We start from the raw sequence: 72,089 nt of genomic DNA, 5'->3' as shown, positions 1-72,089 counted from the left end.
TAAAAGTCAGCAAAAATAAGGGGCCTACACAATCGTAATCGAAGCCCGCGATTTCCAAACAAAGTTAAGACCATTAATATTTATGGTAGTATAGCCAAATCACATAAGCATATTGGCCTCGAGTTAAATAGTATTCACTTTTCATTTCTTCATTAACAAGAAAAATATTTTACCCGTGTGATATCGTGTACTCTGAGTTAATTGCATACCTATAATTAATAGTTTATTCGCCTAAAAACTAAAAATTAGCTTACCATACCAAGATGTTTCTCAAATATCAAGACCCTCGCAGCAAAAAATTTTTGGCCCTGATAAAAATGAGGAGATTATAAAAAAAAAAAAAAATGATACAGCTTGCTATCAAAAATTGATATCAAAAATATATCCTTAATTATATATTTGGTCGATATGCATAGTGGCGGTATCATATTAGTACAGTTGTTCGAATCGTGAGTGAAATCAATGCAGAATTGATATAAATGAAAACAGTAACCTACAAAGGAATAGTTCCAGAAATGTCACAGAAATCCTATAAATCAAGAACTTAAAGAAATCAAATAATACTAAATTCGATAGGCAGACCTCAGCCTATAGAAACGTAATAGAACATTTTAGTAAGGAATAAGTCCTTTCGTAGGAACTAAAGATTTCTCTTCTGTTTCCTCTTTTAGAAGTCTCGACATCTTTTTTCAGATAGTTGATCATAATTGGTCATAGGATGATGCAGTATAATCAAGAACATATAAAATAAATATAGAATTCTCTTTCAAAAAGAAAAGTATTGTCAGTAATTCAACGTAAAATAACCGTAAGTGAAAAGTAAACCGAAATTGTAAAATTTGAATACCGATCTTGTGCATAAATTTTGAACCGTAGAGATGCCATATAATCCTTAATAGAAGGTGTGTCCCCTGATACAAAAAAATACAAAAACAAAAAAAAGGAGACTTTTATCATCGAGCAACTTAAACAATCTGTTTAGCTTAATTCCTGTAATGGCGTAGTCGAACACTAATTAACATATCTTTAAGCCCGGTATGATAAAACCATAAATAATATTGCTTCGATAAGTAATCTCCTGTAATATAGAAACTAATTTCGTATCATTCGTGCAGATTAAACAGCTTGAATGACAAAATAAACCTTCCTTAATCAAGAAAATACGCAAATAGTTAACAAGGTCATATAATAACGTACCTGCGAAACACCAGTAAGACAGGCTAAAGCAAAAAAAGAGGAATTAATTAATTTCTATTTTTTCTTCTACTTGCGATGACCCTCTATCGAAGAAGCGCTTCGCTATCAAAAACAGCGGTACCATGAACAAAAACTATAACCAACGTCCAAGGTAATTAAAACAGTAATTGTATAAGTAATTGTAATTGTAATTGTGTAAGTGCTTGTATTAACAATAATGATGCTATTGCCATACAGCCACTAAGGGAAGAACGAAACCAATCATCAAAAAAAACTGCCAATTGTATCAATAATTATAACTAGAAACTTCCCTAGAAAAAGCTGTAGCGATAAAAAAAAATAAAAAAATATAGAGCCGCAAGATTAGAATAGCAAAAAGTGCCAAATCTTGCAATAAATCCCTTCGCCAATAATCCGAGAATCAGCCATACGCTATATGCATATATATATATTTGAACCCTAAAATATTCCAATTGCGGAAAAAATATTAAAAAAAAAAATGAAACTGCCACTGTTAACGAGACTAGTGGCAAATTTATTCTGCCTCGAACGATGATCAATAAGCCTCAAAGGAGGACATTCGCAAAAAAAGAGGGAAACTTATTTCCCAACCAAAATATAAGGAACCGTAGGAAATAAACAAATTTCAGCCTAACCCTGGAGTAGGAAAAAGAGAAAGGAGAATAACAGCATCCTTTTGCAAAAAAAATTAACCAAAAATAAGACCAATATAATTCTGCCTCGATGTGGCCTAGTAACTTCTTCACAAACCAGATAATAAAACGATAAGAAAAAAAAAAAAATTCTTTCAAGACAATTATCGCGTATACCTGCAGAAAAACAATATTTACTAAATTTTTACTAACCTTATAAACGAGCCACGGCCTTTAGTCAGAGTTAATCCCTATTCCCCCCAATTAGGAATATAATGTAATAAGTCACACATATTTACAGAGCTAAGTCTTGTCCACTATGGAACAAGTATACTTAACTGAAATTACCAAGGCGATAATGAACTTATATATGATTAATTCAAGGGTAATTTCAAAGACAATCATGCGAAAGTTAAGTTGTAAAGGAGAGCAAGCGACTAAATTGTAGCATCTGTAAAGTGCTACTGCCCTTTGCTCTGGAAAATGTTTCAAAAACCCTAAATCAAAAGATAAATCAAAGCTAAATTTTTAAATTCTCTCTTTAAATCGAGTTCCGACAGACGAAAAACCTAATGAAGATTAACACGATAAAATGCCAAAAAAAAGGAACCACAGATGAAATGGGTAATGTTCAAATCAAAATTACGAGTCCCCCCTTTTTTTTATAGTTGCACATCTCACTTGTGTGGCACGTCCGTGGCATAACGTATAGTGCCGCGAGAAAAAAAAAAGATAAGAGACTATTCAGCGAATACTTTTTAGGATCATCTTAAAAATAAAACATATACCTGTGAAAATCTTGGTAATACCATACCTGCGCCATGTGGCACAACCCCTATCACAAAAAAAAATGCCGAAACGTAATCAATGCAAAAAAAAAGAAAACAGCTAAACGTAATTATTTGCGCACTCTTAGGCGAAAATCGGGCCAATCCGCCGATTCCTAATTATTCGCCCCCAGAATAGGGATAATATGCCCTACGACGACCCAGAAGGGTTATGATTGAAAATAATCTATCTTATTATATAACAAGACCGCCATATAAGACAATTCCTTGCGTGTAATGATCTGGTTTTCAAGAAAACTTAAATCAATCAAGCTTTAGACAACACATTTTGATTTGATTCCCATGTTTTTCTATAGCATTTCCAATACCTTTATAATAAGAAAAAAAAATTGTATCTGATGGCGAACTATTACACCCAAATTAGACTAAATCGGTTTCTACCCTTCAGCGAATACGCTGCAAGACATAAATATGTCTCAATTTTCATTAAAAAATAAAAAAATACAAGGAAGATTAAACTTATTACGTCTTATCAAATCTTTCTTTAGGTAAACCCGTATTTAATAAAAAACGCCTCCGTGACGTGGCGTAACTCCGCCACGGGAAAAGAATAAGTTGACACCTGAGAAGTAAATAAACCTACCTTTAACTCGTTCAAGCGGGAATTTTACTTTGACTAACAAACTTTTGTATCCCACCAATTTAACATTATTTTAGTGTATGCTAAAATAGGGAATTTATCCTTGCGTAATTTAAAAGGAATTAAGTAAATAGCAAAGCGCGACTCTTCACACAGTTCAACTTGAACCAAATAGCAATAGTAAATAGCTACCGAAACAACAAATTAGGAACGAGTCGAATTCAATATAAAATAAATTAATCCCTTTAATTAAGTATGTAGAAAGCTGCATAAAATAAATTAATAAATATTTTAATCAGAGTAGACGGAACTAAATAAAGTAATAATGCTATATAAAGTAGCAGTACTAGTACTTCATGCGCTTAGCACGGTGATAAAAAAAAAATTTTTCCTTCTTATAAAAAAAAAGAAAAAAAAACACACTTAAAGCGGGAGAAGCAGACCCTTAACTAAAAGTCGGCAGTAGTACCTTATACGTTTCCGAGGTGACAATAAATTTTTTTTTATTGTTTATTAAAAATCAGTAGTAATACCCTATACGTTCCCAAAGTGGCAATCAATTTTTTTTTGTATAAAAAGTGACCCGCAAGAATTAACCCAAATCATCCCTAGCATAGGAAAATAATGTGACGACAAAGTGACTGTGAAAGAATATGAAGTGAAAAAGGCGACGAAGTCTGATACGTGGGGAATACGCCTTCCCTGTTGATTATTTGGGGTGGGCGTGCAGGGTGAGGGTATCTCCTACGAAATACGACTAAAACAGAAAGAAGAATGCCATAAAAACTGGAAAAATTAATTATTGGATCAACAAAGACTACCCTACCTAACCCCCACCAGTAGAGGAAATGTGAAAAACATTAGTGACCATCCAAGAATATGGAATAAAAATGGACAAAAATTCCGATGCGTGGGGTATACGTTGACAGGGTGCAGGAACGCGAGTAATTGATTTCGTGTTCAGGTACCGTGCCGAGGTGTTTCTTACGAAGATCAACTCAAATAGGAAAAGGAACCCAAGGATACCAGTGAAAGTTAAACACCAAAAATTAGAGGAGTAAACTAAAAACAGCTAAACATAATAACAAAGGTTGTCAAATTAAAGACACCTAACTAATTATTACTACGCCTTAATCGTTACAGCCTTTTTCGTATTTAGTTAATTTGTTTCACAATTACTGATAAATTTTACATAAGAACACATTTACAGATACGGTGTGTAAGTAACCATCGACCACTGGATTAAGAGAAACGCCGGAACACGCAACCATATGGTATGTGCTTATATCGAACCTAAAATTTAGTAAAACAATCAAAATAGTAACCATGATAAGATACCCAAGCCATCAACAATTAAATTATCGTAGACGGGAAAATACAATCTTATGGAATCTTAAGATAAGACATAGCGTAGACAATATTAATGCTCCGTTAAGGGAATGGGGACATATTGACAATTTAATGAAAGAAGAGGAACTTATCAAAGCAGTAGAAAATCTTGACTGTTCAAAACTTTATTATCTTCTAAAATCTCAAAAAAACTAGGTTGGAACCAAGAATAATCCTAAGATTAACGGCAAGCCTAGTACTATATAATTTTAGCGCACGTGCGCTGACAAGAACACTAGAGCACACTAGACGAAGTGCCAATCTGGCCTTCCGAATCTTAGTGCAACATATCCCAGCAACAAAGTATAGCTCGTTGTCTAAATATATTGCCGACAATATTTGGTACGATCAAGATGATAATAATATAACTACAATTTGGCCCATTAAGATTCTCTCTATATTAATCGACCAAGGACATATGTTAGAAGGTGAAAACTTTCTTAAAATCTTATACGTTAATTGTGTAAATAACACATATCTAAATCCGATAAACCCTTCAATGGGATTTGCAATTTTCCAGGTTACCCCAAGAGATTACAAAGATATAAAGAAAATAACCCTGAATTTCTTCCAAGAAGATGAAAATTTTGGAAGAAAAACAGTTCCTGGATTAGACATAATCGTGCGTGAGCAATTATGCTGTTGCCAATCGCACGTAAATTTAAGTTTCTCTGTAGTAAGAATAATAAATGACCCATTGTCATTATCTCAGCTGTGCCGGAAAGTCATTCGTCAAAATATGCGAAGGAATGACATAACCACTACTCTGGAAGGGCTGCACCTCCCAAACCAACTTTTTATATATTTAATGTACCTAAGTATACCTGAAAACGGTAAAAATGACATAGTATTTGAAATTCAATTTCTCAGTCCAAATGTTTCTTTATGGGAAGATTATTAACTACTAGATATGCTTAAATATCCAAATTCAAAGGCGGCGCTGCCGGATGAAGCACCCATATTGAAATTAAAACCCAACCCCAGTGGGAGAAACTGTATATATAGATAATCTTGTCAAAATGAATGATGAAAGAACCCTATAATATTACCTGAAGTGTTATAACTATGAAAATCGATTAATATCAAAAAATGCATTATAAACCAGTACTGTGTTAATATTTATGGAGCTACGAATTAGAGTAAATATCACGAGGTCTAAATATATTATCAATATATTAACAAAAAGGTAGTTTCTTGAAAATCTTTATACTTTTAAGACTATAATGCGACCGCAAAGTCGTTAAACTAGAGGATGGAACTATAGGAATGATATCATGTTCGAACACACAAATAACCAAGTGCAAGGTGGCACCAGTAAAAAAGTAGTTCAACTTTAACCTAAAGTTGCCTTGTTTTTCCACACAAAGTAAATATTCATTATTGGTTAACATGGAGCTTTAAGTAAGTTATGGTCGGACGAATTAGTAACCGATGTATAGAGGAAATGCCGGTTAAAATGTAGTTTGACTTCGACCTAGAGTGTACCATAATCGTAACCAATCATGAAAAAATTATAAATTAAACAAAGATCAGTAGAAACTACCTTTTATTTCAGAATAATGGCCCAGGCAATTATTGACACAGAGTTCATATGCATTTAAACATGCCAAAGAAAATGTCATATACTCAGCGGCAATGTTTATTGTGAATAAATCAGGGAAAAAAGTCTTTGCGAAAAAATGGGATGTGAAGTACGACTTAAAGGAATACGACGTAGGATCATATATCTTCGGATTACGTCTAGCAAATACGCCCGAATATCGACCCGCAAGAGGCAAATTAGGAATAAAATATAACGGCCGAAAGGGCAAGTACTTTTATTTGGTTCAACATGAGATAAGAAAGTTACAAAAACAATATAAAGTTCGATACTGGTATGTTAAAGGTCCTTGTCAGACAGATTTATTGCTCCTTGACAAATGTAGAAAGCAAAAATTAGTTTACAAAATTGAAGCAAACCCAAATTGTGTAAAATATCAAGGTAAGCATGACCCCCTCCAAGAAATAAGATATTATAAGCAGTATCTATATAATCCAAAAAGTGCAATATACCGCGCAATGAAAAATGAAATTATTTTTCAGAGAATAAAAACCTATGTAGCAAAATCAAAAGTAACTAAAAAATCAAAAAAACTGCGCCAACCGAAATAAGTTAACCAACCTGTTACGTGGAAGAAAAAATTCTTACGAGAAGGAATTAAAATACCTATCCCCCCAGCTTAAGAATCAACAGTGCGATGACCATAAGCAATGTAACAAATTAAATGACAACAAGTTTTAATATCACCTTGTTTCCTTCGGACCACAAGGATTATTATAAGATAGTAAAAATATAATATCAAATCAGTACCTTGTTCCCCCCCCCCAAAAAAAAGATAGAACAAATAATAAAAATCTGAGTCATCGTTCAATAATCAATCATAAGAAGTCTTTCTGTACAATGTCTAATGAAATATGAATTCCAGAAACAGCAAAAAGGATGTGGATAACAAATGTCATAACAATCTTCATTTCCCAAACTATAGCCCAAGACATCGTAAAACACGGAATAATCTTCAAACATGAGAACTCATTACTTGCAAGCCACAATGCCTGGAAAATATTTATGCAACTTGATCCTAAACCGTTCGAAACACTGTTTCAACAGGTAATGAGACTGGATAAGAAGACCAATGAATTAAAGGATTCCATATTCCAGGTTTTAAAATCAGATAAAAGCTTGCAGACCACGAAAGACATGAACCATAAGGACAATAAAGAAAATCTACCCCCAATTCTTCCCAAACTAAAGTCAAGATTCATAGTGGACGATTTTGACAAGAAAATGGCAGAAATCGACAAAGCCTTAAGAACTAACAATATAGGAAACAGGAGAAAAAGAGAATTAAGCAGTGTAGACGGACCTATAATAGAGCATACTACAGCAAAACATACTACCAATTCCCTCTTGGCAACTTCTAAGAAAAATAAACTCTATGATGGGAATTACGCCATGCTAAATGAATTACCGAGCCTATGGACCTTCCTCAAGGAATTATGGCAGAACCATGCCGAACAAAATGTTACGAAGCGAATAATATCAAAACTCACAAAGGAAAAGGATTACAAACAAATTCTTAACCTGAAGGAATTAAAATTTTCAAATACACAACAAGACGATTAAAATGAAAAGCCTACTGAAAGAAAAAGAAAAGCCACCAAAACAAACACGCCTACATATGACACTCCAGTAAGAGACTTACAATCTTCAATGTCGGAAACTACGACAAGCACAGCCCCAGAAATAACCTCACTTAGCAAGGAATCACCTAGAAATTTGACTACAATAACTTATTTAAGACCCACGATACTTACAAAATGGACGTGGTCAACTGGACCCATGTTTTACAGCACCCAGTCCATTGGCGTATTTACTATAGGCTTAAGAGCAAGACTCCCAGTAAGGCATACCGAAATGCAAACGATAAAGGTACAGGCGTTTCAACCAGCAGAAAAGAAAGATGGAGATAAAACTAAAGAAAGATAAAACTAAGAAGGAGGAAAAAGATGATTACCCACACAAGAAATGTTGGACAATAGACGGTAAACGTACGTGTGCTAGATTAGCAATGGCCGATGAGCCCGCAAAGGAAGATATCGAACCATTTCCGGAGCTAAACGAAAAAAACACTCTAAAAGTATCGATTCACCAATCCTTCCTAATCTTGTATAGACAAAGACTACAAGCACTATTTGAATTGTTCAATACATAAATACAAAAGTTAAAACAAAGTTCCACGAGAATCTTCGAGGTATTTTTCCGAAAAAGCAAATACTGCAGATCAGCTAGTCTAATACCTATCGTGGGAGAACTAGCCTCACGCTTGTTTGGACTTTCAACTGAAGAAGACCTAAATATCTAAGGGAAAACGTAGGAAAACTAAATAACGCCATGAACGTAACCTTACATGTCCAAAAAATACAAGCCAGTATAGCCAATTACCAAAGAGACAAAATTGAGGCAATCTAAAAAAAAATATCAAAAACAGTAAACATAATGAATTATTTATAAAATGAAGTAGATCGTGTGATTACCGATTCAAGCCTCACCATGGTTTCACTAGACATAGTGACAATGTCATTACTTAACCTAGCAACTGACGTTAGCAAATTTGAATTTGCATTATTTGCACTTACCGGAGGAACCTTGTCGTATGACCTAGTGGATCCTTCGAACCTAAAAAGTATCTTGGATGAAATAAAAACACATTTAACGTTCGGACTACATCTACCAACAGAACCGAAAATAGCAAACTTATTCAACTACTACACCAAGCTGAAGGTTCACATCACAGAAATGAACGAACAATTGTTTGCAGTAATAACGATCCCATTAATAAATCAACAATCAATATATGACTTGTATAAAATTTCCACGTTTCCAGCCAATATAGGTACAACCAATTCGTTCATGACTATCACCCCCGAAGCGAAATATTTTCTAGTCGATCAAGATAGGAGAAAATATGCCTTAGCTAATCCACAGGACCTAAAGGAATGTGTAGCATTCAAAACCTAGTATGTCAACTAACATTGCCCATTTACAATGTAAAACCCGGATCTTGTATGCTGGATATATTTCTAAAAGAGACTCAATAAGAAGAAATTCCCAACTCATGCGAAGCACTAGTAGGCAGTACTAAAATAGAAATATCTATTCACCTTAGAAATGATCCGTGGCTGTTTTCTGTTCCAAAAGAAAGAGTTGGGACAATCTCATTTTATAATAACACGGAAAAAATCGATCATAGCTACAGAACTGAACTACTATTATAAGACGTGGGAACAATAACAATAACACAAGGATGCCGACTGTTGACCAAGGAAGCCACGGTGCAAACGCCCCTCATAACAACAAGCACCAATGTAATAAGTCCTAAGATAAACAACTTCAAACCGGTCAATCTATCGTATACAATTCCCAATATTGATAAGGAAGAAGTAAGAACCACAGTATGGTCAAAAATAGAGAATATCAAGGGAACCTTACCACTAACAAAAATAAAAGAAGCCTTAGACTCTCAAATTCCCCTATTTACCAACGAAGATCAAAGACTAACATATGTAGAAAGTAGATACGGACTATTTTCAACAAAATTTTTGGTGGTATACCCTACTGACGATAGGATTCGTATTCATAATCTCATATTCTATACGAATCGCATTGGACCTAAATTATGAAAGAGTTTTTAGAATAACACGTAGAAAAAGCGAAGAATCAAATCACATGGAGCAAAGTGAGATACAAAAGCTAACCCCAGAACTCCCTGATAACCCTTAAGATAAAAAAGAAAGGTAAGGGAGGACGTGATCGAGCGAGTGAGAATAGAGGTCCTCATTCGTGCCATGTCAAGTCCCAAATTTTTCTTTTTTGTTTTTGCAGCCGCATGGGTGCACATACTGCAAAAGATGTATTTTTTAAGCGGTATGAATACGCTTAGACAATAAAGACTTGTAAATGTATAGTAAATCAAGACCTCTCATTTAAACCATATTGCCTACCTCGCAAATAATAGTATAATAGAAAAGTAAATGTTAAAGTAGATGAGCGTTAATAACATTTAAAAAATGTATTGAATATTGAATATGTGCCAAATGCACATATATATACGTGTATACAAATAGTCACCAATCTTGAAAATTTTATAGTGTTATTTTTTTTATACATAATCATTTTTCTGATGATTACCTTATTTATATGATAATAATCTAATGATTGCGGCAACATGCATGAAAGCATGAAATCTGCCCCTATTTTTTTGCGTTGTGTTCAACTGTACCTGTACTAAATTGATGTTATTAGTACCACTAATCATGACTATTGTTTCAAAAAATTGTCTACGCAGAATATTATGAAAACCGTATATTGTTGTTATATATGTTTTAACTTATGTAATTGTAAAGAGCATATGATTCTGCCCAGATATTTCTATTCTAGGAAGCAAAGTAATCAGTGCAGATTAAATATGGTGTACCAGCATGCAACACGGATACAACCCAGTAGCATCTACTTTCATCATTCATCAACCACCGACAAGTACTCACCAAGGAAATATCTGAAGACGATATTCTGATCACCAATCCAGATCACCAGAACCCTGTACCAGGTAATTTTACCTCAAGCTGTGTCGGGAACCAAGGACCCTATACACAAATATATACCTGAATTAATGATTACCTAAAGAACCGCCACGACCAGTCATGTCGTAAAACTGCATAAATACCTCATCAACTATCCTTAGACGGCAACGGCCTTAAGATTTAATGTTGGAAACACCAAGAATAAACCTAGAGTCAATCCCTCAAGGACTATGTATCTTAAGCCCCATATCAGAGACAATATGTTAACCAAGATCAAAAGCTTAAGTTTTGACTCTATCCAATCATTATTAGATGTCGTAAAACCAAACCATCCTCCATGAGATGAAAAACCAATCATAATCAATTTTGTGGGAAACATAAACTGTACGTGCTAAAGTTTTTCCCAAAATGAAGTGTTCAGAGAATAGAACCAAACAACTATTTCTGTTCTCATCTCCATGTTAAGCCCTCAATAATTGCGAATCATCGAATTGAAAATCAAAGACACTGAGTCGAGCCAAGGCACTTAAATCGAGTTACAATCATACCATAGTTAACGTAAAACGTAAAAACACGGCCCACAGTTCAAATAAAAGATGGACTAAACGTGAACAAGTTACGGGACACATAGACTGTACGAGCATTTGATTTTTCCCGGCCAAACTATGTCAAAGGAGAGATACCCAGCTAGCGACCAAGATACCCATTTCGTGTAATCAGTTCCTCCAGGGTTATGTACCTAATAGACATTTCAACGAATTTACAACATCAACCCCTCGTATATGACGTAAGGAACCACGCACGGACAATTTTGTGCATACAGTCATACTTGCGGACAACATTAACACTTATTCCAAAGAACGAGTGACAGAAAACAAAACACCAAGAAGACAAACCATGAACAATTAGCCAACCCAGTAATTAACTGATTAGAAGCCTAAAGTAAGAGTGATAACGTATGTGAGTAATATAGACACGTAGAATGATGAAGTAAGTGTGAAATCTTATGTATCTAACTAATAACTTTAATGAACATAAAGCGCTTTTCATAAAACAAATGAGAATCAGTGTAAATTACATAAGCTCAGTGTTGCAATCAGACATTAATATTAGAATCTGTAAATGTGTCAAACTTTATCTTGCAAATTATTTTGATTTTAGTTTGTTAAAAATTTAGATGTAGTTAGATGTTCTAGACGTAGTTAGATATTTTTGATGTCAAATACCCATCGTACCAATATAGCGTCAGGTGGAAGTATAAACTAGCATTAGAAGTAGCGAATATGTACCACGTTAAATAATGAAGTAATTACATAAGCGGAACGTAACTAGTTGGAGCCATATAGGAGTATTAGAACATCAGGTAAAGCAATTTTAATATTAGGTGAAGGAATAATAATATAATCGTGCCTATATAACGTCAGGTGGAGGTATAAATTAGCATTAGAAGTAGCAAACATGTACCACGATAAGTAACAAAGCAATTATTAAAACCGAACTTAGATTGGTGAAAACCAAGTAGAAGTATTAGCATATCAGGTGAAGGAATAAAAATTTAATCGTGTCATTAAAAGGCGAAAGTATAGTCGAGTATTAGAAAGACAAAATGTACCATTTTCAGTGATAAGATAATCGTATCAGGTGAAGGTAAAATTAGTGTTAGGTGGAGGAAATAATAATTACTATATAATCACATAACCTAATGTAGAAACTCTTTGGCCCCTTCGCCAAATCGAGTGAGTAGGCCATAAACTTTAAAAGTGATGTTGTTACATGTATAGTCTAGTAGAGCAATCAGGTATATAAAAAAAAATATATGAATATTATCAAAGTACTAATTCAAGTAATTAGTACAAAATAAATTCTTTTGAAAAAAATAAAAATCAAATTTGAAAGTGTGGGGAGAGCATACAACGATGAGGACATCGTTAAAAATGGGATGGATGATATGGAATGGGATAGATTCTCAAAAGAAATATACATCAAAATTCCCCAATTAAAGTTACCCCAGTAAAATAACATCACCCAAGAATGTGAATCCGAAAATTCAAGTAACCTACAAATCAAACAAATATCAAGCGTTCAATTTAAAATACTGAAATAAACGTAGCTAATCAAACAAAAAATCTTTCCCATAGAATATGTAACAAGTAAATCCGACTCCCCGTCTCCAAAGTATCCAATAAATATTAGCTTGACCAAATCTTATACGACAGGTGACTAACACCTGTGTTCGAATGGGAAGAGTTCGAAAATACCAAACTGACAAGAAAGTAAGATTTACAATACAAAAAAATATAGTCACTCGAGATGCAAAATACTTGCTTAAGCTAATTGCATTGTTCTGGAGACTAAGTTTAAATCTGGGTATCTTAGTGCAAATAAATTGTATTATCCTTTACCAATTTTCAAAGAAATAAAATATAAGTCTTCTGAAAATTAAGCGACACCCTGCTGGAAAAATGTTACAATATAAAACTTTGATCGTTCGAAAAAATTCCAAAGCGATAGCTTAAAAGTCATAAATTAAGCGAAACCTGCTAGCAAAATATTGCAGTGTAGAATTTTTAATTGTTAGAAAAATTCCAGAGTGATGTCTAAAAAGTCATAAACTTTAATTAAACCCAAGCAGCCCATTGGTGCAAACCTGTCCAATAGGAATGTAGGACAAACAGTGCAGCCAGTAAGGACTGAAAAAATATACTTTTAGCAACGCCTAAACGTAACCTCCGGCAAAATCGCAGAGGATAGATAGTTAGGACTTACCAAATTCGGGTGAGTCCTTTTGCAGTTTTAGTTCAGTCTTAGGAGAGTTTTTACATGAGTTTACCATGATCGTGTTGTAACAAACTTTTGCAGTGTATAAACTTTGATCTATTTCGTCTCAGTTACGATTTGTACTAGAGACCTGTGTTGCTAACTTATTGATACAACCAAGAACTCTGCGACTATTATGTAAGTAACAATAAATGCATTACTATTTTATTTTATTCTCTTGTGTTAATATTTCTCAAGCTCGTTAGTCCTTGTGGCTCCACTCGCTCCTAAGGGAAACTGAAACTCATCAATCTGATTTCGTCTCAGTATGGTCGTTAATGTAAGCTCCCTACATGTACTCCTAGATTAAGCTCCCCACTTTAGAAGTTCAGCTTCCACTCAGGTAAGCCACTCATGGACCACTAACCAAGAGCTTAACTAAATTCCCCATTGAGTGAATTAATCGGAAATTCTCTATTGGGAAATCTCAAAAAAGATACAGGAATTAGTCGTTTTGAAATCCCCCCCATGAGAATCGGCCCTAACTAACCAAGCTCAGCCTATCCCCAATTTATAAAAGAAAACCCCCCCATTAGATTATTTCTTTACTATACCAAATTAAAAGTCCAAATGACGGAAATAAATGAACAGTTATTTGCAGTAGTAACAATTTTATTGATAAACCAACAATCCGTTTACGACTTGTACGAAATTTCGACCTTCCCTACTAGCATAAAGAAGACAAATTCATTTAAGACTATCACACCTGAAGCAGAGTATTTCTTGTTGATCAAGATAGACGAAAGTACGCCCTAGCCAATCCACACGACTTAAAAGAGTGCGTATTATTCAAAAACCTAGTATGCCAGCTTACGTTACCTATTTATAATGTCAAATCTGGATCTTGTATGTTTGGTATATTCTTAAAGGACACCCAACAGGGAAAAATACCAGATTCATGCGAAGCCGTGATAGGAAATACTAAAAGAGAAATATTCATGCACCTTAGAAATGATCTTTGGTTATTTTCTTTTCCAAGAGAAACTGTTCGAACTTTGTCTTGTTATAACAATACAGAAAGAATAGATCCAAGTTACAGGACGGAATTACTGTTACAAGATGTGGGTACAATAGCCATAAAACAAGGATGTCGACTTGTAACTAAAGAGTAAACTGTTCGAACACCGCTAATTACCACGAGCGCAAATATAATAAGTCCCAAAATAATCAATTTCAAGCCAATTAACCTGTCGTACACTGTTCATAATATAGAAAGTGAGGAAATGAAAACTTCGTTATGGTTCAAAATAGAAAAGAATAAAGCGATATTAAGGCTTACAAAAACAAGAGAAGCATTAGACTCCTAGATCCCCCTATTTACTAATGAGGACCAGAGATTAACGGATGTGGATAATAGATACGGATTATTCTCAACCAATTTCTGGTGGAACATACCACTGACCGTATGTTTCGTATTCGCGATTTCTCTGACCATGAGAACCTTACTGACTTTTAATTATAGAAAAATCCTGAGACTAAGGAGGCGAAATCCAAAGGAAGAACACGGGGAAACGGCTGAAACGCAGGAGTTAAACCCGAAACCCCATGAGAACGTCTAAGCCAAGAAAAAGGGAAGACATTAGAAAACGAGTGGGTATAGAGATCTTCACTCGTCCTTGTTATGTCTTGTTCCCTCATTGTAAGTGTCGTTTACGTAAAACCGTTTGGTTATGACGCTGCAACATGCGTTTCTTAAACAGCACGGACGTGCGTAAACAATAAAGGCATGAAATATGTTGTAAACTGAGACCTCAAATTTAACAATGTAGAGTAACTTATGTTTAAAGGATTTTTTTAAATCTAAGGGAGAATTAAATAAGTGTCAAACTATGAAATAAGCCTTGTATCGTCGTTTCCTTTCTCAAAACAATTTAGAAGAAATATCTGTTTTTGATATCCCAATGGGAAGTCTATGTATCTGAAACCAACATGATAATAATGTCGTTTTATTAAAATAAATATTTATGTAGCAATATTATTGTATATATTTAAGATTGTCTTGTAGGGTAACATTCATCCCAAAATGCACCTAATCGTATTGATTATTATGCATTAAGATTACTTAATTTTAAAGAACGTGTGATTCTGTCTCGTTATTTCTATTACAAGAAGAGGATTGACATAATGGAAATCGATCACTACAGTGCGTAGTCCAGTGCAGATACAACCTAGTAGCATCTATTTTCATCATACCTCAACCAACGAAGAGTGCTCACCATAGACTCCAGGCAATTTTCATCCCAGCTTCGTTTACGAAAATTTTACTTACCTTTGATCGTCGTTTTGTTGACTACGAACCATATTACGTATCAGGTAACACTATATTTGAATCTCAGTATCCAGTGCATTATCAAACTATATAATCACATAAATCCTGAGAACCCCATAGACCAGTACAAGATATAAGTACATAAATATCACCCTTGATAATCATTATGGACCCATGTACCATACGATTGTATAGTTATGATATCTGATGATCCCAAAAATTATTTCTGTGTCGCAGATTCACGCTTCAAAACCCTTTCGACCATTTTTCGGAATACATCCTATCACCTCTATCAAATGCAAAAAGTTAATATCTCTGTTATCCCATAAATACTACGACATAATTTCTGAAAAATGGACCTGGAAACCAACCATTGAATTACAGAATCCAAAATTAACCCCAGTGACTAACCCTTCAGTGACATTATACCCCTACCACAAGTTAAAGACAATATGTTGAAGGAGTCACTAAAGTTTGATGTCAACCCATTCCAAATCCAAACATCAATTCCCCTGTGATTAACCAAGGGACTTCCCCAATGGGAAGTCTTTGAATCTGAAACCAACATGATAATAATATTGTTCGATTAAAATCAATATTCACGTAGTTATATTAGTGTATCTATTTAATGTTGTCTTGTAGGGTAACATTCACCCCAAAATGCACCTAATCGTATTGATTATTATGTATTAAGACTACTTGATTTTAAAGTACGTGTGATTCTGCCTCATTATTTTTATTACAGGAAGTGGATTGACTTATTGGAAATCAATCATTACAATGCATTGTCCAGTGCAGATACAACCTAATAGCATCTATTTTCATCATACCTCAACCAACGAAGAGTACTCACCATAGACTCCAGGCAATTTTCATCCCAGATTCGCTTACGAAAATTATAATTACCTTTGATCGTTGTTTCGTCGACCATTGAACCATATTACGTATCAGGTAACACTATATTTAAATCTCAGTATCCAGTGCATTATCGAACTATATAACCACATAAATCCTGAGAACCCCATCGACCAGTACAAGATATAAAAAATAAATATCACCCTTGATAATCATTATGGACCCATGTACCATACGATTGTATAGTTATGATATTTGATGATCCCAAAAATTATTTATGTGTCGCAGTTTCACGCGTCGAATCCCTTTCGACCATTTTTCGGAATCCATCCTATCACCTCTATCAAATGCGAAAAGTTAATATCTCTGTTATCCCATAAATGCTACGAGATAATTTCTGAAAAATGGACCTGGAAACCAACCATTGAATTACAGAAACCAAAATTAACCCCAGTGACTAACCCCTCAGTGAGAATATACCCCTCCCACAAGTTAAATACAGTATGTTGAAGGAGTCACTAAAGTTTGATGTCGACCCATTCCAAATCCAAACATCAATTCCCCGGTGATTAACCAAGGAATCACCGTAAAAGTTAATAGACGCAAGCCACGCACGAACAATTTTATAAGAGAACTATAATCTCTAAGTGCATAAACGAACAATTTTATACGAGAAATACATTCTCTATGTGCTTTAAAAATGCCAAAAATGATATGCTGAGAAGAAAGTGAACGCAGTCCCAGTGTTCAACCCCTTAACGATAAGGCACCTTATGAACTATCCAAAAAACAGCAGGTGAGAATGAACTCTTATATCAAAATTCCACACACCTGTACCTGGGAGTATCATTTTTTGTTGGGCAATTAAAGAAAGCGTTTCGTCCAAGATGAACATAACCATGCTACAACTGTTCCGTGAAGAAACCATATTGTGAGCGTTTTAGAATTTTTGCCAAGACAAAAGGAGTGAAGGACCATAATTTTTAACAGAAAGAGTGAGTAGGCTAAAAGACACGTAGGTGGCGAAATAGATGTGAATTTACACATGTCACATTGTAATAATCTTGATAAAAGATGGTTTTGAAAAAGCAACTTCGATAACTTATTATCAAAATTATATAACGAACAAACCAAGTGAAAATGTTTTAATGATTAGCAGTGAATATAGTGAATACTTTAAATCGTTCATAAATATGTATATATGTATTGTTATCTACTTAGATAGAGTTAATGTAAAATCAATGTATTTCACCATTAATTTAGCGCATATAGGAAGCATAATTATCATATAGTTAGCAAAATAAAAAAAAACTTGTGAAAGGTGAATTTCGAAAAATCTTGTAGAAAAATTAGAATAGCCCCAATCTTGTTGGAAATATGAAAGTCATCTGTGTTAGATGTAGAAAAAAAATCTTTAGTATAGTAGCTAGGCTATAACCATAGATAATCTCAGTCCGGTAGATGAACTTTAGATAAGGATGTATAATAAAATAAGAAAAGTAATTCGAGAAAATTTTTAGCACTCCTGATTAAGCTTATATAAAAGTATAAAATAAAACTATGTCGATTAAAATTACGTAGGACCAATAGTAAATAAATCGCGAATATTTCAAAAACCCAAGGGCAAGCAAGTCCTAATGACGGGACGTCATTAAATAATGGGAAGGGTAATATGCACCGTGAGTAATATGTGATATATTTAAATTACAAAAAATTAAATTCTTTCTTTCTAAAGATAATTCTGAAATAAATTAAACTTCCCCTAATTAAGTTCAAATCCCGTTTCCAAGAGTCTAAATTCTAAATCAGCAAAAAGAGAAACTACGTTTTAGTCTCAGCCAAACAACGACGCTATTCGGTTTTGAATTTTGCTAAGACATTTGGTAATAAAAAAATGCTAGATAAAAATTTTCTCAGGAAGTTTAAGTTATAAGAGAAGTATCAACGTTTAAATCATGGAAAATATTTAAAAGAAATTATTGGATGAACGGTTAGCATAATGAAGTGAGTTGGCAAGCATAATAACAAGGTAGCGGCCCCCTCCACAGGACTTGGCCAATCGTGAAATAGCACTAAGAGCGCAGAAGCAGGATTAATTTGATATAGTGAAGAAAAGTGTTTTTTTAGGCATTCAGACATTGCAATTCAATCTATTATTTGACATTCGTTTTATCAGAATTATCATTATGACGCAGCCATTGTAGGGATTTGGTCATTATTGTTATCTCAGCCACTATTTTTCGTCAGTTGAAGTGAAGCACTGTTGTACACCTAAATGTAAGTCTCAATAAAACTATTGCTTTTCTATTTGTGTTCGTTTTATTCATATATCTGTATCTAATCGCACAACAGGCAACTAGTTCGTTTGCCTCCTTCGGTAACGCTCCCAGGAATCTGATTTTTACATAACATTAGAGGTAATCGACAAGGTGATAACCCAAGGAAGCAAGGTTACGCTCCCAAATTGATAGCTGGAGAATTTCTAACCCACTAAAGCTACGCATTTTGTTTTCTCGCTTTCAGCGAGTGGTGTGATTGGTGCACCGCTTTAAATCATAATATTACATTTGTGGCCCCAGACTTCATTGCCAAATTTGGCGCGTCTTAATCACCAGAGCTTTAAAACAATAATATTACATATGGCAATAGTCTTTAGCGCTATAATTGGCGCTATCGGAGAATTTATAAAGTGTAAGTTCACAGCTTTAAAGCATAATATTACATTTGACGCGCAATCTTTATTACCACAATTGCCACAGTCCTTTTTTATCGCTACAGAAATGCAAGAGTTGGATTATTTCAGTAGTGTTTTGTCATGGTTTACCATGTCACATTTACATTCTCTTGATGTTTCAAAGTTAAATTTGGATTTTTTTTTGTTGAAATGTAAGAGTTGGAATATTTCAGTAGTGTTTTGTTGTGGTTTACCTGGTCATTGGTACAGTCTCTTGGTGTTTCGCAGTTCATTTTAGATCTTTTTCGTTAAAATGCAAGAGTTGGAAAAATTCTTGATGTTTCCAAGATATTTTGGATCTTTTTCATTGAAATAAAAGAGTCGGATTATTTCAATAGTGTTTTGTCATGGTTTACCATGTCACTGTTACATTCTCATGATGTTTCAAAGTTCATTTTGGATCTTTTTCGTTGAAATGCAGAAGTTGGAATATTTCAGTAGTGTTTTGTCATGGATTACCATTTCACTGTTACATTCTCTTGATGTTTCAAAGTTCAGTTTTGATTTTTTTAATTGAAATGCAAGAGTTATTATTTTTCGTTGAAATGCAAGAGGATTATGTCAGTAGTGTTGTCTCATGGTTTAGCTTGTCACTTTTACATTCTCTTGATGTTTCAAAGTTCATTTTGAATTTCTTTCACTGAAATGTAAGAGTTGGAATATTTCAGTAGTGTTTGTTGTGGTTTACCGAGTCACTGTTACATTCTCATGATGTTTCAAAGTTCATTTTATATTTTTCGTTCCTTGAAATATAAGAGTTGGAATATTTCAGTAGTATTTTGTTGAAGTTTACCTTGTCACTGGTACATTCTCTGTATGTTTCGCAGTTCATTTTAGACCTTTTTCATTGAAATGAAAGAGTTGGATTATTTCAGTAGTGTTTTGTCATGGTTTACCATTTCACTGTTAAATTCTCATGATGTTTCAAAGTTCATTTTGGATCTTTTTCGTTGAAATGCAAGAGTTGGAATATTTCAGTAGTGTTTTGTCATGGTTTACCTTGTCACTCTTACATTCTCTTGATGTTTCAAAGTTCAGCTTTGATTTTTTTGTTGAAATGCAAGAGTTTGATTATTTCAGTAGTGTTGTCTCATGGTTTACCTTGTCACTTTTACATTCTCTTGATTTTTCAAAAGTCATTTTGGATTTCTTTCGTTGAAATGTAAGAGAAGGAATATTTCAGTAGTGTTTGTTGTGGTTTACCTAGTCACTGTTACATTCTCATGATGTTTCAGAGTTCATTTTAGATTTTTCTTTCCTTGAAATGTAAGAGTTGGAATATTTCAGTAGTGTTTGTTGTGGTTTACCGAGTCACTGTTACATTATCTTGAATATTCAAAGTTCATTTTGGATTTTTTTCGTTGAAATGCAAGAGTTAGATTATTTCAATAGTGTTTTGTCGTGGTTTACCGTGTCACTGTTACATTCTCTTGATGTTTCAAAGTTCATTTTGGATTTTTTTTTTTTGAAATGTAAAAGTTGGAATATTTCAGTAGTGTTTTGTTGTGGTTTACGTTGTCACTGGTACATTCTCTTGATGTTTCACTGTTCATTTTAGATCTTTTTCGTTGAAATGGAAGAGTTGGAATATTTCAGTAGTGTTGTCTCATGGTTTAGCTTGTCACTTTTACATTCTCTTGATGTTTCAAAGTTCATTTTGAATTTCTTTCACTGAAATGTAAGAGTTGGAATATTTCAGTAGTGTTTGTTGTGGTTTACCGAGTCACTGTTACATTTTCATGATGTTTCAAAGTTCATTTTACATTTTTCGTTCCTTGAAATGTAAGAGTTGGAATATTTCAGTAGTGTTTTGTTGAGGTTTACCTTGTCACTGGTACATTCTCTGTATGTTTTGCAGTTCATTTTAGACCTTTTTCATTGAAATGAAAGAGTTGGAATATTTCAGTAGTGTTTTGTCGTGGTTTACCATGTCACTGTTACATTCTCATGATGTTTCAAAGTTCATTTTGGATCTTTTTCGTTGAAATGCAAGAGTTGGAATATTTCAGTAGTGTTTTGTCATGGTTTACCATGTCACTCTTACATTTTCTTGATGTTTCAAAGTTCAGCTTTGATTTTTTTCGTTGAAATCCAAGAGTTTGATTATTTCAGTAGTGTTGTCTCATGGTTTACCTTGTCACTTTTACATTCTCTTGATTTTTCAAAAGCAATTTTGGATTTCTTTCGTTGAAATGTAAGAGAAGGAATATTTCAGTAGTGTTTGTTGTGGTTTACCTAGTCACTGTTACATTCTCATGATGTTTCAGAGTTCATTTTAGATTTTTCTTTCCTTGAAATGTAAGAGTTGGAATATTTCAGTAGTGTTTGTTGTGGTTTACCGAGTCACTGTTACATTAACTTGAATATTCAAAGTTCATTTTGGATTTTTTTCGTTGAAAGGCAAAAGTTAGATTATTTCAGTAGTGTTTTGTTGTGGTTTACCTGGTCACTGTTACATTCTCTTGATGTTTCAAAAATCATTTTGGATTTTTTTTTGTTGAAATGTAAGAGTTGGAACATTTCAGTAGTGTTTTGTTGTGGTTTACCTTATCACTGATACATTCTCTTGATGTTTCACAGTTCATTTTAGATCCTTTTCGTTGAAATGCAAGATTTGGAATATTTCAGTAGTGTTTTCTAATGGTTTACCATGTCACTGTTACATTCTCTTGATGTTTTAAAGTTCATTTTGGATATTATTCATTGAAATGCACGAGTTGGATTATTTCAGTAGTGTTTTCTCATTGTTTACCATGTCACTGTTACATTCTCTTGATGTTTCAAAGTTCATTTTGGATTTCTTTCGTTGAAATGTAAAAATTGGAATATTTCAATAGTGTTTGTTGTGGTTTACCTAGTCACTGTTACATTCTGAAGATGTCTCAAAGTTCATTTTGGATTTTTTTTCCTGGAAATGTAAAAGTTGGAATATTTCATTACTGTTTTCTCCTGGTTTACCTTATCGTGTTTTGTCGTGCTTTACCATTTCACTGCTACATTCTCTTGACTTTTCAGAGTTTATTTTGGATTTTTTTCTTTGAAACGCAATTGTTGGAATATTTCAGTAGTGTTTTCTCATGGTTTACCTTGTCACTGTTACAGTCTCTTGATGTTCCAAAGTTCATTTTTGATTTTTTTTTTCGTTGAAATGCAAGAGTTAGATTATTTCAGTAGTGTTTTGTCGTGGTTTACCTTGTCACTGTTACATTCTGTTGATGTTTCAAAGTTCATTTTAGATTTTTTTTTGTTGAAATGCAAGAGTTAGTTTATTTCAGTAGTGTTTTGTTATTGTTTACCATTTCACTGTTACATTCTCTTGATGTTTCGAAGTTCCTTTCGGATTTTTTTCGTTGAAATGTAAGAGTTGGAATATTTTAGTAGTGTTTGTTGTGGTTTACCTAGTCACTGTTACATTCTGAAGATGTTTCAAAGTTCATTTTGAATTTTTTTCCTGGAAATGTAAGAGATGGAATATTTCAGTACTGTTTTCTCGTGGTTTACCTTGTCATGTTTTGTCGTGCTTTACCATGTCACTGCTACATTTTCATGATTTTTCAGAGTTTATTTTCGATTTCTTTCATTGAAACACAAGATTTGGAATATTTCAGTAGTGTTTTGTCATGGTTTACCTTGTCACTGTTACATTCTGAAGATGTTTCAAAGTTCATTTTAGATTTTTTTTCATTTAAATGTAGGAGTTGGAATATTTCAGCAGTGTTTTGTCGTGGCCTACCTTATCACTGTTAACTTCTCATGATTTTTCAAAATTCATTTTGGATTTCTTTCATTGAAACGTAAGAGTTGGAATATTTCAGTAATGTTTTTCAGGGTTTACCTTGTCACTGTTACATTCTCTTGACGTTTCAAAGTTCATTTGGATTTCTTTCCTTGAAATGTAAGAGTTGGAATATTTCACTACTGTTTTTTTCGTTGTTTACCTTGTCACTGTTACATTCTCCTGATGTTTCAAAGTTCATTTTTGATTTTTTCCGTTGAAATGCATGAGAGATTATTTCAGTAGTGGCTTGTTGTGGTTTACCTTGTCACTGTTACATTCTGAAGATGTTTCAAAGTTCATTTTAGATTTTTTTGTTGAAATGTAAGAGTTGGAATATTTCAGTAGTGTTTTGTCGTGGTTTACCTTGTCATTGTTACATTCTCATGATTTTTCAGAGTTCATTTTGAATTTCTTTCGTTGAAATGTAAGAGTTGGAATATTTCAGTAGTGTTTTTCATGGTTTACCTAGTCACTGTTACATTCTCTTGATGTTTCAAAGTTCATTTGGATTTTTTTCCTTGAAATTTAAGAGTTGGAATGTTTCACTACTGTTTTTTCGTGGTTTACCTTGTCACTGTTACAGTCTCTTGATGTTTCAAAGTTCCTTTTTGATCATTTTTCGTTGAATTGCAAGAGTTAGATTGTTTCAGTACTGTTTTGTAGTGATTTACCTTGTTACTGTTACATTCTCTTGAGGTTTCAAAGTTCATTTTTTTTTGTTGAAATGCAAGAGTTAGATTATTTCAGTAGTGTTTTGTCGTGGTTTACCTTGTCACTGTTACATTCTCTTGATCTTTCAAAGTTCATTTTAGATTTTTTCGTTGAAATGTAAGAGTTGGAATATTTCAGTAGTTTTTTGTCGTGGTTTACCATGTCACTGTTACATTTTCTTGATGTTTGAAAGTTCATTTTGGATTTTTTTCATTGAAATGTAAGAGTTGGAATATTTCAGTAGTGTTTTGTCGTGGTTTACCATTTCACTGTTACATTTTCTTGATTTTTTTCAGAGCTCATTTTGATTTTTTTCCATGAAATATAAGAGTTGGAATATTTAACTACTGTTTTCTCGTGGTTTATCTTGTCACTGTTACATTTTCTTGATGTTTCAAAGTTCTTTTTGTTTTTTTTTTCGTTGAAATGTAAGAGTTGGAATATTTCAGTTGTGTTTTGTAATGGTTTACCTTGGTACTGTTACATTGTTTTGATGGTTCAAAGTTCATTTTGATTTTTTTTTTTGTTGAAATTCAAGAGTTAGATTATTTCAGTAGTGTTTTGTCGTGGTTTACCATTTCACTGTTACATTCTCTTGATGTTTCAAAGTTCATTTTTGATTTTTTTTTTTTTGTTGAAATGCAAGAGTTGGATTATTTAAGTAGTGTTCTGTCATGGTTTACTATGTCACTGTTACATTCTCTTGATGTTTTAAATTTCTGTTTTGATTATTCCCTTCAAATGCAAGAGTTGGAATATTTCAGTAGTGTTTTGTCGTGGTTTACCTTGTCACTGTTACATTCTGAAGATGTTTCAAAGTTCATTTTAGATTTTTTTTTTCATTTAAATGTAAGAATTGGAATATTTCAGTAGTGTTTTGTCAAGGTTTACCTTGGCACTGTTATATTCTCTTGATGTTTCAAAGTGCATTCTGGATTTCTTTCGTTGAAATGCAAGAGTTGGAATATTTCAGTAGTTTTTTATAGTGGTTTACCTTGTCACTGTTACATTCTCTTGATGTTTCAAAGTTCCTTTTAGAATTTTTTGTGATTGAAATGTAAGAGTTGGAATATTTCAGTAGTGTCTTATAGTGGTTTACCTTGTCACTGTTACACTCTTTTGATGTTTCGAAGTTCATTTTGGATTTTTTCGTTGAAATATAAGAGTTGGAATATTTCACTAGTGTTTTTTCATGGTTTACCTTGTCACTGTTACATTCTCTTGATGTTCCAAAGTTCATTTTGGATTTCTTTCGTTGAAATGTAAGAGTTGAAATATTTCAGTAGTGTTTGTTTACTTAGTCACTGTTACATTTTCTTGATGTTTCGAAGTTCATTTTAGATTTTTTTGTTGAAATGTAAGAGTTGGAATATTTCGGTAGTGTTTTATAGTGGTATACCTTGTCACTGTTACACTCTTTTGATGTTTCGAAGTTCATTTTGGATTTTGTTTTTCGTTGAAATGCAAGAGTTGGAATATTTCAGTAGTGTTTGTTGTGGTTTACCTAGTCCCTCTTACAATCTCTTGATGTTTCAAAGTTCATTTTTGATTTTTTTTTTCGTTAAAATTTAAGAGTTAACTTATTTCAGTAGTGTTTTGTCATGGTTTACTTTGTCACTGTTATATTCTCTTGATGTTTCAAAGTTCATTTTAGATTTTTTTTTTTGTTGAAATGTAAGAGTTGGATTGTTTTAGTAGTATTTTGTAGTGGTTTACCTTGTCACAATTACTATTCTCTTGATTATTCAAAGTTCATTTTGGATTTTTTTCGTTGAAAGGCAAGAGTTAGATTATTTCAGTAATGTTTTGTTGTGGTTTACCTAGTCACTGTTACATTCTCTTGATGTTTCAAAGTTCATTTTGGATTTGTTTTTGAAATGTGAGAGTTGGAACATTTCAGTAGTGTTTTGTTGTGGGTTACCTTCTCACTGGTACATTCTCTTGATGTTTCACAGTTCATTTTAGATCTTTTTCGTTGAAATGCAAGAGGTGTTTTAGAATGGTTTACCATGTCACTGTTACATTCTCTTGATGTTTCAAAGTTCATTTTGGATCTTTTTCATTGAAATGGAAGAGTTCGATTATTTCAGTAGTGTTTTCTCATGGTTTACCTTGTCACTGTTACACTCTCTTGATGTTTCAAAGTTCATTTTGGATTTCTTTCGTTGAATTGTAAGAATTGGAATATTTCAATAGTGTTTTTTGTGGTTTACCTAGTCACTGTTACATTCTGAAGATGTCTCAAAGTTCATTTTGGATTTTTTTTTCCTGGAAAGGTAAGAGTTGGAATATTTCAGTACTGTTTTCTCCTGGTTTACCTTGTCGTGTTTTGTCGTGCTTTACCATGTCACTGCTACATTTTCTTGATTTTTCTGAGTTTATTTTGGATTTTTTTCATTGAAACGCAAGAGTTGGATTATTTCAGTAGTGTTTTCTCATGGTTTACCGTGTTACTGTTACATTCTCTTGATATTTCAAAGTTCATTTTGGATTTTTTTTTCGTTGAAATGCAAGAGTTAGATTATTTCAGTAGTGTTATCTCGTGGTTTACCTTGTCACTGTTACATTCTCTTGATGTTTCAAAGTTCATTTCGGATTTTTTCGTTGAAATGTAAGAGTTTGAATATCTTACTAGTCTTTTTTGTGATTTACCTAGTCAATGTTACATTCTAAAGATTTTTCGAAGTTTATTTTAGATTTTTTTTTCCTGGTAATGTAAGAGTTGGAATATTTCAGTACTGTTTTCTCGTGGTTTACCTTGTAATATTTTGTCATGCTTTACCATATCACTGCTACATTCTCTTAACTTTTAAGAGTTTATTTTCGATTTTTTTCATTGAAATGCAAGATTTGGAATATTTCAGTAGTGTTTTGACATGGTTTACCTTGTCACTGTAACATTCTGAAGATGTTTCAAAGTTCATTTTAGATTTTTTTTTCAGTGAAATGTAAGACTTGGAATATTTCAGCAGTGTTTTGTCGTGGCTTATCTTATCACTGTTAAATTCTCATGATTTTTCAAAATTCATTTTGGATTTCTTTCATTGAAACGTAAGAGTTGGAATATTTCAGTAATGTTTTTCAGGGTTTACCTTGTCACTGCTACACTCTTTTGATGTTTTAAAGTTCATTTGGATTTCTTTCCTTGAAATATAAGAGTTGGAATATTTCACTACTGTTTTTTTCGTTGTTTACCTTGTCACTGTTACATTCTCTTGATGTTTCAAAGTTCATTTTTGATTTTTTCCATCGAAATGCATGAGAGATTATTTCAGTAGTGGCTTGTCGTGGTTTACCTTGTCACTGTTACATTCTGAAGATGTTTCAAAGTTCATTTTGGATTTTTTTGTTGAAATGCAAGACTTAGAATATTTCAGTAGTGTTTTGTCGTGGTTTACCTTGTAACTGTTACAGTCTCATGATTTTTCAGAGTTCACTTCTAATTTCTTTCGTTGAAATGTAACAGTTAGAATATTTCAGTAGTGTTTTTCACTGTTTACCTTGTCACTGTTATATTCTCTTGATGTTTCAAACTTCATTCGGATATTTTTCCTTGAAATGTAAGAGTTGGAATATTTCACTACTGTTTTCTCGTGCTTTACCTTGTCACTGTTACAGTCTCTTGATGTTTCAAAGTTCATTTTTGATCATTTTTTGTTGAAATGCAAGAGTTAGATTATTTCAGTAGTGTTTTGTAGTGGTTTACCTTGTTACTGTTACATTCTCTTGATGTTTCAAAGTTCACTTTTTTTTGTTGAAATGCAAGAATTAGATTATTTCAGTAGTGTTTTGTCGTGGTTTACCATGTCACTGTTACATTTTCTTGATATTTCAAAGTTCATTTTGGATTTTTTTCATTGAAATCTAAGAGTTGGAATATTTCAGTAGTGTTTTGTCGTGGTTTACCGTGTTACTGTTACATTTTCTTAATTTTTCAGAGTTCATTTGGATTTTTTTTCCTTGAAATATAAGAGTTGGAATATTTCACCACTGTTTTCTCGTGGTTTATCTTGTCACTGTTACATTTTCTTGATGTTTCAAAGTTGATTTTGGATTTTTTTTTTCGTTGAAATGCAAGAGTTGGAATATTTCAGTTGTGTTTTGTAGTGGTTTACCTTGGTACTGTTACATTTTTTTGATGTTTCAAAGTTCATTTTAGATTTTTTTTTTGTTGAAATGCATTACTTAGATTATTTCAGTTGTGTTTTTCTTGGTTTACCATGTCACTGTTACATTCTCTTGATGCTTAAAAGTTCATTTTTGATTTTTTTTTTTTGTTGAAATGCAATAGTTGAATTATTTAAGTAGTGTTCTCTCGCGGTTTACCATGTAAATGTGACATTCTCTTGATGTTTTAAATTTCTGTTTTGATTATTTTGTTCAAATGCAAGAGTTGGAATATTTTAGTAGTGTTTTGTCGTGGTTTACCTTGTCACTGTTACATTCTGAAGATGTTTCAAAGTTCATTTTAGATTTTTTTTTTTCCTTGAAATGTAAGAATTGGAATATTTCAGTAGTGTTTTGTCGTGGTTTACCTTGCCACTGTTATATTCTCTTGATGTTTCAAAGTGCATTCTGGATTTCTTTCGTTGAAATGCAAGAGTTGGAATATTTCAGTAGTTTTTTTTATAGTGGTTTACCTTGTCACTGTTACATTCTCTTGATGTTTCAAAGTTCCTTTTAGAATTTTTTTTTGTTGAAATGTAAGAGTTGGAATGTTTCAGTAGTGTTTTATAGTAGTTTACCTTGACACTGCTACACTCTTTTGATGTTTTAAAGTTCATTTCGGATTTTTTTCGTTGAAATGTAATAATTGGAATATTTCAGTAGTGTTTTGTCGTGGTTTACCTTGTCATTTTTACATTCTCTTGATGTTTCAAAGTTCATTTTGGATTTTTTTTTTCGTTGAATTGCAAGAGTTGGATTAGTTCAGTAGTGTTTCTTTGTGGTTTACCTTGTCACTGTTACATTCTCTTGATGTTTTAAAGTTCATTTTAGATTTTTTTGTGGAAATGTAAGAGTTGGATTATTTCAGTAGTGTTTTATAGTGGTTTACCTTGTCACTGTTACACTCTTTTGATGTTTCAAAGTTCATTTTGGATATTTTTATTTTCGTTTAAATGCAAGAGTTGGAATATTTCAGTAGTGTTTGTTGTGGTTTACCTAGTCCCTGTTACATTCTCTTGATGTTTCAAAGTTCATTTTTGATTTTTTTTTTTCGTTAAAATGTAAGAGTTAACTTATTTCAGTAGTGTTTTGTCGTGGTTTACCTTGTCACTGTTACATTCTCTTGATGTTTCAAAGTTCATTTTAGATTTTTTTTTTTTTTTTGTTGAAATGTAAGAGTTGGATTATTTTAGTACTATTTTGTAGTGGTTTACCTTCTCACTATTATATTCTATTGATGCTCCGAAATTCATTTTGTATTTTTTTTCGTTGAAATTTAAGAATTGGATTATTTCAGTAGTATTTTGTCCTGATTTACCATGTCACTATTACAATATCATGATACCTTAGAGTTCGTTTTAGATTTCTTTTGTTGAAATGTAAGATTTGGAATATTTCAGTAGTGTTTTGTCATGATTTACCTTGTCACTGTTACACTCTCTTGATGTTTCAAAATTCATTTTAGATTTTTTTGTTGAAATGTAAGAGTTAGATTATTTTAGCAGTGTTTTGTCGTGGTTTACCTTGTCACAGTTACATTCTCTTGATGTTTCAAAGTTCATTTTGGATTTTTTTCGTTGAAATGTAAGAGTTGAATTATTTCAGTAGTGTTTTGTCGTGGTTTACCATATCACTGTAACATTCTCTTGATGTTTCAAAGTTTATTTTAGATTTTTTTTTTTGTTGAAATGTAAGAGTTAGATTATTTTAGCAGTGTTTTGTAGTGGTTTACCTTGTCACAGTTACATTCTCTTGATGTTTCAAAGTTCATTTTGGATTTTTTTCGTTGAAATGTAAGAGTTGAATTATTTCAGTAGTGTTTTGTCGTGGTTTACCATTTCATTGTTACGTTCTCTTGATTTTTCAAATTTCATTTTGGATTTTTTTCGTTGAAATGCAAGAGTTGGAATATTTCAGTTGTGTTTTGTCGTGATTAACATTGTCACTGTTACATTCTCTTGATGTTTCAAAGTTCATTTTAGATTTTTTTGTTGAAATGTCAGAGTTGGATTATTTTAGTAGTGTTTTGTAGTGGTTTACCTTGTCACAGTTACATTCTCTTATCTTTCAAAGTTCATTTTGGATTTTTTTCGTTGAAATGTAAGAGTTGAATTATTTTATTAGTTTTTTGTAGTGGTTTACCATATCACTATTACATTTTCTTGATGTTTCAAAGTTCCTTCTTGATTTCTGTCGTTGAAATGCGAGAGTTAAAATACTTCAGTAGTGTTTTATCGTGGTTTATATTGTCTCTGTTTCATTCTTTCGAGGTCCCAAAATTCATTTTGGACATTTTGTTGTTGAAATGTAGGAGTTAGAATATTTCAGTAGTGTTTTGTCGTGGTTTACCTTGTCATTGTTACCTTCTCTTGATGTTTCAAAGTTCATTTTTGATTTTTTTTTTTTTTTAATTTAAGTGCAAGAGTTAGATTATTTCAGTAGTGTTTTGTCGCGGTTTACCTTGTCACTGTTACATTTTCTTGATGTTTCAAAGTTCATTTTAGATTTTTTTTTTCTTTGAAATGTAAGGTTGGAATATCTTAATAGTGTTTTGTAGTGGTTTACCTTGTCACTATTACATTCTTTTGATTTTTCAAAGTTCATTATGGATTTCTTTCGTTGAAATGTAAGAGTTGGAATAATTTCCGGACCTTTCAAATACGTTAAACAAAATTAATATCTTAAAATTTTGAATCTATGGAATCAAACTATTAAGTTGAAACTTAAGGGGTATATCGAGGGTGCTGTTGAAAACTGATTGGACAGTTATACATTCCTAGACAGTTTTAGATGCCTCTCCATTCAATACTGATGAACATTTTCCAAAAGTTTTTCATTCAAAAAGTTAAGCAGTCATACCTCCGGGGATGCAATTCCTCCCAGAACCAACAGGGAAAGGATTGTAAATTATTGAATTTACCCTTTTTAATTGAAGGAATTAATGCTAGTAAAAGTGAAAATGTTTGATTCTGAGTGTATTCGAAAGGCTTATCTGTATTAAGGCAAAACTCTAGGGGTTGGTGAGCAGTATGTTCTTATAAATAAGAAAAAACACTATCTGAATTAAGTTTTTCAAAAAGGTTTTCTCCAATAGTTTCTGAATGGCTGAGGTTACTAAGTGTAAGACTTTTGGGAATGTTGAGGGGGATAATAAAAAATGGTAAGAGAGCAAACAATTTCCCTTTCCTGCTCTTTTCAGCTGCAACTGCCCCAAAGACATCTGACCAAAATTTTGAAATCTCTATCTTGTCTAAGATAGTCGAAAAGTCAAATATCTTTATTTCCAAGGATGCCAAAACCCTCAAGAGCCCTTATGACAATTCCAGTACTTTCTATAGGCAGGGTATTGCAAATATATATATAAGGCTGTTAATTGGAAAAAAGGCATATTTCATAGTAATAGTGGTCTTGGAATTTTTAAGTGAACACCCTTACCCATTCCCAATTTATTGAAGATACGTGTTTTTGATAACTTGGAAGCAAAACGTGTTTTCGATTTAGTCCAATATACAACTCAATCCTTGAAATTTTAACTAAATACCAGTAGTCTTTTCAAAAATACCCAGAATAGAACTTTCCTCCCTTTCCCAATTATGTGTCCCGTATGTAAAAATGGAAAATTGCATAATTCACACTCCGTGCTCTGGGGGCTATGGGGGCTTTGTATCTCCAGAGGTAAAACTATTGTGTCTTGTGACTATTTATGAATAAAATGGGCTTTTAAGGTTTCTTTCGGTATAAATGAAATCATTGAAAATTGTCAGATGAGGGGTCTGGCTGCTCTACGATCCCTTTTTATCTTCCATCCTAACACGATTTTAAAGTTCCAATTAATACCTTTTTGATGATTCCTTAGATATTACTTTTATAGCCTTTTGACAGCCTTCCTTCATGTGTTTCTATTTTGTTTTGCCCTACCCCAAAATTTTCTACAGATTTAACTTAATCCCCCTAGCCATTTTGGAGACTTAGAATCAGACCTGCCTTTTTTGTCAGTAGGACGTTGACTTGTCCCAGATACGTTGATTTTTTTCATCCCTGGATACATAGATATTTGAATTTTTGAGTATTTTGAACAAGATGGCTATTCCAAAATTTTGACAAAACTGATTGCTCTCTAACCATTTCTTAACATCCCCTTAATACGCCTCGGGTATGTTTAAATCCAATGCCCCCACCCATTATGGAGATATTCCAGATGTTTCTTTTTAAAAAACTGATATTACATAGTATCTTTGATTTATAAAAACATCCCCCTTATAGGCATGTCTTATAAAAACATGCCTAATATAGATAATATTTTTTAGCACACTCAGAATAAAATTTTTCCTTTTCCTAGCAATAATTCTGGAAGTAAAAGCAGTATGTAGCAGGTTGCAGAATTTATTGGCAATATATACCGTTTGGTGAAAATCTATTTGTCATTTGTTCTTTGTAAACAATTAAATTAAAAAAACAAGTTTTTTCAACTGAAAGTAAGGAGCAAAATTAAAACTTAAAACGAACAGAAATTACATTGTACATGAGGGGGTTCACCCCCTAGTCAATACCTCACTCTTTGCCCTAAAATTCAAATTTTGTTCGAATCACAAATTCCTGAATCACAAAGGCCATTTAATTAGAATAGATGGCTCTTTTGAAAGTACTATAAAAAGCTTTAGCGTAAAGAGCGAGGTATTGACTAGGGGGCGAACCCTCTCATATACGTAATAGTTTTTGTTCGCCTTAATTTCTAATGTTGCTCCTTAATTTCAGTTGAAAAAATTGTTTTTTAAAATTTGTTTTCTGAGTGTTTTTTGAATAATGTTGGGAAATCTGACGCCCCCTTCATAGAAATTTCCCTTCCCCCAAGGAAACATCCTCCCACGTATCTCTCTCCTCCAACCCTCCTCCTACTCAGAAAAAATCCCTCCTGAAAACGTCTGTATACTCCCCAATAAACAATACTATATGTAGACAAAGGACAATGTTCATAATTTGCAGCCCTTGCCCCGGGAACTGTGGGGGACTAAGTCATTCTCAAAGACGTATTTATTATATTTTTTGCTCTGCTTGACGAAATGACTATCTCAAAATTTCGATGGCGTGACTTTGGGAAAAAATGAGCGTGGGAGGGGGCCAAGTTACCCTCCGATTATTTTGGTCACTAGAACTTTTAATATCCGTTCAAATGAGCCTTCTAACGATATTCTAGGACCACTTGGTCAATACGATGACCCCTGGAAAAAAAAACACATCCGTGATCTTTCTTCTGGCAAAAAATACAAAATTTCACATTTTTGCAGACAGGAGCTTGAAACATCTACAGTAGGGTTTTTTGTTACGCTGAATCTGATGGTTTGGTTTTCATAAGGATTATATCACTTTTAGGGGGTGTTTCTCCTTTTTTTCAAAAATAAGGCAAATTTTCTTAATCTCTTAACTTTTGATAAATCAGACTAAATTTGAAGAACCTTGTAAATTGAAATCAGCATAAAAATCCAATTCTTTTGATGTATTTTGAGGTACCAAAATATCCGTTTTTTAAAATTTCGGTTACTGTTGAGCCGAGTCTCTCCTTACTTACAGTTCGTTACCGCGAACGGGTTGATTATTATAGTGTGTATTTGTTACAAATTCAAGACTTCATATAAAAAGCGAGTAAGTTTGGGAAATATATAACATACTGCAGGAAACAAGCAGGAGGTATTGAATCTGTTATAAAGTTTGGATAGAAAGAGAATTTCGGTCGCATCTGACACAAATCTATCTATAGGATTACAGTTCCCCATCTTCATCAACAAAGAAAAAATTACCTTTTTAGATATAAAGCACTGATAGGTTTCCTTCCTTCTCACCTGGGATGATATTACTGAACTAAAGTTATAGTCACTGGTTAAGGATTAATTTGAATAAAACTTTGCTACCGTATATCTTTTGCTTTATTAAAGCAACAAATTGAACATACAGATTGTTAGTACTGACTCATTAACAGTTAAGAGAGAGAGGATATCTGATTTGTTTAAAGAAATCTTTTTAGTTCCAAAAATTTTAGACATCTTTTTAGAAAAAAACTGAAAAAGATAAAATAGCTAAATTGAAATTTTAAAACTTGAAATTTCCTTAGCCAAAAATTTAAAAAGACCAAATAAATTGAATAAAAAGACAACATCACTTGAACAAAAACTATAAAGAGATTATAAATCACTTCAATAAAAGCGGAAATGTTGCCAACATTTACAAGAAAAATAAAAATTCACTTGAACCAAAAATAGAAAAGCTTTGAACTACTTCAACAAAAATTGAAAAAAGACTGATAAGTAGAAATTTGAAACTTCCAAATTTCTTGAATAAAAATTTAAAAAGACATAAATTTTAAATGACCTTTGAGAATTGCCGATATCTTTACGGCAAAATTAAAAAAAATTAAATTACACGGGCAAAAATAAAAAAAGAAACTAATTAAAAAAAATTAAAAATCTATGAAAACCTCGTTCAAAATTGATGAAAACAAAATCACTTGAACAAAATAATTTAAAATAATTCAACAAAAATTACTCAGGAAGAATTCACTTACACAAAAAACAAAAAGAAAAATCGAAGTACAAACAGACAAAACTTAAAGATTGAAAACGTAAATACTCCTTTCTCAAGGATCTTGAAAGTACTAAATATTTAAGCTAGGAATAAAATGGCTTTTCAGAAATTAAATCAGTGTTGCAAAGAAAAGAGCATCTAAAAAGAACAAGGGGTTTTGTTGTAGCCTACTCCAATCACTTTTATAAATGCACCTCAACATGCTCTGAAAGTACAAACTTGATACTTTCATCTATTGCTAATTTTTAGCTATTGATGATTCACCCCCCTGATAACGACCATGCATATAGTGGGTGTTGATTTTTTCAACATCCTCCTCGACATTCCTTAAAAGTTTCAGCTACGTCTTTTGAAGACCCAAGATAAACATTCCACATTTCCAAAGTAATAAACCTTATCTGCAAATAATGGGCATCCTGCATAGATTACAATCCTTGCCCTATCCCCAGGAGCTTTGAGAGAGGAGGATACTTCATGCTTAGAAGAATACTTATTTGACTTTTAGAATGTTTTGAACATGATGACACTTTCAATATTTTATTACCATCTTTGAGGGTGGGGACTGGCATCTAAAAACGAGTTGGGAAGAGGAGCTGTCTACCCTTTGACCACTAATCGAGAAGTTTGAATTTCACCATAGGAAGTTTTTAGATTACTTTTATTAGTAAGTTATGCATTTATATGAAACTTAGCTTACTCTGTTCTGCTATTGTGTTTTTATTTGTTTGCTTATTTTTCTTTTCTAGTTTCCTGTATTGATTCAAAAGAGTTGAAAAGTGCCTAGGTTTCAGAGTGCCTTGGCCAATGAACTATGAATAATTTTGGAGAAAAAATATTTAATTTATACTTAAAGAGTTAAAGAGGTGCATAAAGCTTTTTTAGTGTTGTTGTGAGCACAGAAGTATCATTCCTTAAAATAAAAAATCAATTCAAGAGTAGAAGAACTTCAAGAAAGGGGTTCAATATAGTTTAGGGGAAAGGAGTGTTGCTATATATTTTATCCTTGTGTGTTTAGCCAGTTAAAATTACTACGTGTTTTATGGAGAAGTTAAAGCTGTGTCACATTTTTTCTTAGCATAAGCTTTATTATTTCAAAATAGACATGAAACTATTGATAAAAAATTATATTTAGGATTAATTGATTAGGGAAGCATGTATCTAATGGCAGCAATGGGAGGATCATCCAAATTTGAAGTGTAAAAGAGGTATATAAGAGACTAACTCGTGGTAGAACAAATTTAGTATGGTCAGTATCTGTAGCGGTTTTGCCTACGTCACTTTGATGAGCTATAAATATTATTTAGGAAATAGAGATGAAAAGCAAATGAAAAATAAATAAAGGCTATTTAAAGAGTAGCATAGTTTTTCGCATATTTGTCGCTCTTTGAGATTGAAGTTTGATAAGACTTTTGAGTACCAAAGGATTCTTTTTTTAAATTTTTTGAAGTTTTGTTGACTAATTTTTGCAACTCATCGTAATTGGTAAAATAAAAATAGACTTGAACCATAATATAAGGTAATGAAAGTGGAGGCGGAGTATCAAAGTTTGTGTTGGTGTTCTTAGGAAAACTGGCTTTCCTTAATATTTAGAAACGAAAATACGCATTCTTGTTTGTAACTAAAGATTTTAAAACGTAAATATACTTTTCCGATGGATCATGAGACGACTAAATAGTATTGTTTTTTTGTTTTTTCGAAAACAGAGTTTAAAAAAAATTTCAAGCTAGGCCTATAAAAGTTTTAAGAGGAGGAGCGTGGTTTGCTTTGCTGGTATTTTTGTTCATAATTATCGTGGGCATTTTTTTTTTAATCCCACCTCCTTTCCTATCGGTGGTGACATAATAATCTTTTTCACTTAATTTTAAACTTTAATGTCACCTACACTACATTAAAGCGTCTTTTATTTTTTAAAATGGGTAGCCAAACATAATTAATGAAGACAAGGTATGCTACTATAAATATTTTTAATAAGGTCAATATTTTTAATAAGGAGTATCGTGGGCATTTTTCTTAGGCGTGCCAGTCTTCTTTGTAAAATGAATTAAATAAAAACCACTCAAAAAAGAATATTTCACATCAAAAGAACTATAGGGTATGGGTGACTCAAAAGTAATGGAATATAAGACACAATTTCAGCTGAAGAACAAACAATAAAACAAAATTGTTTTCTCCTGAAAGTTGAAGTTTCTCAAGTATTTTCCGGTGTTTGGGGCTATTTCCTGAATTGAGTTAAAAGAAAGCTTCAAATCCAGGTAAAAAAAAATATTAACACACAATTGTTTTGCCTAAAAAGCATAATCATTGAATTGACTGTAAGATAAAATTAGGCTTGAAAAAAAATTTATAAGGGGTAGTTATATATTAGAGGGGGTCGTTTGCTGCTCTCTCATGCTTTTTATTTACACTCATTAGTAATAAATAAAAGTTGTAAATAAAAGATACATAAAACATCAATCAAATAAACTAAATTTGAATGAAGGGGAGAATTGAGGGTTGCTACTTGGAGGGTGAAACCTTTGGATTAACTAAAGTATAAAATATGCTTCTCAGGGTCTTCCTGTGGTCTTACGTATGGTTTTCTTATGTTTTCTTTTGAGAAGGGTGCCACTGATCGCAACCTCCTTACTCATATGGAACTTAAATAAAGAAAAAAATCTGGACATGATGAAAGAACATTTCATGTATATTTATCGTACCTGCACGGTTAAAGGGGAGGGGTGAAAGGTGAGGAGCAAGAGTTTCCATGCACCTGGCAGATGAGTTTATTACAGCCTTTTAGAAGTCAAGGTGCCCTAAGGAATCTAGCCAAATTGAATCTGTTCTAATTATATCTCTCCCTATAGCCTTTCTTATACACTGGCATGGTCATGTAGCATTGAATAAAATTTGAGGAGGCTTTACCTTGGCTAATTAATATGTCACGCAGTGACTATCAAAAATCTACTTCTGTGATTGTTTTTTGCCATTTTGCTTTTTTATCGTTATGGTATTATGTGTCTTATTTTGCTTGTTTTGTTGATATATCACTAATATGCAATTGCGTTGTTGGTGCTATGTTTCTTATTAACTACAATGAACTACTTTTACTGTAATTTAAGATATTATTGTGCAACAATTTTTTTCTGTTATGCTTTAGTTTCTTTTTGTCCTTTTCCTGAAGCGTCTTTTGTAGCAACTAAAATCTTTTGTAGCTATCTATCATTCTATTTATCTATAGTAATCAAATTTTTGACAAGGTAGAATTTTTTTTTCGTGTTTTTTTTTTTTTTTTAGAATAATTAACATCAGTAATGATAAATACCAGCATAATACCAATATAAATACCAAAGCTTTGATAATTTTATACTTAAAGAATATCTCTATTAAAACTTTAACCAAACAGAATTTTGGAAACTTTTTTCACTTCTTATACCATACTTTGAATATTAACTCTATCTGACGAAGAGACGACATATTGATATTGATGTTGCTGACAATATTAACTGATGTATAGTTTTCCGGGATACTAATATTGTAGTAAGATGAAAAAGGATAATTTATAAGTTCAATATTATTGTACACAGATACAGGCTTAATTACCCAATCAAAACCTGGAACTGAATACACACTTTCAAAAACAGCAGGTTCAAGCTTTAGTTCATCACCAAAATCAAAAAGTTTAGAACCACTGTGCTGTATCGAAGTCATATAGAACCCTCCATCACTTGAAACATTATTTAATATGGCTTGAACACTTTCAATCCAAACGTTGCCATTTTTATTTTCAAAGATAGGAAACTTTGCATGTCGCCTTGTTCTAAGAAGCTGAAACTCATAAGGAAAATCCATCTCATTTATAAGAATTTTGATTTCACCTTTATGCATAATTTTTCCCATATTTAGCTCATTCTTCAGAATCTTCAGGACTGTTCTAAAATCTTCCAGTTCCGACAGAGGTGAGAATGGCTTAATTTTTGAAAGAAATTTTGAACTCTGTTGAACATGAGCTGCAATATTTATAAGGTTAGATAAACTAGAGTAAATTTGCTTTCCTACAGAAAAGAGATTTAGCATTGTATTGACCATTATTGTGTCAAGTACGTTATAAGCAAAACCCATATTATCCAGTACAAATCCATATATATCATGCAGCATTTCCTTGCGTCTTTTGAATTCGTCAACTGCCAGTTGTGCATCAGAAATCTTAGATGTAAGTTCGACCACCTTCTCTGTAAGGTCTACTTTCATATCAATAAGTGATACCAATGAATCTAGTTCTGGTATGTTGTCGGCTGCTAGTTCACCAGAGGCTTGGAAAACTACTGATTTTAGGCGAGAAACTAACTGACGTGCCTCGTAACGGGTGAATCGATTATTTATTTCAATAGTTGCAAACGAGACATTGGCTTTCATCAAATCTGAAAGTTGAACGCCAAGGTCTATTACATTTCTTATCTCGATGTTACGAATATCATTGGCAGAAAGTTTTGATTTTCTCGCTTAGCTGATTAGTTTTATTATAATTATGTTCAATAAGTGAAAAATAATCTTCGAATAGTGGGTCAATATCATTGAAAGAAGTCTTCAGTTCATTAGAAATAAACTTATGAGTGGAATTAAGAAGGTCTCGAAACCCAATTATTGTATTTTCATGCTTTCTATTGCCAATGCCAAATATACCTAAAGCAAAACCCACAACGTTAGTTAGGATTTTAACAGCGTTGAATGCTGGTTTTCTTCTTATCTCTTCATTTTTCTGTGCCAAACGACTTTGGGACTCTGCGAAAAGTTTATCTCTGAATTTTTCAACAATGTGTTTCAGACTTCCCGAATTGAATTGACTTATTTGGTCGACAACTAAACTTAGCTTTTTCTTGTATTTCCTTATATCTTCTAACAGAGACTGCTGCTTATTTTTATAATCATGCATAAGTTCATCTGCTAAATTCATTTCAGTTTTAATAAGGCTGTCAAATCTTTTGCCAATCAATTGAAACGTGTACTGAGCTCTTAAATTTAAAAGCTTGTTTTTCTGTTTGGCAGCTTGAACTAAACTATTTTCAATGGAATCAATAATTTTTTTAATAGATTTTTCACCTTTATATCTTCCTTTTTCTTTTTGCAATAAGCTAAATGAGTTTATCTCTTTAAATATTGAAAAAATAAAACTATCAGCAATCGTTAGATTTTCGACTTGTTTTAGAACTTCATTTATACATCCAACTTTTCCTTTCTCCCCTGATTCTCCAATTTCACCGTCTTTTTCTCTTCCTGCAAATTTTATTTTGTAATGTAAGTTGCTATTTTTAATTTCTCCTCTATAAATTTTAACTTTGTATCTTTCACTCTGTAAACGAATAATTCCGCTCTTGAACCTATGCTTCTCAATTTGTTCCCAAGTTCGATGATATATTGCCTCTATAATCTCAATCTCTCCACCTTTACCTCCAGGACCTCCAATGCCACCTTTACCACCCACGCCTCCTTTACCACCTTGAGCTAATAGAGAAAAATGATTCCTAGAAGTAACAGGAACATCAAGCCTTAGCCTCCCAGGGTCACCTCCATTCCCTCCAGATCCACCAGGATTACCGCGAAGACCTTTTTTGCCTGGTCTTGCATTAGTTGACTTGTGCACAAAGTCTGTTGAAAACGTTATGGTCCTTTCCAATTTTACCTCAGCACATATACGATTATAAAAAATACATAGCCATCCCAAACTTCTGGCTAAGCCAGATATTTCTACTTCATTTTCGCGTACCATTCTTAACTTGTCATTTTTTAAACCATCATAGTAAGATTTTCTAGAAAACTTCGAAGATAAAGTCCCACTCTTTCCATGTACTCCCTGGGACCCAGGCTCACCATCTCCTCCTTCTCCACCATCTCCTCCATTTGCTTCTATACTCATCACACCACCATTGACTGTAAAATGAACTTTTATTGAAACAACTCCTCCGTCAAAGCCAATCTGCCCCTTTTGACCGATTTTTGATTTTAAAGGAGCATGTGGTTTTCTTAAACAGATAGTGGCTCCCTGGTCATGGATATTCAAATAGCCAGTTTCAATTGAAAGCGTCCTGAGTGGTGTAGTAGTATGATCATAGACTGTCACGTTGGAACAAATCAACCGAAGCACTTCCGTATGATTGGTAAGTGTTGACAAAATTAGTGGTAAATCACATAGTTGATCAAATACTCTAGTTGTTTTGCCATAAGAAAGGTATTTTGGGAGACACTGTTAAAATCAAATTGTGTTTCAAGCAGGTTCATCTGCTTTTGGAATTCCAGGTGTTTTTAGCCTTTCTAAGCTATAACCAAATGATGACTTTATGTATTCAATTATTTCATGTCCTTTTTGTAAAGAGCTATTAAAATGACATCGGGTAGCCAGTGAAGAAAAAGCATACTGTTTTCTCTCTACAATTGTGCTTTGTAAATTTTCAAAGGTCTTGTTAGCTTCGTCAATATCATTTATCGAGTTCACTGACTGAATGATATCAATACCTTCTCGTAAAAGAGTTTCAGCCTCATCACGTTCGGTATATGCGAATGACATTCGTTGCTTAGAACACTTAGAAAATATTTCCTCTTTTTCTCTATCAAATGTGTCTAATAAGCTGAAAGTTCTTCCTGAAATTTCTACAGGCAGTGTTCTTAAACACTTTGAAGAGCTAGAAAGGTTTCCAGAAAAATAGCTTTCCAAGCAATAATGCTCTTGTGCAGGTAAAAACCTGCACATTGGAAGTAGTTTTATCAACAAGGAATAAATCTCAGTCAATGTTATATTAAAGCTAAAATAAATAGTGTTTTCCATTGACTCTGTTAATCTAGTGTTAACTATCTTCCATTCTGTCATTATAATTTGTCTTTGTCTTTCATTTTTGCTTTCTTCTATTAGAACCCTTAGTGCATTTTTATTTTCTTCTACTAAGAAATTGACAGCTTCACAAATAGCTTCAGTCTTCTTGGTTCTTTCGACTTCAGTCAGATGCTTATAAGAAAATACCTCTTGCTTTGTTAAATTTTGTCTTATGTTGACAGTGAACAAAGCGTCTAATAAGTCATTATCAAGGAACTCGGCTTCTGTATTTATCTTTTCTAGTACGATTTCATACAAGTTGGTTAAAACATTTGGTGTAATAATTGTTCCAGCTAGAAATTTTACTTCATTTTGCTCATTTAAAATCAATGTAATTAATTTAGTTAGACTCTGTCTAAAACGATCCCTTCCCTCTAATATTTACATATTTCAAATGCTCATCTTCTTCCGGTAAAGACAAATAAGGAAATCCAATGACTTGAACTGACTTAAAACAACTCTTCAATTTTTTACGTATAGAATCTCTCTTTGTCGCAGACTCGGATTCAGATTCAAACTCTTCTTCTAAGAGTTCGTCAGTAAGTTCATCGTCACTTTCACCACCTTGCATTTTGTTCAAAACTACAATCAACCTCCCACCCTTGAAGTCAGTACAAAGTGATCCACTATCAACTTGAATTTTATTCGCCAAGTTGAGATAGCGATCTAATTTTTTTAGCTCTTCATCTGAACGTAAGGAGTCAGTAGTTACCCATATGATAATATTTGAAAATAATAAAGGGGGGATTGTTGAAACAAAATCAATGTTGTCACCTCTAACCCCCATTCCTTCACTATCAGTAAACACTAATGGAAAAGGTGAGCCACTATCAGTAAAATTGTTTTGTAATGCATTATTCACTGCTGGAATATACTCATTGGTTGGGATCACTGGTGATATATCAATTCCTAACGTTGTTGTCTTTGTACTTGTTCTTCCCTGGCGGAACATCTCATCATTACCAGATATAAGAGAAACAATAGTTGATTTTCCAGATCCTCGAAGCCCAAGAATAGCAACAAGCACTTGCTGCTTTGAAAACTCACCTAACTCTTCTAACCTAGCTTTACCCTCTTCATGGAGCGTACCAAGGGTCTTATCTTTTGTCACATTACCCATTCCAATTTTTTGAACCAGGATTTCCTTTGGGTAGTGACTGTTTACCTTTAAAACACCGTCAAAGTTGTTATTTAATTGGAATATCCAAGTGCCGTTGTTGCAGCTTGAGTATAAAAGTGATTGGCTTTTAGAGGTATCATCTAAGTTTATTTTGAAAGTTCCAGACTTTCTTTTGCACGAAGATTTTAATAGAAGATATTTGAAATGCTTTTTCACTACGTATGCGGCTGAAGAATTGTTGTTAAGGTGTAACTGCTGCTGCTGTCTTGATCGTCTTACCTGTAATAAAAAAAACTTCTTGAGCTAAGTTACAAATTCTGTGAGAAGAAGTCATAAGAAAGAATTTAGAGAAAATTAGAACTTCCTAGAGGTTGTAAAGAGGAAAGCTTTGAATACTTGAGATCAGGGAGAAGTCTGCGGAGCTGTGTGGCTTTTGTGTTTCAGTCGCCGTTATTTCGAAATTAAGACAAACAGCCAAACTTTAGCTTAGAGAGAAAGATATTGAGGATGGGGCAATCCTTCAAATACGAAATACTTTCTGTTCGTTTTGAGTTTTAATGTTTTTCATTACTTTCAGTTAAAAAAACAAAATAATTTCTTATTGATTTTCAAATAACGCCGGTAAATCTGGCTCTACCTCCATGAAAAATTCCCCCCCTCCTCATGAAAAACTATTCCGTGGAAATTCATCTAAATTAAAGCGTAAATTCTCCCAAGACAATTCAAGCCTTGCTGAAAATCCCCCCTCCGTAAAGTTCTTGCAGACGACTCAGCCTGAAAAAATTTTCGTACCATACTTACATTTGGACTTTAATTTCGAATAGATTTCTAGACCACTCTTGAAATCCCCCTTCCATGGCAATATTTTCCTGGAAGTAAAAAACAAGTGGAAAATAGCCCTGATAATTCCCCCGTAACACCTCCACATGTAAAATTTATTTAACAAAGATAACTTAAGAAAAATAACAAGAATGTCGTATTGGAATTCAGCCAAATCTCCCCGGTGTAAAATCTTCCCTGGAAAATTCACCCAGGAAACCCCCCCCCCCCCCAAGGAAAATTCACATATACATAATCTTTCTTCTGGCAAAAAGAGCACAGTACTATATTTTTTATATAGGAACTTTAAAATTCTACAGCATGGTTCTCTGGTACCCTGAATCTTATGGTGTCATTTTCATTAAGATTTCTTGAATTTTAAGGGGTGTTCCCCCCTATCTTTAAATTCAGGAAAATTTTCTAAGGATCGTAAATTTTGATCGGTAAAACTAAACTTAATGATTTTTATGTATTTGGAATCACATAATAAGCTGCTTCTTTTAATATATCTATTGACATTAAAATTCTGTTTTTTATGGTTTCAGTCACTATTGAGCCGAGTCACTCCTTACTTACAGTTCGTTACCTCAAACTATTTGATCAAAAACAACATTTTTTCTGCATAAGATCCTATGGGGCTTAGATTTTATGTACAATAAATTTGTCTGCAACATCAGGGGAATGACCTGGAGTATTAACTTGAAATTGAATCTCGAATAGAGACAGTAATTATGACGTTGCATTATGAAATGGAGCAGGGATAGAGTTAAATAAAAATCAAACAGTTCGTGGTAACGAACTGTAAAGTAAGGAGCGACCCGGCTCAATGGTAACCGAAACTCTAAAAAACGGAATTTTGATACCAATAGATAAATCAAAAGAATCAGATTTTGATTATTATTTCGAATATATAAGTTTCATCAAGTTTAATCTCACCCATCAAAAGTTAGGCGCCTGAGAAAATTTGGCTGATTTTCGAGAAAAGGGGGAAAGACCCCCTAAAAAATATAGAAACTCAATGAAAATCACACCATCATATTCAGTGTATCAGAGAACCCTACTGTAGAGGTTTCAAGCTCCTATCTACAAAAATGTGGAATTTTGCATTTTTTGCCAGAAGAAACATCACGGGTGCGTGTTTATTTGTTTGTTTTTTTGTTTTTGTTTTTTTCCCAGGGGTGATCGTATTGACCCAGTGGTCCTAGAACATTGTCGGAGGGCTCATTGGAATCAAAATTAAAAGTTCTAGTGCCCTTTTAAAGTGATCAAAAATTGGAGGGCAGCTAGCCCCCCTCCCACGCTCATTTTTTCCCAGAGTCATCCGATCAAAATTTTGAGATATCCATTTTGTTCAGCATAGTCTAAAATCTAATAAATATGTCTTCGAGAATGACTTAGTCCCCTACAGTTCCCGGGGGAAGGGCTGCAAGTTATGAAGTTTGCCCATTGCTTACATATTGTATTGGTTATTGGGAAGTATACAGACATTTTCAGGAAGAATTTTTTTCTGATAGGGGGGAGCTGAAAGAGGGGGTTACTAGGGAGAAGCTTTCCTTGGAGGATGTTTCTTTGGGGTAAGGGACATTTCTATGAAGGGGGCGCTGGATTTCCAAGCATTATTTAAAATACGATCAGAAATTAAATTTAATGAAAGATCTTAAGCCGAACCGGCCAGCCATTAAAAAAAACAAACAAAGATAAAAATCTATAAAAAAAAAAAAAACAAACGAGACTGTGGCCAGTGGAGAGAAAAGGAAAACAACAGAAACAAAACAACGCGGATATTTCGCCTGTATACAAACAAGGCGTCTTCAGCACGAAAGACACAAAAAAAAAACAAGATAAAACTAAAAACCAATAAAACCACAACCAAAAAAAAACAACAAAAATGTACAATCGGCGCAAACTAATCCACGTAGGGAAAAGATGCTAATATAGAGTTACTTCAGTGAGGACACCAGAGTAACTCAAACTCTGGTCAGGACACTCTGGTGTCCTCACTGAAGTAACTCTATTTTAGCATCTTTTCCCTACGTGGATTAGTTTGCGCCGATTGTAAATTTTTGTTGGTTTTTTTTTGGTGGTGGTTTTATTGGTTTTTAGTTTTATCTTTTCTTTTTTTTTGTGTCTTTCGTGCTGAAGACGCCTTGTTTGTATACAGGCGAAATATCCGCGTTGTTTTGTTTCTGTTGTTTTCCTTTTCTCTCCACTGGCCACAGTCTCGTTTGTTTGTTTTTTTTTTAGAGATTTTTCTCTTTATTGTTTTTTTAATTAAATTTTAAAAAACAAGTTTTTTCAACTGAAAGTAAGAAGCACCATTAGAACTGAAAATGAAAAGAAATTATTACGTAAATAAGGGGGTTCTCCCCTAAGTCAATACCTCGTTCTTTAAGCCAAAGATTTTTTAGTACTTTCATACGAGATCTTTATTCTAATTAACGGCCTTTGATTAAGCGGTCATTTTTAAAGAATTGGAGCAAAATTCGAACTTTAGCTTAAAGGGCAAGGTATTGATTAGGGGGCGAACCCCCTAATATACGTATTGAAAATATATGAATATGGAAGATCGTTACGTAAGTTAATTCGTAATTTACATATATTTATTACTAATAAAAACGTTCGTAAATAAAATTAAAAAATTTCGAAAAGCCATTTAACCAAGTAAAATTAAATTAATATACAAATTTTGTTTTGATTATTCATGTACGGTGAGCCAAAATCAAAACCTGCATTAATTCAATAACGTTCAAAATTAAATAAAAAAACTAGTTTTTTAAACTGAAAGTAAGGAGCGACATTAAAACTTAAAACGAACAGAAATTATTCCGTATATGGAAGGGGCTTTCCCCTCCTCAACGCCTCGCTCTTTACGCTAAAGTTTGACTCGAAAGTTGTTTATTTCTTAAAACAAAAAAAAACTTTAGTGTAAAGAGAGAGGCGTTGAGGAGGGAAAGCCCCTTCCATATACGGAATAATTTCTGTTCGTTTTAAGTTTTAACGTCACTCCTTACTTTCAGTTTAAAAAACTTGTTTTTCTTATTTAATCACTGTCTAGACCGAAACTTTGAGATTGCTATTTTGTTGATTATCCTTGTATGGTATACCAGACAAATACCTTAAAATGATTAGTGCTATGTGCGAGAATGACACTGCTGTGGTTAAGGCAGGAAATGAGGTTTATATCTGGTTTGCATTAAATAAGGAGTTAAGCAGGGTTGTGTTCTTTCCCCCTTTATATGGATTATTTTGATGGACTTTGTCTTAAGGAGCGCAAGAAAGGCAATGGGAGACCACGGAATCAAATGGGGACGAAAAAGTCTCCTGGACTTAGATTATGCTGACGATTTAAGAATCCTAGATGAAAGAGTGAGCAAAATAAATGGACTTTTAGAGGTTTTGCGAGTTCAGGGAGCTGGAATAGGTTTGAAAATTAATGTTAAGAAGACTAAGTCACTAAGGCTAGGAATAAGTAAGATGAATAGGTGACGTTGGGGAATGAAAACATTGATCAGGTGGGTAGCTTCAATTACCTTGGTAGTATTATTAGTAAAGATGGTGGGAGCAGTGAAGATGTTGAAAGTAGAATAGCCAAGGCTCAGGGTGTTTTTTCACAGTTAAAAGAAAGTTTGGAAGAATAGGAAGACAAGTCTGCAAGCCAATATTAGAATATTAGAAGCTACAGTGATGACAGTGGTCAAATATGGCTCTGAAGCATGGGCGCTCCGAAAAGCGGATGCAGATTTGCTAGATGTTTTCCAGAGAAGTTGTTTAAGGATTGTTCTGGGTACCCGTCTGACTGACCGTATTTCAAACAATTGGCTGTACGAAAAATGTGGGTCAATACCGCTCTCTAGGGCTATAATAAAAGAAAGGTTGAGGTGGCTAGGGCAGTAGAGATGGGTCAGGAGGTCGTGACCCTACACCATATATGGGCATAGAACCACGTGGTTTATGGACTTTGTCAGTGAGAATGAAAAAACAGGAATTTTCTCACTTGAAAAACCATGAATTTTGTCACATTTATGTCTGTTTTTATGGTTTTTGTCAGTGAGAATTTGAAAAACAGGAACTTTCTCAAATTTTTGTATGTTTTTATGGTTTTTGTCAGTGAGAATTTGAAAAAACTGGATGTTTTATGGTTTTTGTCAGTGAGAATTTGAAAAACAGTAACTTTCTCACTTGAAAAACCATAAACCACATGGTGCTGTCACGAGTCAGAACACCTGTGCTGTCGACCTCAATTCACATATCTTGAATCAATAATTCCCCTTAGAAACAACAAATTAATTTCCCTTTCTTGACAGATCAATCAATCAATGACACCATCTATCAGACTTTAAAATTTCCGCCTAGAAACATTTCTCCAGGAATAGATCCAAGTCATTAATGTCTTTGTCTCGGAAACAACTCTTTTGGTCGAACTCCAAAGGATATTAATAACCAAAGGCCATGGAAACAATTAGGCAAGAAACATCTTAGCGATGAATTGTTTTAGCGCGCGAGAAGGTTTCCTATTAATTTGAAATGCGTTAATACAGAGATGCCAATAACAAAGGAACACGCTGAATTTACGTTTAGGGATTATTTGGGCGAAACTGTTTTAGCTATTTTATGGAACTATTTCGGCGAAACAGATAGAGACATTTTAAAAGAAGATTTTTGAAGAGATTTTGGAAGAGGTTTTGAGTGTGGTCGTTATAATACACAAGTTTCATTTGAACAGTGTTGTGAGGTCCTCTAACCCAACCCCAAAGGGTTCCAACCCCCGAAGGAAGCCCCCGGTCCTCAAAGGACCACCAAGCTCCCAAAGGCCCTCCACCGGTCCCCAACTGCCTCTCCGGACCCCCAAAGGCCCTCCACCAGTCCCAAAATGTCACCCAGACCCCCAAAGGCCATCCCCAGGCCCCAAATGTCCCCCAGGCTCCCAACTGTCCCCCGGACCCCCAATGGCCATCCCTGTGCTCCAAAGGCCCTCCCTATGCCCCCAAAGGCCCTCCTCCGGTCCCCAAAGGCCCATCGAGCTCCCAAAGGACCAACGGGTCCCAAAGGCCCTCCACCGGTCCCCAACTGCCTCTCCGGACCCCCAAAGGCCCTCCACCAGTCCCAAAATGTCACCCGACCCCAAAGGCCATCCCCAGGCCCCAAATGTCCCCCAGGCTCCCAACTGTCCCCCGACCCCCAATGGCCATCCCTGTGCTCCAAGGCCCTCCCTATGCCCCCAAAGGCCTCCTCCGGTCCCCAAAGGCCCATCGAGCTCCCAAAGGACCAACGGGGTCCCAAAGGTCCTCCACCGGTCCCCCACTGCCCCTCCGGACCCCCAAAGGCCCTCCCGGTGCTCCAAAGGCCCTCCCTGTGCCCCCAAAGTCCCTCCTCCGGTCTCCAAACGCCCATCTAGCACCCAAAAGGACCAACGGAGTCCCAAAGGCCCTCCACCGGCCCCCAACTGCCCCACCCGACCCCCAAAGGCCCACCCCAGGTCCTCAAAGGACCCCAGGGCTCCCAAAGGACCCACGGGGTCCCAAAGGCCCTCCACCGGTCCCCAAATGTCCCCCAGGCACCCAAAGGCCCTCCCCTGTGCCCCAAAGGTCCACCCGAGCTCCCAAAGGACCACCGACCCTCAAGGGACCCACAGACCCTCAAAGGCTCTCCCCGTGCACCCGTCTTTCGTTGATGTGTGTTGTCTGAAACCTATGATTTGGGATGTGTAGTTTGCTACTTCAGGCTCTTCTGAGCTAAGGTTTCCTAGTATTTCCTAGGTGAATGTTGTCTGAAACCAATAGTTTGGGATGAGTAGTTTGCTATTTCAGGCTTTTATGAGCTAGGTTTCTTAGACTTTCGTTGGGGTGTGTTGAGTGAAACTGATGATTTGGGATATGTAGTTTGCTATTTTTGACTTTTCTGAGTTGGATTTCTTAGTCTTTCATAGGTGTGTGGTGTCTGAAACCTATGATTTGGGATGTGTAGTTTGCTATTTTCGACTTTTCTGAGCTGGATTTCTTAGCCTTTCTTAGGTATACGTTGTCAGAAAATTATGATTTGGGATGTATAGTTTGCTATTTCAGGCTTTTCTGAGCTAAGGTTTTCTAGTACTTCGTAGGTGAATCTTGTCTGAAACCAATAGTTTGGGATGAATAGTTTGCTATTTTTGACTTTTCTGAGCTAGGTTTCTTAGTCTTTCGTTGGTGTGTGTTGACTGAAACCGATGATTTGGGATATGTAGTTTGCTATTTTTGACTTTTCTGAGCTGGATTTCTTAGTCTTTCATAGGTGTGTGTTGTATGAAACATATGATTTGGGGTGGGTGGATTGCTACCTTTGACTTTTCTGAGCTGGATTTCTTAGCCTTTCATAGGTGTTTGTTGTCTGAAACCTATAGTTTGGGATGACTAGTTTGCTATTTTTGACTTTTCTGAGCTAGGTTTCTTAGCCGTTCATAGGTGAGTGTTGTCTGAAACCTATGATTTGGGATATGTAATTTGCTATTTCTGACTTTTCATAACCGGATTTCTTAGTCTTTCGTAGGTGTGTGGTGTCTGAAACCTATGATTTGGGGGTGTGTGGGTTGTTATTTTTTGAATTTTCTGAGCTGGATTTCATAGACATTCATAGGTGTGTGTTGACTGAAACCTATGATTTGGGATGGTTAATTTGCTATTTTTGACTTTTCTGAGCTAGATTTCTTAGCCTATCATATGTGTGTCCTTTCAGAAAATTATGATTTTGGAGGTGTAGTTTGCTTTTTGGACTTTTCAGAGCTAGGATTCTTAGTCACTCATAGGTGTTTGTTGTCTGAAACTTCGAGTTTGGGATGAGTAGTTGGCTATTTCAGACTTTTCTGAGCTAAGGTTTCTTAGTATTTCGTAGGTGAATGGTGTCTGAAACTTATGATTTGGGATATGTATATTTCTATTTCGGGCTTTTCTGAGTTGGATTTCTTAGTCTTTCATAGGTGTGTAGTGTCTGAAACCTATGATTTGGGGTGAGTGGATTGCTACTTTTGACTTTTCTGAGCTGGATTTCTTAGCCTTTCATAGGTGTTTGTTGTCTGAAACATATAGTTTGGGATGACTAGTTTGCTATTTTTGACTTTTCTGAGCTAGGTTTCTTAGCCGTTCATAGGTGAGTGTTGTCTGAAACCTATGATTTGGGATATGTAATTTGCTATTTCTGACTTTTCATAACCGGATTTCTTAGTCTTTCGTAGGTGTGTGATGTCTGAAACCTATGATTTGGGGGTGTGTGGGCTGATATTTTTTGACTTTTCTGAGCAGGATTTCATAGCCATTCGTAGGTGTGTGTTGACTGAAACCTATGATTTGGGATGGTTAATTTGCTATTTTTGACTTTTCTAAGCTAGATTTCTTAGCCTTTCATAGGTGTGTCCTTTCAGAAAATTATAATTTGGGAAGCACACAAAAAGTTACACATGCACACGAAAACTTACATGCACACAAAAACTTAAATGCACACAAAAACTTACACACACACACACACACACACACACACAAAACTAACACACACACACACACAAAAACACACACACACACCCCAAAACAAACACACACAAAAACACATACACACAAACACACACACAAAAACAAAATTACACATGAACACAAAAAAACTCACACACACACGCACAAAAACTTACACACACACACACTCACAAAACTTACACATACACACACGAAAACTTACACAAACACTCCAAAACTTACACACACAAAAACTGACACATGCACACGAACACTTACACCCACACACACGCACAAAAACATACACACACACACCAAAACTTAAACACACACCCACACACACACACTGACACACACACACACACACACACAAAACTTACACATGCACACGAAAACTTACATGCACACAAAAACTTACATGCACACAAAAACTTACACACACACACAAACAAAAAACAAACACACACACACACACACAAAAACTAACACACACACACGCAAAAACTTACACACACACAAAAACTAACACACACACACACACACACACACACACAAAAACTTACACATGAACACAAAAAAAACTCACACACACACACGCCAAAACTTACACACACACAAAAACTTACACACACACACACACACAGACACAAAAACTTACACAGTAACAAAAAAACTCACACACACACACTCACAAAAACTGACACACAAAAACACACACACACACAAAACAAAAAAAAACACAAAAGAAAACATAAACACACAAGCAAAAAAATACAAAAACACAAAATTAAACACACACACAAACACACACAAAAACTTACAAAAAAACAAAAAAAAAAATAACACACACAAAAACTTACATAAACACACACACACACACACAAACTTACAAAAACACACAAAAAAATTATATACACACACATTAGATTAGACACACAAAAATTAACACACACAAACACACACCAAAACTTACGCACACGCACAAAAACTTACACACACACACACAAAAAGTTACACACACACACACGAAAACTTACACACACACGCCAAAACTTGCACACACACACAAAAACTACACACACACACACACACACACACAAAAACTAACACATGCACACGAAAACTAACAAGCACACAAAAACTTACACACACACACACACGAAAACTTACACACACACGTCAAAACTATCACACACAAAAGCTGAGACACACAAAAACTTACACACACACACACGCACACAACTTACACCCACACGCAAAAACTTACACACACACACACAAAAACTTACACACACACACACACACAAACAAACACCCACACGCACAAACACACACACACAAAAACTTACACACACACACACACACACACACACACACACACACACACACACGAAAACTTACACACACACACACACACACACACACACACACACACACAAAACTTACACACACACAAAACACACACACACACACACACACACACACACACACACACACACACACACACACACACACACACACACACACACACACACACACACACACACACACACACACATATGCACACAAACTTACATGCACACACAAACTTACATGCACACACACACACACACACACACACACACACACACACACACACACACACACACACACACACACACACACACACACACACACACACACACACACACACACACACACACACACACACACACACACACACACACACACACACACACACACACACACACACACACACACACACACACACACACACACACACACACACACACACACACACAGACACCCACACACACACACACACACACACACACACACACACACACACACATGAATTTCTATCGTGAAATGCAAGAGTTGGAATATTTCAGTAGTGACTTGCTGTGCTTTACCTTCTCACAGTTACATTCTCTTGATTTTTCGAAGTTCATTTTGAATTTCTGTCATGAAATGCAAGAGTTGGAAAATTGGGGTCTTAGTCCACCAGCTCGAATGGTGGAAATCCACTAGCTCAATATTGGGGTCTCAGTCCACCAACCTGAATGGTGGAAATTCACTAGCTCAGAATTAGGGTCTTAGTCCACCTGCCTGAATGTTGGAAATTCACTAGCTCAGAATTTGGGTCTTAGTCCACCAGCCTGAATTGTTGAAATTCACATGGGACGAAGTTACGTGCACACACACACACACACACAGAGAGACAACTAACACACAGGGACAACACACACTAAGAGACGACACACACAGACAAAAACTGAATTACAATATGAATATGATCAGGAATTGTTTACAAGTCAGGTTGGCCGAGTGGTTAAGGCGCTAGACTCAATATCTGGTCCCCATACGGGGTCGTGGGTTCGAACCCCACACCAGGCAATTTTTTCTTATGTACTTTTTTCTTTCATCATGTCTTGTGATTTCACTAAATAACTTCTGTAAAAGGATTTATGCAGAACCTAAATTGTTAGGGTCTTTAATAGATTAAATAAAAAAAACTAGAAAAGTGCAAATGTTCAAATTCTCTTCTGAATTTTCTTAAAGAAGAGAAAAAGTTAGCTCAATTCTGAACTTTACCAATGAAACTGAATTACAATATGAATATGATCAGGAATTGTTTACAAGTCAGGTTGGCCGAGTGGTTAAGGCGCTAGACTTAGGATCTGGTCCCCATATGGGGTCGTGGGTTCGAGTCCCACACTTGACAATTTTTTTCTTATTCTAAATCTTTGGAAACAGCCTATATTTCTGACCGTTTAAGTTTTGATGTTAGTGTTGTCAGTCAAAAGCTATGACCTTGAGAAAAGAGCTTGAGAAAATTGCCTGATTAACGAAAAATAGGGAAACATCCTCCCAAAGTCGACAGGAATACACCCCTCCGGCGCCTCGTCGATGATGTTGAATAAAATATGCAAAGTCACCATAGCTTTATTTGATTTTTAAGGTTAATTTAGACGAGGTTCTGAATTTTCTTAAAGAAGAGAAAAAAGTTAGCTCAATTCTGAACTTTACCAATGAAACTGAATTACAATATGAATATGATCAAGAATTGTTTACAAGTCAGGTTGGCCGAGTGGTTAAGGCGCTAGACTTAAGATCTGGTCCCCATATGGGGTCGTGGGTTCGAGTCCCACACTTGACAATTTTTTCTTATTCTAAATCTATAGAAACAGCCTCTATTTCTGACCGTTGAAGTTTTGATGTTAGTGTTGTCAGTCAAAAGCAATGACCTTGAGAAAAGCGGCACAGTCGGGGTATCCATCCCCAGGATAGGTTAGGTTAGGTTAAGTGGTCTTAACCTAACCCAGGTTAGGTTAGGTTACCTAACCTAACTAGGGTTAGCAGGTTAGGTTAGGCTCGGTTAAGTGGCCGGCCACGTACGCTTCACTTAGGTTAGCTTAGGTTAGGTGAGAGACAGGCAAAAAGTTAGGTGTATGATTAGGTTAGGTTAGGTTAGATTAAGTTAGGTTAGGTTAAGTTAGGTTAGGTTAGGCTAGTACGTAGGCTAACCTAGCCTAACCTAACTTAACCTAGCCTAATTTAATCTAAGCTAACCTAACCTAATCATACACCTAACTTTTCGCCTGTCTCTCACCTAACCTAAGCTAACCTAAGTGAAGCGTACGTGGCCGGCCACTTAACCGAACCTAACCTAACCTGCTAACCCTAGTTAGGTTAGGTAACCTAACCTGGGTTAGGTTAAGACCACTTAACCTAACCTAACCTATCCTGGGGATGGATACCCCGACTGTGCCGCTTTTCTCAAGGTCATTGCTTTTGACTGACAACACTAACATCAAAACTTAAACAGTCAGAAATAGAGGCTGTTTCTATAGATTTAGAATAAGAAAAAATTGTCAAGTGTGGGACTCGAACCCACGACCCCATATGGGGACCAGATCTTAAGTCTAGCGCCTTAACCACTCGGCCAACCTGACTTGTAAACAATTCTTGATCATATTCATATTGTAATTCAGTTTCATTGGTAAAGTTCAGAATTGAGCTAACTTTTTTCTCTTCTTTAAGAAAATTCAGAGCCTCGTCTAAATTAACCTTAAAAATCAAATAAAGCTATGTCGACTTTGCATATTTTATTCAACATATTCGACAAAGCGCCGGAGGGGTGCATTCCTGTCGACTTTTGGAGGATGTTTCCCCATTTTTCGATACTCAGGCAATTTTCTCAAGCTCTTTTCTCAAGGTCATAGCTTTTGACTGACAACACTAACATCAAAACTTAAACGGTCAGAAATATAGGCTGTTTCCAAAGATTTAGAATAAGAAAAAAATTGTCAAGTGTGGGAATGGAACCCACGACCCCAGATGGGGACCAGATCCTAAGTCTAGCGCCTTAACCACTCAGCCAACCTGACTTGTAAACAATTCCTGATCATATTCATATTGTAATTCAGTTTCATTGGTAAAGTTCAGAATTGAGCTAACTTTTTCTCTTCTTTAAGAAAATTCAGAAGAGAATTTGAACATTTGCACTTTTCTAGTTTTTTTTATTTAATCTATTAAAGACCCTAACAATTTAGGTTCTGCATAAATCCTTTTACAGAAGTTATTTAGTGAAATCACAAGACATGATTAAATAAAAAAAGTACATAATAAAAAATTGCCTGGTGTGGGGTTCGAACCCACGACCCCGTATGGGGACCAGATCTTGAGTCTAGCGCCTTAACCACTCGGCCAACCTGACTTGTAAACAATTCCTGATTATATTCATATTGTAATTCAGTTTTTTTCTGTGTGTGTCGTCTCTTAGTGTGTGTTGTCCCTGTGTGTTAGTCGTCTCTCTGTGTGTGAGTGTGTGCGCGCACGTAACCTCGTCGAATGTGAATTTCAACCATTCAGGCTGGTGGACTAAGACCCCTATTCTGAGCTAGTGAATTTCCACCATTCAGGCTGGTGGACTAAGACCCTAATTCTGAGCTAGTGAATTTCCACCATTCAGGTTGGTGGACTGAGACCCCAATATTGAGCTAGTGGATTTCCACCATTCGAGCTGGTGGACTAAGACCCCAATTTTCCAACTCTTACATTTCATGACAGAAATTCAAAATGAACTTCGAAAAATCAAGAGAATGTAACTGTGAGAAGGTAAAGCACAGCAAGTCACTACTGAAATATTCCAACTCTTGCATTTCACGATAGAAATTCATGTGTGTGTGTGTGTGTGTGTGTGTGTGTGTGTGTGTGTGTGTGTGTGTGTGTGTGTGTGTGTGTGTGTGTGTGTGTGTGTGTGTGTGTGTGTGTGTGTGTGTGTGTGTGTGTGTGTGTGTGTGTGTGTGTGTGTGTGTGTGTGTGTGTGTGTGTGTGTGTGTGTGTGTGTGTGTGTGTGTGTGTGTGTGTGTGTGTGTGTGTGTGTGTGTGTGTGTGTGTGTGTGTGTGTGTGTGTGTGTTTGTGTGTGTGTGTGTTTGTGTGCATGTGTGTTTATGTGCATGTAAGTTTTCGTGTGCATATGTAGGTTTTTGTGTGTGTCTGTGTGTGTGTGTGTGTTGTGTGTGTGTGTGTTGTGTGTGTGTGTGTGTGTGTGTGTGTGTGTGTGTGTGTGTGTGTGTGTGTGTGTGTGTGTGTGTGTGTGTGTGTGTGTGTGTGTGTGTGTGTGTGTGTGTGTGTGTGTGTGTGTGTTTTGTGTGTGTGCGTAAGTTTTCGTGTGTGTGTGTGTGTGTGTGTGTGTTTGTGTGTGTGTGTGTGTGTAAGTTTGTGTGTGTGTGTGTTTTGCGTGTGGGTGTGTGTGTGTGTGTTTTTGTGTGTGTAAGTTTTTGTGTGTGTGTGTGTTAGTTTTTGCGTGTGTGTGTAAGTGTGTGCGTGTGCGTGTGTGTGTAAGTTTTTGTGTGTCTAAGCTTTTGTGTGTGAAAGTTTTGACGTGTGTGTGTTAGTTTTCGTGTGTGTGTGTGTGTAATTTTTTTTGTGACTGTAATTTTTCGTGTGATTGTGTAAGTTTGTGTGTGTGTGTGTGTGTGTGTGTAAGTTTTTGTGTGTGTTTGTAAGTTTTGGCGTGTGTGTGTAAGTTTTCGTGTGTGTGTGTGTAAGTTTTTGTGTGTGTGTGTAAGTTTTTGTGCGTGGGTGTTATTTTTTGTGTGTGTGTGTGTGTAAGTTTTTGTGTGTCTAAGCTTTTGTGTGTGGATATAAGTTTTTTGTGTGTTTGTGTAAGTTTGTGTGTGTGTGTGTGTGTGTATGTAAGTTTTTGTGTGTGTAAGTTTTTTTTTGTGTGTGTGTGTAAGTTTGTTGTGTGTGTGTGTGTGTGTGTCAGTTTTTGTGTGTTTTATTTTTTGCGTGTTTGTTTTAGTTTTCGTGTGTGCGTGTTCTTGTTTTGTGTGTGTGTGTGTGTGTGTGTGTTTATGTTTTTTTGCGTGTGTGTTTGTTTTTTTTTGTGTTATTGTGTAAGTTTTTGTGTATTTGTTTGTGTGTGTGTGTTAGTTTTTGTGTGTGTGTAAGTTTTGGTGTGTGTGTGTGTGTGTTTTATTTGTGTTCATGTGTTAGTTTTTGTGTATGTGTGCGTGTGTGTGTTTGTGTAAGTTTTTGTGTGTGTTAATGTTTTGGTGTGTGTGTGTGTGAGTGTTCTTTTTTGTGTGTTTGTGTGTGTTTTGTGTGTGTGTGTGTGTGTAAGTGTTTGTGTGCATGTAATTTTTTGTGTGAATGTAATTTTTTGTGTGCATTTGTAAGTTTTTTGTGTGTGTGTGTGTTTGTAAGTTTGTGTGTGTGTGTGTGTGTAATTTTTTGAGTGTGTGTTTTATTGTTCGTGTGTGTGTGTGTGTGTAAGTTTTCATGTGCATGTGTTATTTTTTTTGTTTGTATGTTTTGGTGTGTGGGTGTTATTTTTCGCGTGTGTGTGTGTATTTTTTGTGAGTGTGTGTGTGTGTAAGTTTTTGTGCGTGTATGTGTGAGTTTTTTTGTGTTCATTTGTAATTTTTTGTGTGTGTGTGTGTGTAAGTGTGTTTGTTTTTGTAATTTTTGGGGTGTATGTGTGTGTGTTAGTGTGTGTGTGTGTGTTTGTTTTGTGTGTGTCTGTGTGTGTGTGTGTGTGTGTAAGTTTTTGTTTGCATTTAATTTTAAGTGTGAATTTAAGTTTTAGTGTGAATGTGTAATTTTTTGTGTGATTAACAAATCATAATTTTCTGAAAGGACACACATATGATAGGCTAAGAAATCTAGCTTAGAAAAGTCAAAAATAGCAAATTAACCATCCCAAATCATAGGTTTCAGTCAACACACACCTACGAATGGCTATGAAATCCTGCTCAGAAAAGTCAAAAAATATCAACCCACACACCCACAAATCATAGGTTTCAGACATCACACACCTACGAAAGACTAAGAAATCCGGTTATGAAAAGTCAGAAATAGCAAATTACATATCCCAAATCATAGGTTTCAGACAACACTCACCTATGAACGGCTAAGACACCTAGCTCAGAAAAGTCAAAAATAGCAAACTAGTCATCCCAAACTATATGTTTCAGACAACAAACACCTATGAAAGGCTAAGAAATCAAGCTCAGAAAGGTCAAAAGTAGCAATCCACCCACCCCAAATCATAGGTTTCAGACACTACACACCTATGAAAGACTAAGAAATCCAACTCAGAAAAGCCCGAAATAGGAATTTACATATCCCAAATCATAGGTTTCAGACAGCATTCACCTACGAAATACTAAGAAACCTTAGCTCAGAAAAGTCTGAAATAGCCAACTACTCATCCCAAACTCGAAGTTTCAGACAACAAACACCTATGAGTGACTAAGAATCCTAGCTCTGAAAAGTCCAAAAAGCAAACTACACCTCCAAATCATAATTTTCTGAAAGGACACACATATGATAGGCTAAGAAATCTAGCTCAGAAAAGTCAAAAATAGCAAATTAACCATCCCAAATCATAGGTTTCAGTCAACACACACCTATGAATGGCTATGAAATCCTGCTCAGAAAAGTCAAAAAATATCAACCCACACACCCCCAAATCATAGGTTTCAGACACCACACACCTACGAAAGACTAAGAAATCCGGTTATGAAAAGTCGGAAATAGCAAATTACACATCCCAAATCATAGGTTTCAGACAACACTCACCCATGAACGGCTATGAAACCTAGCTCAGAAAAGTCAAAAATAGCAAACTAGTCATCCCAAACTATAGGTTTCAGACAACAAACACCTATGAAAGGCTAAGAAATCCAGCTCAGAAAAGTCAAAAGTAGCAATCCACCAATCACAAATCATATTTTTCAGACACGACACACCTATGAAAGACTAAGAAATCCAGCTCAGAAAAGTCAAAAATAGCAAACTACATATCCCAAATCATAGGTTTCAGTCAACACACACCAACGAAAGACTAAGAAAGCTAGCTCAGAAAAGTCAAAAATAGCAAACTATTCATCCCAAACTATTGGTTTCAGTCAATATTCACCTACGAAATACTAGAAAACCTTAGCTCAGAAAAGCCTAAAATAGCAAACTATACATCCCAAATCATAATTTTCTGACAACGTATACCTATGAAAGGCTAAGAAATCCAGCTCAGAAAAGTCGAAAATAGCAAACTACATATCCCAAATCATAGGTTTCAGACACCACACACCTATGAAAGACTAAGAAATCCAACTCAGAAAAGTCAAAAATAGCAAACTACATATCCCAAATCATCAGTTTCACTCAACACACACCAACGAAAGGCTAAGAAACCTAGCTCATAAAAGCCTGAAATAGCAAACTACTCATCCCAAACTATTGGTTTCAGACAACATTCACCTAGGAAATACTATGAAACCTTAGCTCAGAAAACCCTGAAGTAGCAAACTACACATCCCAAATCATAGGTTTCAGACAACACACATCAACGAAAGACGGGTGCACGGGGAGAGCCTTTGAGGGTCTGTGGGTCCCTTGAGGGTCGGTGGTCCTTTGGGAGCTCGGGTGGACCTTTGGGGCACAGGGGAGGGCCTTTGGGTGCCTGGGGGACATTTGGGGACCGGTGGAGGGCCTTTGGGACCCCGTTGGTCCTTTGGGCGCCCGGGGGACCTTTGAGAACCTGGGGAGGGCCTTTGGGGGGCCGGAGGGGCAGTTGGGGGCCAGTGGTGGGCCTTTGGGACTCTGTTGGTCCTTTTGGGAGCTAGATGGGCCTTTGGGGACCGGAGGAGGGCCTTTGGGGGCACAGGGAGGGCCTTTGGAGCACCGGGAGGGCCTTTGGGGGTCCGGAGGGTCAGTTGGGGACCGGGGGAGGGCCTTGGGGATCCCGTTGGTCCTTTGGGAGCTCGATGGGCCTTTGGGGACCGGAGGAGGGCCTTTGGGGGCATAGGGAGGGCCTTTGGAGCACAGGGATGGCCATTGGGGGTCCGGGGGGACAGTTGGGAGCCTGGGGGACATTTGGGGCCTGGGGATGGCCTTTGGGGGTCTGGGTGACATTTTGGGACTGGTGGAGGGCCTTTGGGGGTCTGGAGAGGCAGTTGGGGACCGGTGGAGGGCCTTTGGGACCCCGTTGGTCCTTTGGGAGCTCGATGGGCCTTTGGGGACCGGAGGAGGACTTTTGGGGGCATAGGGAGGGCCTTTGGAGCACAGGGATGGCCATTGGGGGTCCGGGGGGACAGTTGGGAGCCTGGGGGACATTTGGGGCCTGGGGATGGCCTTTGGGGGTCGGGGTGACATTTTGGGACTGGTGGAGGGCCTTTGGGGGTCCGGAGAGGCAGTTGGGGACCGGTGGAGGGCCTTTGGGAGCTTGGTGGGCCTTTGTGGACCGGGGGCTTCCTTCGGGGTTGGAACCCTTTGGGGTTGGGTTAGAGGACCTCACAACACTGTTCAAATGAAACTTGTGTATTATAACGACCACACTCAAAACCTCTTCCAAAATCTCTTCAAAAATCATCTTTTATAATGTCTCTATCTGTTTCGCCGAAATAGTTCCATAAAATGGCTAAAACAGTTTCGCCCAAATAATCCCTAAACGTAAATTCAGCGTGTTCCTTTGTTATTGGCATCTCTGTATTAACGCATTTCAAATTAATAGGAAACCTTCTCGCGCGCTAAAACAATTCATCGCTAAGATGTTTCTTGCCTAATTGTTTCAATTGCCTTTGGTTATTAATATCCTTTGGAGTTCGACCAAAAGAGTTGTTTCCGAGGCAAAGACATTAATGACTTGGATCTATTCCTGGAGAAATGTTTCTAGGCGAAAATTTTTAAATTCTGATAGATGATGTCATTGATTGATTGATCTGTCAAGAAAGGAAAATTAATTTGTTGTTTCTAAGGGGACTTATTGGTTCACGATATGTGAATTGAGGTCGACAGCACAGGTGTTCTGACTCGTGACAGCACCACGTGGTTTATGGTTTTCCAAGTGACAAAGTCCCTGTTTTTCAAATTCTCACTGACAAAAACCATAAAACATCCAGTTTTTTCAAATTCTCACTGACAAAAACCATAAAAACATACAAAAATGCGAGAAAGTTCCTGTTTTTCAAATTCTCACTGACAAAAACCATAAAAACAGACATAAATGTGTCAAAATTCATGGTTTTTCAAGTGAGAAAACTCCTGTTTTTTAATTCTCACTGACAAAGTCCATAAACCACGTGGTTCTATGCCCATATATGGTGTAGGGTCACGACCTCCTGACCCATCTCTACTTAGGGCACGTTATGCAGATGAAGAATGACAGATTGCCGAAGGTTGTTCTTTCCGGCCAACCGTTTAGGGTTAAACGGAAATCAGGTCGTCCTCGTCTAGGGTGGGAGGACTTCATTAAGAAAGATTAAATAAAAAAAAGTTTTTTTAACTGAAAGTAAGGAACGACGTTAAAACTTACAACGAACAGAAATTATTCCGTATATGAAAGAGGCTGTTCCCTCCTCAACGCCTCGCTCTTTACGCTAAAGTTTTGGCCGGCCAACTATCTAGGGTTAAACGAAAAGCAGGTCGTCCTCGTCTGGGGTGGGAGGACGTCATTAAGAAAGATTTAATGGAAATGGAAACTTCTTGGGAGGGTGTAAAAAGGGAGGTTTTGAATAGATTGGGATGGAGGAGGAGCTTGCGTGGCTGTGTTGGCCTCAGGCGGTTTGGTGCTGAGGTGAGTCGTTAGTAGTAGTAGTAGTAGTAGCAGTAGTAGTAGTAATAGTAGTCAAATGGATCAAAAGATTTTATTTGAATTTTGACCAAGGTTCTGGGGATCATTTGCTAAGAAATGATTTCCAGAGTTTCTAAAGAGCATTCTGTGGTAACGAAATACGTATCTAAGTAAATCGAAAGAGACTTTGCCTACTTATTTTTTTAGATTATTTACAGTTAATTAGACTGATAAATCAAAAGATGCTGTCAGGCTGTCAAAATAGACCATGCGTAATTTCACAGGGATAGCCTGAGATTTTAATTTGAAACTTAATGGTAAGAAACGGTGGTGAAGGGGACGGTGAATTATAACTCGGAGTAAGGGACCAAGCTAATTTAAAATCGTTACTTGTCTCTAGGACATCAAAATACCTTATTGTCAATATATCAAGAACAGAAATTGACCTTTGAAATTGGAAATTAAAAGAATAGATAGGTACTAATGAGTAATGAGTAGTTATGGAAAGTTACAAATTCTGTGAGCTACAACAATAAAGTAATACAAAATCCATGAGTCCTGAGCATATTGCAACACGATGGAATAAGATACGAACAAAATGATAAAAAGACTCAAATTCCATATGTCTACATTTCTTAGACCAACTGCATTGTAGATAACCATTTTCATAGAATTATATATATAGTTGGATTTCCCATAGTCATGGACGTGTGACAAATGCATCAGGCTCTCCCATTAAATAGCTATGCAAGGTATTTTCTTTTACCTTATTCAGATTTTATTATATAGAATATTTACAGATACCGCAGACGGTGGGACCCCAAAACGAATGGAAATTGTATGATTGAATTAGTAGCCTACAAAAAATTTCCTCTCCCAGTCACCCCCTCCGCTGCCTCCATCCTCAAATGCTTTTTTTTTTATCCTTGTCTTCAACACCTTTTTCTTTTTTTTTAATATCAATGACTTAGCAATATGTGCAAAAGACCGGGGAACATCCTTTCAATAATCTATTCACCTCTCATTTCTTCAATCTGATAAAAGTAATTAAAATTTGACTCTTCCCCAAGAGTCGGTAAAATCCTTCCCTTTATTGATCTTTTTTCCATTGTCTATTCATTTTTGACTCTTTCGAAATTTCCTTCTAAAAACTTTAATTTTTTTAAATCTATTCTACAATTACCTACAAACGTAGAACCATACCTTAGACATTGCCTTTTGAGTAAAAATGCTAATATTTTAATGTTCCTTCTTCACCTGGAATTTTAGTCCTTCTATTAGAATTACTCTCACATTATTTTTCAGTTAATGTTCTTTCATCCTTTTTTTAGAATAAATTGCAGTCCTGCGTAACAAAAGAAAACTACTAGGCTACTGTTGTTATTAAGAATATCAAAAGCCAATAATACTTATATAAGAGATTATAATATAGAAAAAATCTAGCACATGAAATGTATATCTCTACAATTTAATTTTGTTTTTAGACTCTTTTAATTTTGATTTATTGCATTTTTTTGGATTTTACTAAAGTAACTAATACAGTAAGTGACAATCATCCAGGAACGTTCCTACGGCTCTTGATTAACGAAATTGATTAATTTAAATGATTTGGTGCTCTTTAAGCACTTGCTGTTTACACACATTCCTGTTTTAAAGCAATATTTCACGAATAATCTAATTTATTCACCTTATTTGATGAAATACCTCGGTTTATGGGCTATGATTTTTGACTCCGCAACGCAATGGCGAACCCAATTTGTGTTTTCCCTACGTTGAACTTTTTACAGTAACAACAATCCGAAGACTAAGGTTAAAATAGCCACAAAATTTTGTTGAAAGAGGCTATCAAGCAGTCGATTGATGTTTCAAATATGCGCTACATGTTGATGTACTTGCTAAGAGAAGAGGAACACACCCGGCTGTAACATTTATAAACGACTTTTTCGAGCTTCAAAAGGGTCTCATGGAGCGTGGAGAGCAACTGCCAGTACTTGCATTTATCGGTTCCTCAAATGTCTGGGCTATTCCTAATGAATAAAACACTATAAAAGCTTCACGTCTCAATGAATGGCTCTGAATTCTAAACTTTCATGTGGAAAAATAGAAAACTTCTTGTAATACCCAGAGTCCAGTCGTCTTGCCATCAATGCCACCTTGTCGTCGCAAGTGTACTGGTAGTTACAGCATCCCTTAGAAAACCTATCCGGAGGAGAGCTTGAAGTGTGCCAACTGTGGGGGTAGCCATCACTGCAGCAGCCTGTTTTGAGTCGAACTTAAAATCACCTATCTGTTCAATGTTATACGAGAAGGAGCATTCGAACAAAACTTTGACATAATGGGACTGTATTGTTCAGCCTTATAGTGTCTGTATTTTAGCTGAATATAGCCAGGACCCAAGAATAATTAGGTATTCTTGAAAGCTTGATCACTGCCCATGATGTTGTTTGTATTAGCAAACACCTTTTTTGTGTGGACAATGAATCGATGCTAAAACTGTCATTAGATCTCATGTCTTATTGAAACCTACTAAAATTACGTTAAGTCAACTTTCAAGAAGTTTAAGAATTAAAATACTTAAAAAGCATGATAACAGTTAGATTGAATCCAGAGTGTGCTTCAAAGCTATATTTCACGTGTATATACCAACTAATTACCAAATTGGGGATTCTATAAGCTACATTACCTTGTGCATCCCTGTCTATAAGATTAGGGCCACAAATAAGTCATTGCTAATTTGTGGGGATTTTAACACTAATCTTAAAGAGTACGTGGCGCCATTTTCGTAAATTTACCATTTTCATAAATTTTAGTACTGTCTTTCCATCATGGTGTGAAATCTAAAATATTTTTGAGAATATCACCCTAGTCTCACTTATTCGGGTCATTTACTGGATGCAAAACGAATATAAAACTTCATCAACTGTCAGGATGGCAAAAGCTGTTGCTGGCTTCAAGACGACGGCAGACCACCGACGGTAAAGTTTGATGAAGTTCTTATTTGAAGATGAGATAACACGTGATTAAACTTCTTTTTTTTACATATTCTTCCTAGTGTAAAAGTTGCTATATTTTATCAAAATCAGAAATAACAATTTGATATTGCGCTGTGCTTTTTAGATAAATTCTGCGGAAATCTGAGGCAAAATTTCCTTTTATCTCTAAGAGAAAATGGGGAGAAACCCGACTTTAACACAAGGAATTCTAGGCGGTAATGGTATGACAATAAGGAGAATCGAAATTGACAAATGGAGGCACTGATCGCAATATCCCTTCAAATGAGCCCTGAAGCATAACGTTGAGCTATATACCGTTTCAGTGCCACACTGTTGGCGGCGGAGAAAAAAGAGACAATTCAGGGCTTCTAATGCGAAACAGTGACTTTCATTGTTGCTCGAGATGGGGGATATTGAGTTTTCTAAATTACTTTTCGGCCATTGAGATTCCAATAATGTGGATTTTGTTTTGATCGGGCACCATTTTTGAGGAGTTTTGATTATTTTAAAATTTTCACTAGTTTGTTTTCCCGAAAATATTTTACCGTCAACATAATTGGAATCATAGTTACTATTCCCGAACCGCCTTCAAATGATAAATCTTCCTCACTTAACAGTTTTTTAAGCATGTTTTTGAATTTTTGGTCACTATAGGCTAGCAGTCATTCTTTACTAGGCTGCCGTTGATGCTGAAACTACGGTGTCCTTTCCCAGAAAATTTTTTACTTCAAATAGTCGATGGGGTGAATGATGACTGAATAAATAAAAACTATACCTTTGCTCCACCATCTAGTGTTAATTGATTAAAATCAATCCAGTCAATAGTATCAACGAAGTCAACGAGCTTAACAACATCTTTTTCAAAGTAACTGTAGTTACAATGACTGGATCCAAAGCACAAAATAAAGCAAAATGTCAAAAACAAATCCATGATAACTTAATCACAGTGTTTGATCTCAAACATTTATTGCTTTTGACTTTAACCAGACTGAGACAATTTACAACTTCAAAATGTTTTTCTAGAAATCAAACATTGCATGGTAGTGCTGGCGTTGCTGAATACAGATAACCTATTCTCGTGTTGTGTCTTTATTGAGTTCCAAAGGTCCCGATATCAAGCCTCCTGTTGAGACAGTACCAAATGTTAAATATGAAGAGTTAAAAAAATATGCTCCAAAAAATGTTTTAAATAAAATTAAAAGGCGTATTAAAATCTAAAGTGAGCCAAAAAAAAACAACGAAAACAAATATTAAAACAAACGTTAAAATTTGAAAGAACATATATTAAAGTGAATTTTCGAGCCTTTAACGCACTAAAGAGGAGTCTGATCTTAGGTATTTACATTGTTTTCTGCATTTTTTAGGTTTTACTTGATTTATTTGATTAATTACTTTTTATGTGTGGTTTTGAGTATTCATTCGAGCTTACTTTTTTGTTTTAATTTTCACTTATTGCATTAATTTAATTTTGCTTGTCTTTGGTTTTAATTTTAATCCTAACCTGCCTTGAAAAAAAATTCTCTCCAAAAGTTTCATTTTTATTGACTCGTAGTTTTATCCTGTATCAACTGCAAAATTGTTGTTAAAATTTTTTCAATCTTAACACTTTAAGAACACAATTTTCAAGTCTAGTTCAAATTTTAACCCAAGTTCAAATATACAGCTGAAATATTTATTGAGCCGTAATTAAGTACAATAGCATTTAAATAGTCGTTTTACTTGAGAATTGGAGACAGATGGGGAGGGCATTATACATCTCCTCCAAGGTGTCAGTCTGACAAAATCCTAAGAATCACTTCCAAAACATCTTGAAGTTTTAAAAAATATCCTGATTTAGGGTTTAAATATCCCTTGGGTAATTTCACATGGTTTTCCTTGCACAAAAGGTTATGACCCATTGTGTACGGCTTTGAACATAAAAGTTTATTATTCTACCTTGTTATCGGAACAATATCTAATATTCTCTAAAAAATGGTAACATGCTATCGTTGCCTCAGAAAAGAGGCATTTGTCACATTTGTATTGTCTTTCTTATTTCGTCATTTTCTTCTTCCATTTTTTCTGGAAGGGGCAATTGTTGAAATTTTGGAATGGAGTCATTTCAATACAAATTCAAAGTTCTAATTCCCTAATCAAGGGTCTAACGTGATTTTAGGGCAATCAGATCCCCTTCCGTTTCCCCTTTTGCCACACGTTTCCAGCCCCACTGTTGGGCCAGAGACCTCTATTATTAATCAGATAAACAATAGGGGTTCATTAGTTCTTTGAAAATTCCCTCTAAGCTAATTCTTGCCTTTTTCTATTGATAATTTTTTACATCTGTAAAATTTGCCAACGACTATTATTCCCTCTGCTTGCTAGACGGGTGTTTTAAACACTAATATTATAGTGATAGGGAGGTAGACTGGCCTGTGTTGCCACTACGAATTTCCAAAACCTATGAAAAAAATGCCCCAAACCCAATGGCGCTCCTGCTACATTTAGTCCGGGCTTTCAAACAGTTCGTGGTAACGAACTGTAAGTAAGGATTGACGCGGCTCACTGGCAACTGAAACTCTCAAAAACAAAATTTTGATATCAATAGATATATAAAAGGAACTTGCTTATTATACTTACTATAAAAATTTATATACTTCAAGTTTAGCATTAGGCTACCCATCAAAATTACGAGTCTCAGAAAATTTACCTGTTTTTTGAAAAGGGGGGGGGGTTAAAAGCTCTAAAAGTAAAAATCTTAATGAAAATCACACCACCAAATCAACGGCATCAGAGAACCCTACTGTAGAGGTTTCAAGATCCTTTCTAAAAAAAAAAAAAAAAAAATAGAATTTCGTATTATTTCGCAAAAGGAAGATTACGGATGCGTGGTTATTAGTTTTTTTTTTCAGGGATGATCGAATTTCCAGGGAAAATTTTAACTAAGGGTATCTGATGGAATTCTTATTCGAAATTTTTTATTTGTCTTACTTTTTTTTTACCCACTATTTTATTTCCGAATTATCGGGAATAAAATAAAACGGAATTATATGGGGAAATTTTCAGCAGGTTTGGATTTCTCGGGAAACATTTCCACGGGAAGAGGATTTTCGGAAAGATCAGAAAAATGTATAGAAATTAAAAATCTTTTTCAATGAAAGTATGCCAAGGAGAATTTTTCAGACTGAATCCTATGCAGAAGATTTTACGAGAGGGTGGGAATTTTCAGAGAGAATGGAATTGCCTGGAGTGAATCATAAGAGGTGGTATTTTACCTGGGAGTAGTTTTTCACAGATGATTTTTCATGGGAGGGTAGAGAATTTTTTACGGAGGATGAGCCAAATTTATCGGTAAATGATCAAAAATGATGAAAAATGAAAAATGATCAAAAATTAAATAAACATAAAATAAGTTTTTCAAACAAAAGCGAAGGAGCAACAGTAAAACTAAAAAAACAGAAATGATTCCATATATAAAGGAGCTGCCCTCCTCCTTAATACCTTGCTCTTTACGCTAAATTTTGATTGTTTGTCCTATTTTTTTTAAGAACGACTCCTGAAACACAAGGGCCGTTTAATTAAAATAGAAAGCCTTTTTCAGAGTGCTAAAAACTTTAACATAATGATCAAAGTTTTTAAGGAGGGGGTAACCCTTTCATTTGTCTAATAGTTTCTATTCGTTTTGAGTCTGACTGTTGCTTCTTATTTTCAGTTGAATAAAACTTGCTGTTTTTATTTAATCATTAACAGAATTTAGAATATGGGCCAATGAAGACCAGTCATTTTTGACCAACCCATCAACATACAACTGCTCTTCATTGTTCAGAAATCTGGCACCAGAATCTTTCAATGAAGATTCTCTGAACTTTTGGTACTCTGAAGTAGCAATACTAGGGCGTCATTTGTTACTAGAGTGGGTGCGATAAGGTCCGAACAGTGCATTAATGGAACATCCAATTTGCTGGACTGCAAAATGGAACATCCACTTTGCTGGACTGTATGGAAGAAGTGATGAAAGTGATACAAAAATATCAACCCTCTTTGCTCATTTACTCTGCGATGAAAAAAAAGTAACTTAAAAGTACATACCATCATCGTTTGAACTTTGTGACTCACAGTTGATCCGTAGTAAACATAACAAAGTTTAAACAGTCGCAGGTATTATTTAGTTACTATCAGTTACTAAATAAAAAGGTAAATGCTCCCTTTCCCAAAATAAAATCCTATATGCAAACAATGGGCAAATTCCTTGCTCTACTGGCTGTGTGGGTACATCATCCCCAGAGGCATAGCATTTGGACCTTTGTTGAATGTTGAACAAAATTTCTATCTCCAAATTTTATTCGGATATGTTTGAGGAGAGGGGAGTAAAAACGAGACATAGCTGGAGGCTGGGTTGCCCTCCAATCTCTTGTGACTTATAATAAAGACACTAAAACTTTCAATTTCTAACCGAATGAGCCCCTTCCAAAGTTTCTATGCCAATTTCATTCATATAAATTGGTTCAGTGAAAATTTGATTAAATAAACGAATATTACATAGGCCTACAGTCTACTCCACTCATTACTTAGGCAGAACAATTTCGCCACCAGGACTATGGAAAATCTCATCATAAGTGTGACCAAAAATCAGCCCCTACGTTTCTACCTCCCGTCCTCATCCAAGATGGGGTAAAGATGCAAAACACCAACAAAAATATAAACCAGAGAAAGTGAAATCTACAGAATTTAACTTTTAGTAGAACATTAGGTCATATAAGGACCCTTTCTGGCCTATCGGAACTTTTTGGAAAAAGAAATTAAAATCATCAGAAAGAATCATCTGAGGTATCATGTTTTTTTTGTCAAAGCTAGTAACTTAAACCAAATTTCGGCAAGTGATACCAATTAGGTTTTTGTTTGTGTGTGTGTGTCATTTGCTATGAACAGAATGTCGTGAATACTTTGAGTCAGGCTAAGTGTAACGTAAATAAATTTCCTTAAGGTGTTTTTCATACCCCAGAAGCCTTTCATTGGTATCCTCAAGGTGCAATGTATTCCTGGATTCCTCCGTATATGCCAGTTGCTTCACACAACAATTTTTGCATATCCTTTTTGTGCAAAATAGCTGAAATGTCTCAGTAGTATAAATCATGAGTCAATATAACCCCTCCTTTATCCCAGGATACCTAAAGTTCATAAATTAATCAGTGTAGACACACATATTTTGGTAAAAAAAAGGCATATGTTTGGTCTCAGCTCTCTGATTGGGTTGGAACTCTTCAATATTGTTATCATATCGGCGTTTGTTTAATATTGTATTTGTGCGCAAAAGGGATGGGGAAGAAATTGAAAGGTATATAATCATATGCACAAAATCATCCTTTACTTATTTTTAACAGACAAGTAAAGGGCAATTCCGAGGCTAAAACCAACAAAACCAAATAACGATTATAACATAACACAAAATAAATTACAGTAAATGAGCAAACGAAACCAAAAACGGAGAAAAATAAATATGTACTCTGGCAAAACAAATACTCAAACAAAAGGAAAATAAATTATCATAAAACCTGAAACAGACCGCATTGAATTTCACATTTGGTTAAAACCTCTTTTGGACGGGAATTGTCAAACAAGTTTGATTTAGGGGCTTTTCCTCAACTAAACACTACCGATCACAACATGGATTGATTCAAAAATTTGTAATTAATGTTCTAAATATTTGTTTACCGTGTTAAGCTATTAGTTATTACCATGGTATTAGTAATAGTAACTAGGGCTTCATTTTGAAACACAATTTATTAAATTGTAGTTGAAAGAAAAAATAGTGAGGAAATCGTTATACCATAAAAAAAGCTGAAGTAAAAAGTGACTCGAAAAATCTTTATTGGCTTCCAGAAATCCAAAAAAATTCATGGTTGGAGTTAATGAGCCCCCCTCCCCTGCAGTTGTCATCCTAGCTTATTTGTTTTTAAATAAAAAAAATAGTTTGGTTTATGTCTCCTTTTGAATAAAATACAATTTCTACAAAATTCTAATTCCTTAACATTCACAAATTTTCTATTTATTGCTCTTTGAAAGTAAATGTCAGTTCATATTATACCCCCCCCCCCCAATGTCTGGAAGTGGTGTCAATTCACAACAATACAAGGTGGCAAAAAATGTACTTTTTGATGTGTAGGGGGAAACATTTACCGTATTGCAGAATTTTTAATGAAACTACAAAAATACTTTCTTCCATTGAAAACATATCCCTCCCCCTCCCCGAAAAAAAAAATTCTGACAGGGCAAACAATCTGGAAGGACAATCCCCTCTCCAATTTATGTCATTGATGCCTGGATATACCCTTTTTTACAATTAACTAATTTTGACAGTTTCCACTGTATTTTTCTAATTAATTCATTTGTCACTAACAGCCAGTGGTGTAGAAAGGGGGGGTAAAGGAGGCAGCTATCCCCTGGTAAAGCTTCTGAGGGGCACCAAAATAAAGTTTTTCTTTTTATTTCTTTGATGTTACTTATATTTTGGTAGGCCTAATGATGGTGAGCGAGGGGGCACAAAACGAACCCAAGCATTATGTCATGGGAGTAGTAAACAGTTAAACTGGTAAAGATTCAGAAAATAAAAGAACAAAGTCGAGAAAATTAATGCAGCCAATAATTTTATTAGTATAGTGTTTGAAGCCAAGAGGTCACAAACTTTCTGTCACCCAAATAACAATGCATTGACCATCTTATAATCTAATGTTTAAAAATAACTTCTAACAATGTTTACCTATGTTTTGTAATTAATTAAAAAAAAAAATTCCAAAAAATAGGTTTTTAAAAAACAAGTAAAGGCCATTTTAAACTTAAGATCAGCAGATACAAATACCTGTTAAAATTCTAACTCAAACGACCAGAAATTACTATTAAAGAATAAATGAAATCCAAAACGAACATAAATTAAATAAAAAATCATAGGAAAAAACATACAATAAGTAATAATATAAATGAACAAATAGATCTTAAAGTGAGCAATGTTTAGATTGAATATGAAAATCAAGCTTAAAACGAAAAAAAAATATTTTGCTATTGAAGCATAAATGAAACTTAAAACGAA

At 35.0% G+C, this 72,089-nt stretch overlaps 1 protein-coding gene across 1 annotated transcript; it reads right to left on the bottom strand.

Annotated features, from left to right (window-relative positions):
• Positions 1-41,889: 41,889 nt before the first annotated feature.
• On the bottom strand, positions 41,890-66,040 carry LOC148938585 (uncharacterized). Its single transcript, XM_089107681.1, has 2 exons — positions 65,805-66,040; positions 41,890-42,934 (listed from the first exon to the last, which is right to left on the bottom strand). Exons 1-2 carry the CDS (start codon positions 65,958-65,960, stop codon positions 41,891-41,893), a joined length of 1,200 nt encoding a protein of 399 aa, XP_088963807.1. The 5' UTR covers positions 65,961-66,040; the 3' UTR covers position 41,890.
• Positions 66,041-72,089: the final 6,049 nt, after the last annotated feature.

Source organism: Artemia sp. Qi Xiang Cuo, unplaced genomic scaffold, assembly GCF_049724085.1.
Source record: "Artemia sp. Qi Xiang Cuo unplaced genomic scaffold, ASM4972408v1 HiC_scaffold_3099, whole genome shotgun sequence".
In the NCBI taxonomy this organism is placed as follows: Eukaryota; Metazoa; Arthropoda; class Branchiopoda; order Anostraca; family Artemiidae; genus Artemia; species Artemia sp. Qi Xiang Cuo.
The sequence above is the reverse complement of the archived record's forward strand: the minus strand, read 5'-3'. Positions and strand labels throughout refer to the sequence as shown.

Bases quoted from the DNA above. Each gene is read 5' to 3' on its own strand.
- LOC148938585 (XM_089107681.1), bottom strand. From the start codon at position 65,960: ATGGATTTGTTTTTGACATTTTGCTTTATTTTGTGCTTTGGATCCAGT. The intron at 42,935-65,804 runs GTATAGTTTTTA...TTTTTATTACAG, and splicing joins CACTAGATGGTGGAGCAAAG to GTAAGACGATCAAGACAGCA.